This window comes from Xenopus laevis, chromosome 5L, assembly GCF_017654675.1.
Source record: "Xenopus laevis strain J_2021 chromosome 5L, Xenopus_laevis_v10.1, whole genome shotgun sequence".
NCBI classification, from domain to species: domain Eukaryota; kingdom Metazoa; phylum Chordata; class Amphibia; order Anura; family Pipidae; genus Xenopus; species Xenopus laevis.
In genome coordinates, this window is record NC_054379.1 from 144206139 (window position 1) to 144278227 (window position 72089).

Below are 72089 nucleotides of genomic sequence, written 5' to 3' on the forward strand. Positions count from 1 at the left end.
CTAATGATCCTGCTGAGTGGGGAAGTAACATTTCTGAAGATTTGCGTGAATATTTTTCTAAGAATCAAATTCAAAATAAGTATGTGGACTACTCTGCATCTAAAAGAACATATACTGATATTACAAGGTATCTGACTAAAGAACTATTCATACGGAAAAGAAATAATGCTGAATGTATTACTCGTGATTGGATGATCTACTCACCCTCAACAGGAACTATATTCTGTGTGCCGTGTAAACTTTATAGTAGTTTGTCTCATGCCCTTGCAACATCGGGCTTTAATGACTGGAAAAATGCTGCTGCAAGATTAAGGGAGCATGAGAATTCACCTGATCATCGCAAGTGTGTTTTCATATTCACAGACAGGGCAAACCCTGAATGCCGAATAGACCGCGCTCTTATTGAACAAGAAGTTCATGAACAGAAGTACTGGCGGGAAGTTTTAAGAAGGGTTGTCGATGTTGTAAAGTTCCTTGGTGAACGTGGCTTACCATTCAGGGGAACTGATGAGCTATTTGGATCCCCACAGAATGGGGCATTTCTGGGAATACTAGAGCTTATTGCTAAATATGACCCATTTCTTGAGCAGCATATAAAGAAGTATGGTGGCGGGTCAGGCAGAGGGGTAAGCAACTACATGTCATCTACCATAGTAGAGGAGTTCATCGAGTTAATGGGAAATAAAGTTGCTCAAGTAATAGTGCAAGAGCTATACACTGCCAAATATTTTTCTTTAATTGTAGATTCCACACCAGATCTCAGTCATGTTGATCAGCTAGCAATTGTACTACGTTATGTTAACAAAGATGGGCCTGTGGAACGGTTACTGGGGTTTGTTCCAATCTATTCTCATACAGGAGAACATCTTGAAAATACTGTGTTGTCATTCCTGGCTGTATTGAAAATTAATATTCAGGATTGCAGAGGCCAAAGCTACGATAACGCTAGCAATATGTCTGGCAGATACAATGGATTGCAAGCTAGAATTCGTGCAATCAATCAGTTGGCATATTATGTGCCTTGTTCTGCACATTCACTGAATTTGGTTGGAACATGTGCTGCAGAATCCTGTCTTAAAGCAGCTACATTTTTTAATCTATTGGAGTGCATCTATGTTTTTTTTTCTTCATCCACTCATCGATGGAACATTCTTAAAAATGAGCTTTGCAAAGCTCCTGGAAATCTTTCTGTAAAAGGTCTGTCTGGCACAAGATGGGCTGCTCGTTCTGATGCTACTAAAGCACTGAGAATCGGTTTTCAGTATGTGAAAAATGCTCTCAGAGAATTAGAGTCGTCTGATCACCAAGTAAGAGTCCAACATGAGGCAAAGTCCTTATTGGGAAAACTCAACCACTTTGAAACCGCCATTCTTCTTGTGGTGTGGGGAAACATCTTAGAAAGGCTAAATGCGACTAGTAAAACTTTACAAAACACCAAAATCTGTCTTTCAGAAGTAGTCATACTTTATAACTCATTGATTGCATATGTGCAAATAATTAGGGATTCATTTGACACATATGAACTAGAAGCTAAAAAGCTAACTAGAGACCATACATATGCAGGAGAAGGAAAACGGCTTAAAAAACGCAAAACATTTGCTGATGAATCACCATTTGATGATGTTAACCAACATATGTCAGCAAGAAACAAATTTATCACTGAAACATTCTATGTATTAACAGATTCTCTTATTGCAGAGCTTAAAAGAAGGAATCAGTGCTATGAATGCTTGAATAACCGTTTTGATATTTTTAATACAAACTTGCCAATATCAGATTTACGCAGCTCTGCAGACAAATTGCAAAAAAACTACCCAGAGGATCTCGAAGACTGTTTTACAGAAGAATTTTTACAATTTTCTGCATTGATACCCCAGGAATCCATGGTGTGCCCAATGGCAATGAGGCAATATATAATTGCCAGGGACTTGCAAAAAACATTTCCAAATACTGAAACCTTGCTACGTATGTTTTTATGCATGTCTGTAACCAATGCCAGTGGAGAAAGATCATTTTCCTGTTTGAAAAGGATAAAAAATGAAAGAAGAACTACCATGGGCCAAGAAAGGTTATCAGCCCTTTCTTTGCTAGCTGTGGAATCCGCTTTAGTCAGACAACTTGACTTTGATGACATTGTGGATTCTTTTGCTAAGCAAAAAGTACGTAAAGTTAATTTGTAATTGTTAGCTGCTCAGCAAACAGTACAAGGCTTGGTACACAAGTCATGAAATCCCTTCACCAGCTTCTTTATTTCTAAATGTTGAAATTCTAATTCATTGTCTCATATGGCTGCAAAATATTTCTAAAAGCAGTTTCAATTATGGATCCGCACACACCAATTTTCTGCAGTTTTTCCTTTTATTTAATTTCACCACCAATATCAACGTTTCGGGGGGTACAACCTCCCTTCGTCAGGATATACATTCAAGTGTGACAAAAAGCATCTTTATAGGCTTAGCTCCGCCTACATTGTTACATGTGATCTAATTAACATTTAACTTTATTTTCCCATTTTGTTTAAAATTCTCATAGTGCATATATATTAGGTAGTTTTACCTTATAAAAAATTCTTTATCTTTTATATAAGACATTAAAAATATATTTTATATAAGACAATAAAAATATTAAATCCTTCATATGTGATTGTGATTTTCCTTTTATTTATTATATCTCTACCCATTACACCTTAAAGTCAGTGAATTATTTTCTACCTTTGTTGATAATATTATTTTCTCTCTATCCCCTGACTGTTCATATCTGTGGAGAAGCAGAGAGACAGTGAGTTGTGACAGTAAGTGAAAAGTGACCATAAAATCTTAAGAATAAACATATTTTGAAAGTATATAATTGGGAAAATGTATATTTTAATTATAAAAAACAAGCCAAACTGAAATTTTCATTGAGACCCTTTGGTGTTAGCGTTTTAAGTTGCCATATCCAAAAGGCTTCTCGTCTTAAAAGGTTCCTTTTAAAATCATTGCCTTTATCCTTTTGCACCACTTCTAAAATTTGCCACCTTAGCTGCGATACATTATGTTTCATTATAAAAAAATGTTTTGCTAATAGTGTCTCTTTCTTGTATCTCTCTTTTTCTTTCTCTTTTATCCCATCTGTTTCTGGTTTAAAATTTCTTATGACACTTTTATGTTCGTACATTCTTAATTTGAAAGATCTAGACGTTTGGCCCACATATCCTAATCCACAGGGACATTTTAATAAATAGATTACACCTTCCGTGTCACATGTGGAAAAGGATTTGAGTTTTATATCATGTCCTAAACTGGGGTGTTTGCATATATCCCCTTTGATCACCCCACTGCAATGTCCACAATTGTGACAGGGAAAGGTTCCATTTTTGTTTGAAATTCTTTTGTGGGTGGGTTTTTCCTTTAAATCTGTTCTGATGATCCCATCAGAAATTGTCTTACCTCTTTTATAACTAAAAAGGGGTTTCTCCATAAACAATTTACCATATATTTTATCTTTTTGTAGAATAGGCCAATATTGTAATATCACCTTCTTTACGAAGGTTGAATGGGGACCAAATGTTGTCACACATACTGAATTTTGTTTTTTCTTTCTATTTATTTTTTCTTTTTCTTTTAGGCATTCTTGTCTGTCTATACCCAATACTTCATCTTTGATTTTTTCTAGTTCCCTTCTATCATATCCTCTTTGATTAAAGTTTTTAATCATTATATCTGCCTGTTCTTTGTATAGTTCATCAGACGAGGTGATTCGTCTCGCTCTGATGAACTGACTCTTAGGTAGTCCTTTCATTACTCCTGTTGGATGGTAACTGTCTCTATGTAAAAGGTTATTTCTGTCTGTTTGTTTTTTATACAGATCGGTTGTAAATGTTCCCCCTTGTAGTGTAACCTTAACATCTAAGTAGTTTACTGTATCTGGACCCACGTTCATGGTAAATTTAATTGTATCATGTACTATATTTATATAGTTATAGAATTCTAATAGTATTTCTTTTGAACCTGTCCAAACCATGAACATGTCGTCCACATATCTATACCACATACCAACATATTTACTATATACAGGGTGCGATAAAATGAATTCATTTTCGAATTTATGCATATATATATTCGCATAGGCAGGTGCCATGTTGGCACCCATACTCGTACCCTGTATTTGTAAATAAAATGTCTCTTCGAACCGGAAATAATTTCTTTTTAATATTAGGTCTAGACATTCACATAAAAAATTAACCTCCTGTATCTGTAATTTCTCTTTTTGTAGATATTCCCTGCAGCATTCTATGCCCTCCTCATGTCTGATTGATGTATAGAGATCCTTTACATCTATAGTGCAAAGTATTGTTGTATCTGTCTTCAGGTTGGTATTTTTTATTATTTTCAAGAATTGGGTGGTATCTTTTAGGCACGTATCCAGTTTCGGGAGGATATCTTGTAAATATGTATCTACATATATTGCTAAGGGTTGCAACAATGAATCTACCCCTGATACTATTGGTCTTCCTGGGGGATTAATTAAGGTCTTATGAATTTTAGGTAAGAGGTAGAATATTGGCGTTCTGGGGTTCTCTTTTATCAGTAAATTTTCTATCTCTGGTGTTATACTCCCTGCTAGACAGGCGTCATTAAGGAAAACCCTTATATCTGTTTTTAATTTCTCTGTCGGATCCTTTTGCATTTTTACATAGTGATTTACATTAGATAGTTGGCGCTGTACCTCAATTAAATAGTCATCTTTATTCATAACCACTATGCCTCCTCCTTTATCTGCTCTCTTTATAACAATATCCTTATTCTGTTGTAACTCTTTTAAAGCTTCTCTTTCTTTATATTTTAAATTATTATTTTTGAATTCGCATGTTTATCCAAATTCTTTTCTATATCATTATATACCATGTTTGTAAAGGTTTCTATTGAGGCATTATTTATATTTGGATTGAATGTACTACGACTTTTTAATTTCCCATATGCTGTTTCTTTCTTATTCTGGGACAACACACCCCTATCTTTATCCATAAACAGCATTTTCAATTTCAATGACCTCATAAACTTATACATTTCAACCTGCAAAATAAATGGATCACACCTATTTGTTGGTACAAAACCCAAACCCTTATTTAGGACAGTTATTTCATCATTAGAAAGTTCTTTGGAGGATAAGTTAATTACCAGGTTTTCTTTCTCCTCAACGGGTAATCTCTGCCTTCCTGGTTCTCTGCCGTTAGTGCCATAGTCTTCCGACTCCCCTCCTTCGGTCTGACTGCGGGTGGTAGCATTCGCTCTCCTCCTATTGTGTCCCCTCCGTGTAGGCTTGTACCTAAAAAAGGCTGTGGGGGCATTGGCGAGGCCGTCGGACTGTCTCCCTCTGTTACCGAGTCAAACGTGCGATCACGTGACCCGGAAGAAGCCGATGACTCTCTGCGATGATCTCTTTGCGTTCCAGCTGACGTCATCACTCCGCGTCCGCCTCGTGGTTGACGGCGTCCTCCCCTGATTCCGCGTCGGCCTTCTCTCCTCTGCTGCGTCCATGTGTATACTTGTCCCAGCTGGTAATCCTGGGTATCGCGTTTGAATTTCTTCAATTTCTTTTGCAGGATATATTCTCGCAGTTTCCCTAGTTCTATCTTAGTTGCATTTAGGGTTTCTGCCACTTCCTCTGTAGTATATGTATTCTTCATTTCTGTAGTAAGCTTATGTATTTCTTGATTGGTCTCTCGGATTTCTCCTTGTAGAGCCTGTATTGTTAAAGTCATTAGATCGATGCTGCATCTGTCTAGTATTTGATGCCATCTGTCTCTAAATTCTGCATTTTCTTTACACAGAATAGGTTCCAAATGGACCCGTAGTCCCCTGGGGATTCTGGATGCCTTCACATATTCGCCCAAGGTGGAAAGGTGCAAGGTAAGGCTCAATTCCTTTTTACTCATGAATTCAAAGTGTTTAAGCATGTTTTTATCTGGCACAAGAGGGGTTAATGCCGGTACATTCTGTACTGTGTCCAGGATTCTTTTCCTTTCCTCCTCTGTAAAGCCAAAAGGTGCTGCACACTTAGTGGTGGTGTTACTAATGTCTTCAAAGGACATTTTGGCCAGGGTGCTGGTGTTTAATGCGTCAGAAAGTCAATTGTATTGAAATGGTTACACCGCACACCTGGAATTTTACTCACTTTATCTGCTTTTAGTGGTGCTGGTTATCCTTCGGCTTGACGTGGCCTTCCAATGATAGCAGTTTCAATTATGGATCCGCACACACCAATTTTCTGCAGTTTTTCCTTTTATTTAATTTCACCACCAATATCAACGTTTCGGGGGGTACAACCTCCCTTCGTCAGGATATACATTCAAGTGTGACAAAAAGCATCTTTATAGGCTTAGCTCCGCCTACATTGTTACATGTGATCTAATTAACATTTAACTTTATTTTCCCATTTTGTTTAAAATTCTCATAGTGCATATATATTAGGTAGTTTTACCTTATAAAAAATTCTTTATCTTTTATATAAGACATTAAAAATATATTTTATATAAGACAATAAAAATATTAAATCCTTCATATGTGATTGTGATTTTCCTTTTATTTATTATATCTCTACCCATTACACCTTAAAGTCAGTGAATTATTTTCTACCTTTGTTGATAATATTATTTTCTCTCTATCCCCTGACTGTTCATATCTGTGGAGAAGCAGAGAGACAGTGAGTTGTGACAGTAAGTGAAAAGTGACCATAAAATCTTAAGAATAAACATATTTTGAAAGTATATAATTGGGAAAATGTATATTTTAATTATAAAAAACAAGCCAAACTGAAATTTTCATTGAGACCCTTTGGTGTTAGCGTTTTAAGTTGCCATATCCAAAAGGCTTCTCGTCTTAAAAGGTTCCTTTTAAAATCATTGCCTTTATCCTTTTGCACCACTTCTAAAATTTGCCACCTTAGCTGCGATACATTATGTTTCATTATAAAAAATGTTTTGCTAATAGTGTCTCTTTCTTGTATCTCTCTTTTTCTTTCTCTTTTATCCCATCTGTTTCTGGTTTAAAATTTCTTATGACACTTTTATGTTCGTACATTCTTAATTTGAAAGATCTAGACGTTTGGCCCACATATCCTAATCCACAGGGACATTTTAATAAATAGATTACACCTTCCATGTCACATGTGGAAAAGGATTTGAGTTTTATATCATGTCCTAAACTGGGGTGTTTGCATATATCCCCTTTGATCACCCCACTGCAATGTCCACAATTGTGACAGGGAAAGGTTCCATTTTTGTTTGAAATTCTTTTGTGGGTGGGTTTTTCCTTTAAATCTGTTCTGATGATCCCATCAGAAATTGTCTTACCTCTTTTATAACTAAAAAGGGGTTTCTCCATAAACAATTTACCATATATTTTATCTTTTTGTAGAATAGGCCAATATTGTAATATCACCTTCTTTACGAAGGTTGAATGGGGACCAAATGTTGTCACACATACTGAATTTTGTTTTTTCTTTCTATTTATTTTTTCTTTTTCTTTTAGGCATTCTTGTCTGTCTATACCCAATACTTCATCTTTGATTTTTTCTAGTTCCCTTCTATCATATCCTCTTTGATTAAAGTTTTTAATCATTATATCTGCCTGTTCTTTGTATAGTTCATCAGACGAGGTGATTCGTCTCGCTCTGATGAACTGACTCTTAGGTAGTCCTTTCATTACTCCTGTTGGATGGTAACTGTCTCTATGTAAAAGGTTATTTCTGTCTGTTTGTTTTTTATACAGATCGGTTGTAAATGTTCCCCCTTGTAGTGTAACCTTAACATCTAAGTAGTTTACTGTATAAAATGTATATTTTATAATTAAAATATACATTTTCCCAATTATATACTTTCAAAATATGTTTATTCTTAAGATTTTATGGTCACTTTTCACTTACTGTCACAACTCACTGTCTCTCTGCTTCTCCACAGATATGAACAGTCAGGGGATAGAGAGAAAATAATATTATCAACAAAGGTAGAAAATAATTCACTGACTTTAAGGTGTAATGGGTAGAGAATAATAAATAAAAGGAAAATCACAATCACATATGAAGGATTTAATATTTTTATTGTCTTATATAAAATATATTTTTAATGTCTTATATAAAAGATAAAGAATTTTTTATAAGGTAAAACTACCTAATATATATGCACTATGAGAATTTTAAACAAAATGGGAAAATAAAGTTAAATGTTAATTAGATCACATGTAACAATGTAGGCGGAGCTAAGCCTATAAAGATGCTTTTTGTCACACTTGAATGTATATCCTGACGAAGGGAGGTTGTACCCCCCGAAACGTTGATATTGGTGGTGAAATTAAATAAAAGGAAAAACTGCAGAAAATTGGTGTGTGCGGATCCATAATTGAAACTGCTATCATTGGAAGGCCACGTCAAGCCGAAGGATAACCAGCACCACTAAAAGCAGATAAAGTGAGTAAAATTCCAGGTGTGCGGTGTAACCATTTCAATACAATTGACTTTCTGACGCATTAAACACCAGCACCCTGGCCAAAATGTCCTTTGAAGACATTAGTAACACCACCACTAAGTGTGCAGCACCTTTTGGCTTTACAGAGGAGGAAAGGAAAAGAATCCTGGACACAGTACAGAATGTACCGGCATTAACCCCTCTTGTGCCAGATAAAAACATGCTTAAACACTTTGAATTCATGAGTAAAAAGGAATTGAGCCTTACCTTGCACCTTTCCACCTTGGGCGAATATGTGAAGGCATCCAGAATCCCCAGGGGACTACGGGTCCATTTGGAACCTATTCTGTGTAAAGAAAATGCAGAATTTAGAGACAGATGGCATCAAATACTAGACAGATGCAGCATCGATCTAATGACTTTAACAATACAGGCTCTACAAGGAGAAATCCGAGAGACCAATCAAGAAATACATAAGCTTACTACAGAAATGAAGAATACATATACTACAGAGGAAGTGGCAGAAACCCTAAATGCAACTAAGATAGAACTAGGGAAACTGCGAGAATATATCCTGCAAAGAAATTGAAGAAATTCAAACGCGATACCCAGGATTACCAGCTGGGACAAGTATACACATGGACGCAGCAGAGGAGAGAAGGCCGACGCGGAATCAGGGGAGGACGCCGTCAACCACGAGGCGGACGCGGAGTGATGACGTCAGCTGGAACGCAAAGAGATCATCGCAGAGAGTCATCGGCTTCTTCCGGGTCACGTGATCGCACGTTTGACTCGGTAACAGAGGGAGACAGTCCGACGGCCTCGCCAATGCCCCCACAGCCTTTTTTAGGTACAAGCCTACACGGAGGGGACACAATAGGAGGAGAGCGAATGCTACCACCCGCAGTCAGACCGAAGGAGGGGAGTCGGAAGACTATGGCACTAACGGCAGAGAACCAGGAAGGCAGAGATTACCCGTTGAGGAGAAAGAAAACCTGGTAATTAACTTATCCTCCAAAGAACTTTCTAATGATGAAATAACTGTCCTAAATAAGGGTTTGGGTTTTGTACCAACAAATAGGTGTGATCCATTTATTTTGCAGGTTGAAATGTATAAGTTTATGAGGTCATTGAAATTGAAAATGCTGTTTATGGATAAAGATAGGGGTGTGTTGTCCCAGAATAAGAAAGAAACAGCATATGGGAAATTAAAAAGTCGTAGTACATTCAATCCAAATATAAATAATGCCTCAATAGAAACCTTTACAAACATGGTATATAATGATATAGAAAAGAATTTGGATAAACATGCGAATTCAAAAATAATAATTTAAAATATAAAGAAAGAGAAGCTTTAAAAGAGTTACAACAGAATAAGGATATTGTTATAAAGAGAGCAGATAAAGGAGGAGGCATAGTGGTTATGAATAAAGATGACTATTTAATTGAGGTACAGCGCCAACTATCTAATGTAAATCACTATGTAAAAATGCAAAAGGATCCGACAGAGAAATTAAAAACAGATATAAGGGTTTTCCTTAATGACGCCTGTCTAGCAGGGAGTATAACACCAGAGATAGAAAATTTACTGATAAAAGAGAACCCCAGAACGCCAATATTCTACCTCTTACCTAAAATTCATAAGACCTTAATTAATCCCCCAGGAAGACCAATAGTATCAGGGGTAGATTCATTGTTGCAACCCTTAGCAATATATGTAGATACATATTTACAAGATATCCTCCCGAAACTGGATACGTGCCTAAAAGATACCACCCAATTCTTGAAAATAATAAAAAATACCAACCTGAAGACAGATACAACAATACTTTGCACTATAGATGTAAAGGATCTCTATACATCAATCAGACATGAGGAGGGCATAGAATGCTGCAGGGAATATCTACAAAAAGAGAAATTACAGATACAGGAGGTTAATTTTTTATGTGAATGTCTAGACCTAATATTAAAAGAAATTATTTCCGGTTCGAAGAGACATTTTATTTACAAATACAGGGTACGAGTATGGGTGCCAACATGGCACCTGCCTATGCGAATATATATATGCATAAATTCGAAAATGAATTCATTTTATCGCACCCTGTATATAGTAAATATGTTGGTATGTGGTATAGATATGTGGACGACATGTTCATGGTTTGGACAGGTTCAAAAGAAATACTATTAGAATTCTATAACTATATAAATATAGTACATGATACAATTAAATTTACCATGAACGTGGGTCCAGATACAGTAAACTACTTAGATGTTAAGGTTACACTACAAGGGGGAACATTTACAACCGATCTGTATAAAAAACAAACAGACAGAAATAACCTTTTACATAGAGACAGTTACCATCCAACAGGAGTAATGAAAGGACTACCTAAGAGTCAGTTCATCAGAGCGAGACGAATCACCTCGTCTGATGAACTATACAAAGAACAGGCAGATATAATGATTAAAAACTTTAATCAAAGAGGATATGATAGAAGGGAACTAGAAAAAATCAAAGATGAAGTATTGGGTATAGACAGACAAGAATGCCTAAAAGAAAAAGAAAAAATAAATAGAAAGAAAAAACAAAATTCAGTATGTGTGACAACATTTGGTCCCCATTCAACCTTCGTAAAGAAGGTGATATTACAATATTGGCCTATTCTACAAAAAGATAAAATATATGGTAAATTGTTTATGGAGAAACCCCTTTTTAGTTATAAAAGAGGTAAGACAATTTCTGATGGGATCATCAGAACAGATTTAAAGGAAAAACCCACCCACAAAAGAATTTCAAACAAAAATGGAACCTTTCCCTGTCACAATTGTGGACATTGCAGTGGGGTGATCAAAGGGGATATATGCAAACACCCCAGTTTAGGACATGATATAAAAACTCAAATCCTTTTCCACATGTGACACGGAAGGTGTAATCTATTTATTAAAATGTCCCTGTGGATTAGGATATGTGGGCCAAACGTCTAGATCTTTCAAATTAAGAATGTACGAACATAAAAGTGTCATAAGAAATTTTAAACCAGAAACAGATGGGATAAAAGAGAAAGAAAAAGAGAGATACAAGAAAGAGACACTATTAGCAAAACATTTTTTTATAATGAAACATAATGTATCGCAGCTAAGGTGGCAAATTTTAGAAGTGGTGCAAAAGGATAAAGGCAATGATTTTAAAAGGAACCTTTTAAGACGAGAAGCCTTTTGGATATGGCAACTTAAAACGCTAACACCAAAGGGTCTCAATGAAAATTTCAGTTTGGCTTGTTTTTTATAATTAAAATATACATTTTCCCAATTATATACTTTCAAAATATGTTTATTCTTAAGATTTTATGGTCACTTTTCACTTACTGTCACAACTCACTGTCTCTCTGCTTCTCCACAGATATGAACAGTCAGGGGATAGAGAGAAAATAATATTATCAACAAAGGTAGAAAATAATTCACTGACTTAAGGTGTAATGGGTAGAGATATAATAAATAAAAGGAAAATCACAATCACATATGAAGGATTTAATATTTTTATTGTCTTATATAAAATATATTTTTAATGTCTTATATAAAAGATAAAGAATTTTTATAAGGTAAAACTACCTAATATATATGCACTATGAGAATTTTAAACAAAATGGGAAAATAAAGTTAAATGTTAATTAGATCACATGTAACAATGTAGGCGGAGCTAAGCCTATAAAGATGCTTTTTGTCACACTTGAATGTATATCCTGACGAAGGGAGGTTGTACCCCCCGAAACGTTGATATTGGTGGTGAAATTAAATAAAAGGAAAAACTGCAGAAAATTGGTGTGTGCGGATCCATAATTGAAACTGCTATCATTGGAAGGCCACGTCAAGCCGAAGGATAACCAGCACCACTAAAAGCAGATAAAGTGAGTAAAATTCCAGGTGTGCGGTGTAACCATTTCAATGCAAAATATTTCTAAAACCCTACTCACCTGATATGGCTGCAAAAAAATGTACCCTAGTCTACTCATCTGGCTGTAAGAATTATTTTAAATCATTAAAAGCTACATCATAATTTGTTATTATATTGGGGAGACTTACCCTGTTTTAAAATGTGTGTGAATATTGTTTTACAAATCTAGTTCAAAATATGTATTTGTATGTAAAACAATCATATACTGATATTACAAGTTATATGACTAAAGAACTAAGGAAAATAAATAATGATGAATAGACCATGCTCTTTTTTGAACAACCAGTTCATGAAAAGAAATCTGTCTGCAAAACAATTCTAATATTCTCGTCTTCTCATCTGACTGCAAAACAATTCTAATATTCTCGTCTTCTCATCTGACTGCAAAACAATTCTAATATTCTCATCTTTTCATCTGGCTGCAAAAGACTTCTAATACTAATACTCTAGTCTTCCCAATTAGCTGCAACATTTCTAATAGTCTAGTTGTCTCATCTGGCTGCAGATTAATTTTTATGCAAATTTGGAACAAGTCTTTAATGCAACTGATTCCCAATTCCTGACATAATTCTTAGAGTTCATTAATCTAAGTGCACAAAGTCTAATTCTAATACCCTAATCTTTTCATCTCGCTACAAAAGAAATATTTTACCCTAGTCTTCTCACCTGACTGCAAAACCATGCTCTTCTTTGAACAACTAGCTCATGAAAAGAAATCTGCTTGGATTGTCAGTGTTGTAAAGTTCCTTAGGCTACCATTCAGGGGAACTGATAAGCTATTTGGATCACCACAGAATGGGAGATTTCAGTGAGTACCAGAGCTTCATGCTAAAAATGATCCATTTCTTGAGCAGCATATAAAAGACGTATGGTGAGTAAGACTGAGGGGTAAGCAACTACGTCATCTTCCATAGTAGAGGAGTTCATAGAGCTAATGAAAATGATTCTAAAACTCTAATCATCTCATCTGGCTGCAAAATAATTCTTATACTCAAGTCTTCTCATCTGACTGCAAAAGAAGTCTAATACTCTAGTCTTCTTATCTGGCTGCAGAAAAATTCTAATACCCTAGTGTCTCATCTAGCTGCAAAACAATTCTAATATTCTACTCTTCTCATCCGACTGCAGAATAATTCTAATATCCTAGTCTCATCTGACTGCAAAACAATTCTAATATCCTAATCTTCTCATCTAGCTACAAAAGAATTATTTTACCCTAGTCTTCTCATCTGGCTGCAAAACAATTCTAATATTCTCATCTCTTCATCTGGCTGCAAAACACTTCTAATACTAATACTCTAGTCTTCCCAATTAGCTGCAACATTTCTAATAGTCTAGTTGTCTCATCTGGCTGCAGATTAATTTTTATGCAAATGTGGAACAAGTCTTTAATGCAACTGATTCCCAATTCCTGACATAATTCTTGTTAGAATTCATTAATCTAAGTTCACAAAGTCATTAAAAGCTAACTAATAATTTATTATTGGTTATTATATTTGGGAAGCTTACCCTGTTTTACAATGTTTCTTATTATCTGTGGCTCAAGTGTTTTTGTAACTGTGGCTATATTTTCATCATATTGCTGCTATTTCTGCAATAATAATGGCAGTATTTCATATTTATTTTATGGGCATACTTTTTGTGTTCAGTACTGGACATGCTGCTTTTTGTTAGCTAATTAAATTTATAAATTAACCCTTGGTCTGACTTTGAGTATGAAGAAGTAAATGCTGTGTAGGTTTGTCTATTACAACCTTATTATTTTATTTGAGTAGCACTCTATTAAAGAATAGGAATGGATAAACAACAATCAATTGATGTCTTTTCTGAAGAAATAGGTTAATGCAGAGTGTATTCTTAAGACAATGAACAGAAGGAATACCTTCTGTCAGATTGCCAACAGTGTTACTACTGAACTTTTAAAAGAACTGTCATAATAAAGGTGCGCTAGTATAGCAGTGCTTCTTTTGTAACTGTAACTTTAGGTGGTTCGAGATGGGGGGGCCCCAGAAGCACTACCTTGCCTAGGGCCCTGTTTAGTCTTAATCCGGCTCTGCATTAGATAGGGGCAGGGAATACAAATGTATCCATCTCTACGTAACAAATATTGGAGCCTGAAGGTAAATTTGTGCAAGACCTCTGACTAGTACTGAATAGGGCTCAGGGTTGCGCTTAGAGATGGTGGGGAGTTCCTAATATTTATTATTTGTCCTGGAGCTATCTAGCTGTTATTTAGCTACAACTTCCTTTGGCTTTTAGAGGACATTGGTGCTTGTAAATCAATAGCAGTTGGAATGTACAGGGTGAACAACCCTGATAGATATCTGATGTACATTCTTTTCTTATACAGCTGCACCCAGGGCCCAAGCAAGGGGCCTACGACTATAGTTACAGATTTATGAAATGTTGCTGTGCTTATCATAGTGCTGTAGGAATAATAAGCACAGAAAAGTGTTCACCTTAAATCTCACCCTAAATGGCATTCATGCTGGTCTTCTACGAGAACAAATTACCCCCCCCCCCACCTGCCAATTTTCACCATTATCCATGTTTTAGCCCACTACTTCCAGCCACTTCTTTGGGTTCATAGTGCAGCCTGACCCACCGTTTGGGAAGCTATGTATCATGGAGTGAGTGTAGCATGTAGGAAGTATTGTCTACTCTCACATGATGTTTGCTTGTTGTTAGGTGATTGGAATCTCCTCCCTTGTTGTTCAGGACAGGTAACATGCTGTACAGCAGGGGTCCCCAACCTTTTTACCCATGAACAACTTTCAAATGTAAAAAGAGTTGGGGAGCAACACAAGCATTTAAAAAAGTCCCTTGGGTGCCAAATGAGGGCTATTTGGTAGCCCCTATGTAGACTGGTAGCCTACAAGAGGCTCTGTTTGGCAGTACACCTGGTTATTATACAACCAAAACTCACCTCCAAGCCTGGAATTAAAAAAATAAGCACCTGCTTTGAGGCCACTGTGAGCATCATCCAACTTTTTTAATCCATGAGCAACATTCAGAAGTAAACTGAGTTGGGGACCAACGCAAGTATGAAAAATGTTCTTGGGCTCCCAAATAAGGACTGTGATTGGCCATTTGGTAGCCCCTATGTGGATTGCCAACCTACATTGAGGCTCTGTTTGGCAATGCACCTGATTTTTATGCAACCAAAACTTGCCTCCAAGCCTGGAATTCAAAAATAATCACCTGCTTTGAGGCCACTGGGAGCAACATCCAAGGGGTTGGAGACCAACATGTTGCTCACAAGCTACTGGTTGGGGATCACTGCTCTAGAGCCATTGGTTGGGGATCACTGTTATATATATTCTCGGCTAAATACAGAAATATTGCAAATTTTCACTAGTATGGTAGTTAATAAAATAAAGAAGAAGCAGGCGAGAGGGAACTAAAACACATTCTGGCACCAACTGCTGTCACATTCCACCACTGGGCAAATGTCTACATAGCATTTTTAGCTTACTAGGTTATTAAAGAAATGCATGAAGTCTGAGCTGTCTGGATTACTTCATCTAGTAATTATTTTTAATTCTGTAATTATTTGCATGACCATAAATGTGTATGATTCATATTCTCAGCGTGCTGTTGCTCCTCATGAAATTACATTTTGCCTGTTTTTTTTTTTGGTTCCCACAGACTAAAAGGTAAAATTGCCATCAGTTCCACATGAAAGAGGTAATTAACAACTGTGTTAAGTGTGAGCTCATTAAATAGTGACTGACTTATAAAGTGTTCTTTAAATCATTTTATTTGATTTGATTAATGCCATCATGCTCACTAACTACAAAATTATATATATATATATATATATATATATATATATATATATATATATATATGTGTATATATATATATATATATATATTTATTTTTTAATTTTTATTTTTTTATATTATGCCGACCTATATACTTTTCGTTGTGATATTAAACCAACAGCCCACCTTTCATTTGTCTTGCAGTCCTCACAAAGATGCCAGAACGCCTCCCTCCCCAATTCCTATTATATATTTCATTGTTTTAATCATATTGCCAACCCCCTAGCTCTTACAATTGGCATTGTGGTTTGATCCCTATATACACAGCTTTCACCATAGTGTTTAAATCTAGGTGTAGAAGTCACCTATCAAATAAATGTAGTGATGTACATAAGTACAAGCATTTTGCACAACTGCAGCATAGGGGGTTATCGCAGTTTATTTCAGGTGGTATATGTTCACATAATATTTAGTGATGGGCAAATTTATTCATCAGGCACAAATTCGCACAGAATTTCTGCGTTTCGCCACCGGCGAATAAATTCGAAAATTTACCACTTTAATGTGCATCAAATGTCGCAAAAATTGACACAGACTGCAATTTTTACGCCAGCGAATTGTCAGCAGCATCAAAAGTCGCGTTTTGTGTATTTTTCGCCCATTTTGCGAATTTCATGGTGAAGCGAAATGGGACAAATTCACCTATCACTGATAATACTGTATTTTTCTATATGTGGGTAAATGGTGGGTGTGGAAATGTAAGTGGACGTGTGGAGGGTTGGGAGGGGGTAAGGGGGAAATATAGTAACTCTGTAATTTCACATTGTGTATTTTTTGTGTATTTTTTGTATGCAACATAGCTGACAATAAAAACATAATTCAATTCAATGTGAGAGTAGAGAGAGACTGGAGGAAGTGGTGACGTAACAATGGATAAAGCAATGATGAGGAAGTTGGAGAGAAGGGAGTGTGGCTTTGGGGTTGATGCAAAGAAATTGCACTTGTATTGCATCACTTTTGTCTTTTAAAGCCTTTGGCAGTATATTGGGCTATAAAAGAGATAAATAGGAGAAGGGAAAGGAAGAACCTATTTACTGAATATATCTAACACTGTTGGCTCTGTGCCCAGTGCCAAATGGCTTATGGCAGACATTAATTGTCGCACAATAGGATAAATGGCTTCCACTCTGATCACATGTACACAACACACTGGTGGTCACTTTATAAACGAGCCTCACACCTGCCTTTGAGGAATTGTGGGCAGACTGATAAGAATGAATGAAGTGATGCTGACCACACACATAGGCTGACTATTGACTATTCTGCTGGAGGAGTAAACCCCACATGCGCTGTGTATTACTTTCTTAGCACAAATACGGCAATCTGGCTCTTTAGGTTTCAAGTTCAACTGGTTCAATCACTTTCTCGGGAATAATATTTACACAAACAAACTGGTCTCTCCCATTTTGAACAGTCTGTGCAACACTCAGCTTGGCCGCATCACATACTTTCTTACTCTATGAGCTTTTAGGGTCTGGCCACATGAGCAGATTTGGGGAGATTAAGTCGCCTGGCGACTAATCGCTTCTTCTTCGGGGCGACAATTTCCTGAACTCCACAGGCTAAAACGAAAAATCGCCTGCGGCAATGCACTCGCGGCACTTCGATTTCCAAAGTCGCCCGAAGTTTCCTTGTGAGGAAACTTCGGGCGACTTCGGAAAACAAAGTGCCGCGTGTGCCTTCCCCTTAAATGCTCAGAATTGCCCGACTTCCTTATCCTACACCAAATGCAGCATTTGTGCTGATCTCTCCTAATCGCCTTGTCTCACTCTTGTCTTATCTTAGGCTAAGTGCTACATATTGTATGTATCAGCCACTGCTCTCTCATAATAGTCTATTAACACCTTGTTACCAGTCGTAAACCTTGTACAACACCAACCTGCTTTCTAAATCCATCTGTCTAGTTCATCCATCTATCTAGCTATTCATTTATTTAACTATTCTGACCTTTAGCCCCTCCTATATCAGTCCTATTTGTCTTTATAACTTTTTATTTAACATAGAATATGGAGATAATGACACTTTATATAACTGCAGAATAACATGTTTACATTGGTTTTATTTAATATTTAAATGATTTTTTAATAGACTAAAAGTTTGGAGATCCACATTACGGAAAGATACAAGAAAACTCCAGGTCCTGAGCATTCTGGATAACAGGTCCCATATCTTTACAACATTTGTTCTGCAGTTCAGTACAGCAATGAGGTGCCATTTTGCATGTTTAGCAGCCCTATGCAGCTAACCTTGTGGCCTCTGATATTCCATTGACACTCTCATGCTGGTCCATCTCCCCACCCATCTCCAATAATCACCTGTGAGGCACAATGTGACACCCAGCTGTTTACGACCCAACAACTGCAAGTCAAGCCCAGAAGGCAACTCACAAGGATATTCAAATTGCAACACTAATGATCTTCAACTCCTTGTCAGCTTTAGGCCTGTAGCACACGCAGCAATTTAGGGACTTAAACTGTGTTGTTCCCAATAAAAAAATTCCCAGTCAAAATGACTGAAATTGTAGCAATCTAAAGGAAAACCACCATACATGCGAAAATCATCTGTGGTGGCACTTTAATGCAACTACACTTTGGGAAAAAAGGGGGTGATTTTGGGTGTTTTAACCCTAATGCACTGAAGCATGCTAATATTGTCAAGCTGATCTATTAACTAATTAAAATGTCTGCAATTGAGTAAAGGTGGCCATACACCGAAAGTCAGCCAGATCTCGATTGGATGGGACTAAAAATCTCGTTGGATCGCGGCCGCATCTGTTCGTTGAGCCGACCGCCCGTTACTGTTTGTTAGGATCTGATCGTTGGATCGGATCAGCCCGTTATTGCTCACCTCGGATCTCTCCGTGTATGGCCACCTTAAAACTTGATGTCTTAAGGGCAGATTAACTAAAGGGCGAATTGTCACCAGCGACCACTTTGCAGCCTTCGCTACACTTTGCCAGGCGCGAAATGCGCTTAGACTACACTAATTTACTAAAATGCAGAGTTTCATCATGGGCGCTGAAAGCTGGCGACTTTTCGTTAGCGTTACTTCAGCAATGTGAGCATTTGATAGTGAAGATGCGCTAGTGTTAATTTCTGTCTAGCGAAACTTCGCTAGGAATCTTGCGCTCAGGTCAATTTGCATTGTGCGGGAAATTTAAAGTTGTATGGACGTCTTTATGTTAATTGTTGGTGCATATACTCACAAATTACACTTTTTAAAACACATGTCCAGGGAACCTTAATAAAGACGATAGAGTTATTCTAATGCTCTACACAGGAGCCCACTGTAAAATTAATGTTCCATATGTATGCAAATGTATGGGGAATACTAGTTACCCAAAAAAAGTCTGTTAGATATTTTGCAGGCAATCAGGCTGAAAAAAGGAAAAGAAGCCAACTTTTTTTTAGACTGTATGTGACAGAAGATTGAGGAAGATCTAGCTGCTTTAATGCACGTCACCTGGTCTGAGGTGGTGAAGGCTACACTGTCTCGCCAGGCAATAGAGTGCGAATGAGCGCTAGCGCCTGTCTCTTTCGCTAGCGAATTGGCATCTGCGCCCCTTAGTAAATCGGCGATGTCCCTGTGGGTGGTAATTCTAGCGAATTGTCACTAGCGTTAGCCACTTTGCCCTTTAGTATATCCCTTTGAGTTGTACCGATATTCAGCAATTCCAAAACAAGGTAGGGGAACATTAGCACATTGAACACATTAATGCGCACATTAGCATAATAGGATTTATAGTAATAAACTGGCCTTTAATGAGGCAGCAAAGTACACACAAGCTCTAAGTAATCGGAAACCTGAGTACAACTTCAAAAACAAAAGGATCAAGGGAAAGTAAGTGTAATATGGCAAGACTGGGCAGGCGGAATTCCCTGCTGGGATTCCCAGAGCCCCCACAGTTTAGGACTGTTAGCTTTGCACTGGTTAGTGATGCTCATTTTATTTAAACTAGTTAAGTTAATGTTAATATATCCGTTACAGTATACAGTAGAAACTACTGAGTTTATAAGAATTTGTATCAGTCAGAAAATAGAGTTATCTCTAGCCCTTCTGCAGTTGGCACCTCAAACTAAAATAAAAATAAAGCAAAGACAACTCTGTAACTCAGAAGTCTGTCGCAGAACAAGATAGAGGATCCCATATCCGCTGCATGGGACAAACATAAAGATGTAATGAAGTGAGGTTGTTCCCAGTAAGGTGTATGTTTGGCTGATAGCTGAGAGGATCTGCTGCCTGGCTTGGTCACATCAGGTGCAAATTGTCTCAGATTATTACTCTCTCTCAGATTCGGGGAGATTAGTCGCCCAGCGGCAAATCTCCTCTTCTTCGGGGAGACTAATCTCCCCGAACTGCCTCCCGCCGACTAGAATGTAAATCGCCGCAATGTGGCAATCGGTGAACTTCGTTTTCCGTGTAAATGTTTTTATTGAGTTTTAAAACCAAAACAAGTAGGAATTTAACAAAAATGCAAAGTTGTAAAATGAGACATCTCCAAACTGGTTATGGAGACTCGAGATATAGAACAGGAATACAATAATGATAACAATTGGAGTGTTTTATTTACATTTTACCAGAGTGAAAGTAAAAATACAAGTAAAGTAACAACCTGACAACACCCAGTGATACAATAGTTCTGTAAGGAATGTGAAGAAAATGGACAAATAGGTTTAGCCTCTACATCAGGGATCCCCAACCTTTTGAACCCGTGAGCAACATTCAGAAGTAAAAGCAGTTGGGGAGCAACACAAGCATGAAAAATGTTCTTGCGGTGCCAAATAAGTGCTGTGATTGGCCATTTAGTAGCCCCTATGTGGATTGTCATCCTACATTGAGGCTCTATTTGGCAGTACATCTGGTTTTATACAACCAAAACTTGCCTCCAAGACTGGAATTCAAAAATAAGCTCCTGCTTTGAGGCCACCGAGAGCAACATCCAAGGGGTTTGGGAGCAACATGTTACTCACGAGCTACTGGTTGGGGATCACTGCTCTACAGGATAGACTATTTCTTGAGCCAGTCGAGGATTCGAGATTTTAAGTTGAGAATAATAATTTCTTAGTAGCAGCTGTAAACAACATCACCAGGTTAAAATGAGAATTACTTATAACATTTAGATGTCTCTGTAAATCCTTATCTGGAGAGTTTATGTGGAGTAATGCCAATTTTGGGCTTAATTTAATATGAAGCTTCAACTTGTGGTTCAGATACTTCTCCAGAACTAGCCAAGCTTTTTGCACCTTAGGGCAACTCCAGAGGTAGTGAAATAAATCTACATATAATTGGGAGCATTTTGGACAGAAAGGCTGGGAGCCCAAACCTATTGACTTTCTATACAATTTCCCATAGCCTAAGTGGATCAATTTAAAATGTTGAACTCTCCAATTTTCAGACACTAAGGGGCCAATTCACTAACTCTGAGTGAAGGATTCAAAGTAAAAAAACTTCGAATTTCGAAGTGTTTTTTGGGCTACTTCAACCATCGCCTTCGGTATGGCGATCGGTAGCTTTTAGATGGCGAACTAGGAGGTCGAAGTTTTTTCTTAAAGAGACAGTACTTCGACTATCGAATGGTCGAATAGTCGAACGATTTTTAGTTCGAATAGTTCGATTTGAAGTCGTAGTCGAAGGTCGTAGTAGCCAATTCGATGGTCGAAGTAGCCCAAAAAACACTTCGAAATTCGAAGTTTTTTTACTTCGAATCCTTCACTCGAAGTTAGTGAATCGGCCCCTATGTACTTATTTTTACTAATGGAGAGTATAAGTTGAGTGGGAGTGATTTTGGATTGCATATAACCCGACCACTTTTCAGCTATTTTTTAAGTGGATGATTTTTCTTATTTTCTGGAACCCACAATGTTTGAGAGATGAGGTTAATGCTCATTAAATCAGGATTCTCAGTTAAATCATGTATTGACAAAGCTAGCCAATGTTTTTGAAAAGCAAATGACTCTTTGTTTTGGACTCCTAGTAAACCACTCTTAATAAACATATACTTGAAATGGTCGTTGGGCTTCAGGTTGTTTTGTCTCTTTAACTAAGGTCAGTTAAGTAAATTTCCATTAGTAGGATCTACCACATCTTTAATCAATAAAGGTAAGTTCTTACTCTTGCTGGATATGAAAAGAGGGAAGCCAGATTTTGAAGTTTTCCAAAGGAGTTGTATAGGCATGAAGGGGGCCTGAGTATGGTTGAAGCCATGACTCGAAAACAAACATTTCCAAGTGAAAAGTGAGTCTCTGTATAAGGGATTAGTTTTGTAAACAACGGGAATTTCACTCCATTTGTTGTGTACAATAGCCAAGATGTTGGGGCAGTTATCCTGGACAATTTCTAATTTAGGGTTGATGTATCAGTTTCCCCCAGATATCCACTCAATTAAGTATCTAGTGATAGAAGCTAGGTTAAAAAGTCTAAAGTTAGGGACCTTCAATCCCCCAAGAGTAATTTTGGGCTTCTTGGACCCCCAAATAAAGGTGTTCAGAGAAGAATCCAATTTCTTGATATTGGAATGCTTTAATAACAGCGGTACGTTTATTAGCGGGTAGATTAATTTGGGAAAAATTTGCATTTTGAAGAGAGCTATCTTGCCTTTTAAGTTCAAGGGAGCATTTTTCCATTTATGACAGAGAGAAAGCACTATTAACAGCAGGTGTGAAGTTCAGGTCATATAGCTCTCTCAAATCAACTGGAATTAGGAGTCCTAAATATCTCAAATGAGGTTTGGGATTTTTTAAATTTAAGTTTCTTAAAAGAGAAGTCGCCACGGATACATTTATATTCATTAGTCCTGATTTATTGACATTTATTTTATAACCCCAAAAAGACCCAAACTCATGGAGTATGTTAAAAATGTCCCCTAGAGAGTCATTACATTCTGTGTTATCAACAGTAGGTCATCAGCAAATGCTAAGGATTTCAACAGAACTTTGCTGATTTTGATGCCATGGAAAGTGTTCAGATTATCTAATCAATGGTTCTAGTGAAATATTAAAGAGTAGCGGGGACAAGGGGCACCCTTGTCTGGTTCCTTTGTGAATTTTAAAAGAAGAGGATATAAATGAGAGATATAAATGAGCTGGAGAGAGTGCAGAGACTAAATTGGTTAGAGGGACGGAAGACTTAAATTAAGAGGTTAGACTGTCAAGGTTGGGGTTGTTTTCTCTGGAAAAAAGGTGCTTGCGAGGGGACGATTACACTTTCCAAGTACATTAGAGGACATTATAGACAAATAGCAGGGGACCTTGTTACCCATAAAGTGGATCACCGTACCAGAGGTCACCCCTTTAGACTAGAAGAAAAGAACTTTCATTTGAAGCAACGTAGGGGGTTCTTCACAGTCAGGACAGTGAGGTTGTGGAATGCACTGCCGGGTGATGTTGTGATGGTTGATTCAGTTAATGACTTTAAGAATGGCTTGGATGATTTTTTGGACAGACATAATATCAAAGGCTATTGTGATACTAAGCTCTATAGTTAGTATAGGTATGGGTATATAGAATTTAATTAAAAGTAGGGAGGGGTGTGTGTATGGATGCTGGGTTTTCATTTGGAGGGGTTGAACTTGATGGACTTTGTCTTTTTTCAACCCAATTTAACTATGTAACTCCAGCTATTAGTATCTGAGATTCTGGAGAAGTGTACAAGTAACTAATAAAACTGAAGAAGGGACCTGTGATTCCATAGAGTTCTAAGCACTTAAAGAGATGCTCCCAAAGAGCTTCGTTTTCCGAAGTCATCCGAAGTTGACTTCAGAAGGTGACTTCAGAAAACGAAGCACTCTGAGTGCCATCCTGCTGGCGATTTAGATTCTAGCCGGCAGGAGGCACTTGGGAGAGATTAGTCGCCCTGAAGTAGAGGAGATTTATGGCCGGGCGACTCAATCTCCCTGAATCTGTGTGTCTCTGCCCTAAAAGTTAATCCAAAGGTAAAGAACCCCTTTAATGTGTGACAATTCAGTTAATGGACTGCTCAGCATGATCAGTAGGAATTGATCATTCAGAAAACATTCTGTTCAGATGTTGGCAAGTTTGGGGCCAGTTGGGCTAATATATGAGTGCCAGTATAGTTTGTGGCGTCCACACGTCACTGCATTACTGTTATACCATGTCAACTCCACTGTTGAATTTTTAATCATATCCCCCACCCTCCGGGTTGATTAAAGGGGCACTATACAGCTACTGTATGTTTCACATATGCACAATATATAGGCTTTGCTTTCAAACTGTACACTGAAGTTTTAAAGTGATTTTTTTGATGCCAGTTGTAATTACCTTTGTTTGTACATGTGTATTCGCATGTTCTCAAGATGACCAATCTGAAGCCAATCACAGCACTAGAATTTTTCCAATTAAATAATTAACAAGCCCAGCGTGGGATGCCAGTAGACATGAAGCAAAGTTTATACATCAGACTTGTTATCACGCACAGTCCATGTGGAGCATGAAGTGTTTTTTTAAGCTATCCCCACCCTCCTAGACTTTGTGGAATCGCTCAGGGAGGGAGGAAGGGAATTAGGTTACCCCCCCCATGGAAGCATGGATAATGAGCTTTGTATGATGACACCCCTACATGGGGTAATGGACAAAGCCCCTTGTTACAATGACACTGCATAGTGTAGAACACAATTTATGATGCACATTAAGGGGTTTATTTATCAAAGTCCGAATTTATCTCAATATTTTCTGCTACAAACTCCAATCAAATCCACTCGGGTTTTTTATGCTTATTTATTATTAAATTTTCCTGAAAATTTGCTGTGCAGGAAAAAAATCTGATTTTCAAAACTTTCTCGGATTTTTACATCAGATTTTCACAATTTTTTCGGATTTTTCACCCGAAAAACTCAGATTTCTTATGCTTTTTGCCTGAAAACTTCGGGGTATTGCATGAAACCCAGTGCACATCAATAAATCAACTGGGTCTTCACCCATTGACTTACACTATATGCAGCCTCGACAGGTCTAAGATGCGGGATTTTCAGATTCTGACTTTTCCATTCTCGGGGTTTAATAGATTCCAAAAAAAATTGTGAGTTTTTTATAAGTCCGATTTTATGAAAAAAAATCACAACTTTTTTCGTGATTTTTGCATTCGGAGTTTAGTAAACAACCCCCTAGGTGTAATCTTCCCTTTTAAATGGAACAAACGGAAGGACCAAATATAGGTCTATCCACCAATCTCCATCCATGCTGTCTTGGAAGAACATAGACAAGGCACCAAGGCAGTGAAAAATACATTTTTGTGCCTACAAATGTCATCATTTGTGTTGTTGTCACAAACCAGTGACTTTCTAAATATTTGGCTGTAAATCCAAGACCGTAGCCAATAGTAAATGTACACTGGGCTGAATTTAAATTTCTCACTTGTCCCTGTAAATTCTTTGGAGCCCTTTGAAGAGAACATCTCGGCATTAAAGGTTAGGTTTACAATGTCCCCTTTTGCTGTTGGGGGCCAGAACAGAGGTTAATAAACCAGTGGCCAAATGTGTACATGTCACTGTTGCCTTGATCTGCCGCCCAGCAGACAATTTGTTTTACAGATGTTCTGGACAATGAATGAGAGTGTCACACTGGGAATAAGAGACTGTACTTCCCGACCTCGCTGTGCCACCTTAAAGTGGTTCCTCCTGACAAACATAAATTAAAGAGACAGATATAAAGGAACAAGAGATGAATCTATGGAGTTAACATTTAGGTAAAGCCAAAATGCTTATATAGTATTCACACTACTACATTTACTATATACTATATTTTTTTATGACAATACAGGTTCAGGCCTAATGCGTTTTGTGGCGTACCGGTGCACCTGTATTGTCATAATAAATGGATTTGAACTTTTAACCACTTTTTTGGTTTACTGCCTTTGAAAAAAACTTTTTGTTTTGGTACTGTTTTAAAAAAAGGAAATATTTTAAATATTTGGATTATTTGGATAAAATAGAGTCTATGGAAGATGGCCTTTCTGTAATTATGAGCTTTCTGGATAAAGGGTTTCCGGGTTAACAAATCCCATACCTGTATTATACTATACCCTCACACATACCCTTCAGCAGCCTGTGTGTCTGTCTCTTTCATTACATGCTTCATCACTGCTGGATTGTCTTGCAAATGAGCGCCTGCAGTTCCACAGCCAAAAAGTTCAGAGGGGCCTATTTGGAACCAGGAGTGACAATGGCAAAAACACATGGAACTTAGCGTAACTACAGTCTGCAAACCAGCTGTTTCATTCGAGAGACTTCTACAGAGATGTCAATTAACCCCAAGTCATTAGGGAGATAACGATCCAGTCCTGAGTTTTTCTTAAAACCTCATTCCTTTTCACTTCAATGGCAACATGAAATATGGCCTCCAAATTACCCGGAGTGGATCAGTATCAGCCTAATGATATGGGGTTAGTGACGTCTCTGAATCTATTTCTGTAACCATATCAGCCCATTTGCAAACAAGGTCAATGATAACACGTTTACTGAACTCTAAAGTGTCCATAAGAATAACAATGGCATGTTTCGTTTGTATGAATGTATAAAGGGGCAGCAGCATGGTTATACATCGTTTTTTTTGTATTATATAAGGTATTTTCAGGCAGCTTATGCAACAAACAGCAACTTCTGCCATTGCACTTACGCTCTGATCAAGGTGCATTACAGGTCAGGACTGGGATTCAAAATACATACCTTCCTACTGTCCTGTATTTCATGGGACAGTCCTGTTTTTGACAGCTCAACCCGCAGTCCCAGGTTTGTTACTGAAATGTCCCGACTTTCTCTTTGATCGCCTGCACTGAACAGCCAGAAAAATATACAAAGTTTCTAATTTAACTGGCTTTTGGCAGAGAGCCTAGAATAGATACCTAGATACTTTTGTGACAATATAAGATAAGCAGGTCTCTTGGGGAAACTGATTTGCAGCTTAAAGGGCAATTCACCTTCATTAGCATAACTGTAATAACACATAAAAAGCACAGAAATGTGTTCAAACTTGTATAACCTGACACATTTTGTAAAATGGACATGGTAATTAGGGTGTTTGGCCACAAAATGGGCGTGGTCAATAAATTTAGCGTGGCAACTCTTTTTGTCGCTCTTTCTATTTCCAAAATGTTGGGAGGTATGAAAATAGGCCCTGGCATTTCAAGAACACAGAGACCCAAACAACCTCCCTCCACCAGCCCAATAAATAGTGTCTGTCTATGGCATCTTACAGCAGCACCTCTGGAATTTGCCACAATCCACACATTGCCAGTCCGGGCAGTAGTTCAGAAAACTGTCGCTTATTTACCAACCCTGGGTAAATTTGCACCTGGGCTGTAACCCATAGCAACCAACTAGAGCTTTGTCCACTTGTCCAGCCAGTTGCAGGTAGCACAAACGGAAGCAAATTTATTATTGTGTTTGCCAGGTGCAACTTGACCAGTGCTGGTAAAAGAACCTGTAACAATCTCGTCAATGGGAACAGTACCTTCGGATGCACAGGTGAACCCTATGGATTCTGATTTTCACAGACGCCCTTTTGGGGCCCTGGGCTTTCTGCTGCGGAAGCCAACAGGAAGTGCGCAGCCAAAAGCGAGGTACCGGCAGGGATGAAGAAAAAACGTAGTCAGGGTCAGGCGAAGAGTTCAAGGCAGGCGGCAGAAGTCGCAGTCAAAATATCAGGCAAAGGATTAAAACCCAGGTAGTCAAATATGCAGAATAAGGGTAGGACTCCACGCAGCATCTGCATCCGACAGTCGGATCAATGCTGCAACACCATGCGACAATTCTATCTCTTGCCTTATTTTTGTCGCATGCGACAATTCGTATGCGTTTTGTCGCAGCGCGACGGATCGCGACAAAATCGCTCATGGAGTCCTACCCTTACGCTTGAGCAGGAACAGATAAACTGAAGCCTAGCTTGGGCACATTCAAAATGGAGACTTGCCCCTTTAAAGAAGATTTTGCGACAAGTTTGAATCCAGCGCCGAATTTGTGACATCACAACGCTCAGCGCCGTGATGCACGTGTCATTACTCTCGGCGTCAAAGGAGCAGGGAAATGTGGAAGTGCGCACCTGCGCACAGGGACTTTGGACGAGACGCGCCGGGAGGTAAGAGAGCGCCGTACTGTCCTGACACGTCTTACAGAACCACAGTAAGTTGTCCACAGAGCAGTGGAACAATCCATTGGGCTCAGAGATATTTTTAGGAAGAGGAAGAAAAGAAATTTCCGCATACCGGAGATGTTTTTTTTTAGATCTTTTCCCCAAACACAGGTTCTGTTTGCTTTTTAGTGTGGTCCCTTTACAGTATATTGAAGGATGGACCTCTGCATAGAAACGCTCAGTTGGGTATTTAGAAAAAGGTCTGCCTACAGTAAAGCCAAGTATGCATTGGGCACCGAAATCTGATACATGTGCCTGCACCCAGGCCAAAATGGTGGCTCTGGGTGTAGGCACACAAGGAAACTTCGGGCAATTTCAGAAAACCGAAGCAACACGTATGCCATCCTGCCAGTGATTCGCATTCTTACTGGCGGAAACGCATTCCGGGGAGATTAGTCGCCCATAGCAGCGAAGATTCTCCCCGTGTGCCACAACCCTTAGAGGACAAAGTGAAAGACAATAAAACAACCTTATCCACCTATGTGGGAAGCTAGCAGCACTCACCTGGAACAGGATTAAGGAACTTCTATAATACAGTAAAACCCCCATTTTACGTTTTTCAGGGGACAAGAAAAAAATGGTGTAAAATCCAGGAAAATGTAAAATCGGAGAAATGTTCTATGCATAATATATATAGGTGGGACCACAAAACAACAATGTTAAATGAAGGAAAACTTAAAATCAGGGGATGTAAAATGAGGGTTCTACTGTAGTTAAATATAAATCTACTATGAAGGCAAACATAATACATAATAAGGCAATAAACCCGTTATCCAGTAAGCTCCAAATTACGGAAAGGTCCCCTCCCATAGACTCCGTTTTATACAAGTAATCAAAAATTTTTTTTAAATGATTTCATTTTTCTCTGTAATAATAAAACGGTACCTTGTACTTGATCCCAACTAAAATATAATTAATCCTTATTGGAGGCAAAACCAGCCTATTGGCTTTATTTCATGATTAAAAGATTTTATAGAAGTCTTAAAGAAGATTCAAATTACGGAAAGATCTGTTAACCTGAAAACCCCCAAATCCTGGGCATCCTGGATAACAGGTCCCATACCAGTAATATAAAAGTCCTAGTGATAAAAGGTGCACAGAGGAACATTCTTAGTATTTTTAGTGGTGTATGTGACCAGAAAGTGAATTTGCAACATACATAAGGCCAAATTAAGTGAATGGAAGCTGTGCATAAATCAGACAGCAATGGGGCATTTCACCTTACATGATAGCTTTTCCAAGTTTGGTATAACCTTGATATATTCCCTTTAGGATTATTATGATGAGATAGTCTAGCTAAGGCCCGGAGAATCTTATATGTGCTGGCATTTAGAAGATATCAGCAGATCAGCCTATGGCCAGAGAGAGTGTTGTATATCTATTCTACCAGAGAGAAAGCAAATAAAGAGCTTTATCTATCTGGTTAATACAAACACGTTCCAATAAAGCACAGGTGCGCTGCTCGGGAGAAATGGCTTCCTCTTTATCTGAGCGTTTTGACCTGATCTGCCCGTAATTTCCGCCCTGCATGTAAACATCACTGAGATGGGATTCAGGCCAGTTTGTTTTTCTTAAAGGAACAGTAACACCAAAAAAAATGAAAGTGTTTCAAAGTAATGAAAGTATAATGATCTGTTGCCTGGCACTGGTAAAACTGATGTGTTTGCTTCAGAAACACTACTATAGTTCATATAAACAAGATGCTGTGTAGCAATGGCGGAAATTGAAAAAAGGCTATATGGCACAGGTTTAATAGTGGATAACAGATAACACCATTATGTTCTATGGAGCTTATCTGCTGTGTAACCTGAGCCTTTTCTCCTTTGAATGGCTGCCCCCATTGCTACACAGCAGCTTATTTATATAAACAATAGTAGTGTTTCTGAAGAAAACACATCAGTTTTACCAGTGAAGGGCAACACTGTATTATATGTGTATTACTTTAAAACACTTATATTTTTTGATGTTACTGTTCCTTTAAACCCGTGTACCTGATGGGAAATCTGCCCCAAAGCCTGGATAGTCATCGGGGAGCAAGGCTTGGAGTTCACATGAAAGGCAGATAAGGGCAGCTAGACCTTCACAGCTTCTGATAAACCTAATAGGAGCCATTAACTAAAGAGAATATGTGCCTGGAAGTTTATGCAGCTACATTTCCCTTATCTTTGAATAAATGTGAATTTAAACCAAATTGTCCTTGCTCGCAATCAATTAGGAAGAGTTCAATGAAAGGGAAAGAACTGGGAGCGCATAGGTTATTGGCAAACCCAACAAAATGGACATGTTACATAGTTGTAGGCACAGGATATCCGAATGCCCCTAGACCAGTGATCCCCAACCAGTGGCTCGTGAGCAACATGCTGCTCACCAACCCCTTGAATTTTGCTCCCAGTGGCCTCAAAGCAGGAGCCTGTTTTTAAATTCCTGTATTGGTTGCATAGTAATGCCAAACAGAGCCTTCTGTAGGCTGACAGTTCCCATGGGGCTACCAAATAGCCAATCAAAAGCTCTTATTTGGCACCCCTGGAAATTTTTTGCTTGTGTTGCTCCCCAACACTTTTTCCACTTGAATGTAGCTCACATGTATAAAAGGTTGTGGATTCCTGCCCTAGAGGATGGGGTGTACCCTCGATATTCGACTGCCGAATGGAATATCGAAGTCGAAGGATTTACCGCAAATAGTTCGATCGAACGAAAAATCGTTCAATCAAATCCTTCGAATCGTTCGATTCAAAGGATTTTAATCCATCGATCGAACGATTCTTCTACCAAAAAATTGCCAGGAAGCCCATGGGGAAGGTAACATTGCACCTCGGTAGGTTTTAGGTGGCGAAGTAGGGGGTCAAGGTTTTGCTTAAAGGGACAGTACTTCGACTATCGAATGGTCGAATATTCTAACGAATCGAATCCATCGATCGAACGATTTTTCTTCGACCATAAAATTGCCAGGAAGCCCATGGGGAAGGTAACATTGCACCCCGGTAGGTTTTAGGTGGCGAAGTAGGGGGTCAAAGTTTTTCTTAAAGGGACAGTACTTCGACTATCGAATGGTCGAATATTCGAACGAATTTTAGTTTGAATCGTTCGATTCGAAGTCAAAGTCGTAGTCGAAGTAGCCAAAAAAACATTCGAAATTCGAAGTTTTTTTTATTCTATTCCTTCACTCGAGCTAAGTAAATGGGCCCCATAGGGTTTCCACTAGGGGGAATAACAATACAAGAAGCAGACCCAGCGGCTGCAGGGGGGCCCAGGAGGTATAGGGGCCCCATGAGGCCCTAATTCATATATATTTTTAATAAATATTGGTAAAACAAGTCAACCACTAAACGTTTTCTGGGCCTGAAAATGATTTGCTGTGGGGCCCAGTAATGTCTAGTTATGCCACTGGTTGCCACCTTTTCTGGAAAAAAATACCAGCCTTCCTAAATATTTATCTTTTTTCCCTATTAATAACATTGGGATCAACCATCATTTTTACCAACCAGGCCAGTAAAATACCGGCCAGGTGACAACCCTACTTATAGACAAACTTAAACACATTGTCACCTATGTCACAGGCCAAGTTGGACTAAAGGTGGCCATACACGGGCCGATAAAAGCTGCCGACAGACCGAGTCGGCAGCTTATTGGCCCGTGTATGGGGGCCCCCGACGGGCTTCCCGGATCAAGATCTGGCCGAAAGTCGGCCAGATCCCGATCGGATGGGATTAAAAATCCCGTTGGATCGCGGCCGCATCTGTCCGTTGATGCGGTCCCGCGATCCGACCGCCCGTTTGCTTTCGCTAGGATCCGATCGTTGGGCCCTAGGGCCCACAATCGGATCAGCCCGATATTGCCCACCTCAAGGTGGGCATATCGGAGGGAGATCCGCTCGTTTGGCGACATCGCCAAACGAGCAGATCTATCCATGTATGGCCACCTTTAGGCAGTGGGGCTTGAAGAAGGGGCTTAGGGAGGGCCCAGAGTTACAGTGAGATAAGGGTGGGGAGAGTCTGATCTCCTAGATTCTTGTGGAAGCTCATCTTAAAGGGTTTGTTTACCTCTGAGTTAACTTTCGTATAATGTAGAGAGTGATATTCTGAGACAATTTGCAATTCTATAACATACAACTTAACCATTAACCACCCCTTTTAAATGAATTGTTCGGTATAAACATCCAAACTGGGTAAATAGATAGGCAGTGCAAAATGAAATATTTCTCATATAGTTAGTTAGGCAAAAATGTAATGTATAAAGGCTGGAGTGACTGGATGTCTAACATAATAGCCAGTACACTACTTCCTGCTTTGCAGCTCTCTTGGTTTCCACTGGATGGTTACCAGGCAGTAACCAATCAGAGACTTGAGGGGAGACCACATAGGTCAAAACTGTTGCTTTTGAATGTGAGTTGAATGCTAAAGATCAGTTGCAAACTCACTGAATGGCAGAACGGTTATGTCACATGTGGCCCCCCCCTTAAAGTCACTGACTAACTCAGAGTTAGAGAGCTGACAAGCAGAAGGCTGGGTTCTGTTCAAGACATCCACTCACTCCAGCCTTTATACATTACATTTTTGGCTAACTAACTATATTAGAAACATTTTTTATTTTCTATCTATTTGCCCAGTGTTTATTTTTACACTGAACAGTTCCTTTAAGGAAATTTAGGGAACGATTTGGGATGAAGAGGACAGGTATTCATGGAATTCTGTCTGATGGAGCAATATTGTTATATATACAGGAATGGGACCGGTTATACAGTCTGCTCGGGACCATGGGTTTTTCCGGATAACAGATCTTTCTGTAATTTGGATCTTCTTATCGTAAGTCTACTAGAAAATTGGGTAAACATTAAATAAACCCAAATAGGCTGGTTTTGCCTCCAATAAGGATTAATTATATCTAAGATGGAATCAAGTACAAGGTACTGTTTTATTATAACAGAGAAAAAGGAATTCATGGAAAAATTGATAAAATGGAGTCTCTGGAAGATGGCCTTTCTGTAATTTGGAGCTTTCTGAATAATGGATTTCTAGATAACGGATCCCATAGCTATATCATTAAGCTGGTGAAATGCCTTTGGGACCTTGATCAAATATAGGAATCCAATGGGGGTCTAGAATGGAAAAATGACTAAAGACAACTGCTTTAAGGTGAATGGGGTCTCAAAATGAGCACTTAAAAGAAAAGTAACACCAAAAAATTAAAGTGTTTTAAAATAATGAAAATAGCATGTAGTATTGCCCTGCACTGGTAAATCTGATGTTTGCACTTCAGAAACACTACTATAGTTCATGTAAACAAGCTGCTTGTGCAGCAATGGCAAAAACTAAAAAAGTCAATATGGCACAGGTTAAATAGTGGATAACAGATAACACCATTATGTTCTACAGAGCTTATCTGCTGTGTAACCTGAGCTTTTTCTCCTTTGAATTAGGGATGCACCGAATCCACTATTTTGGATTTGGCCGAACCCCCGAATCCTTTGCAAAAGATTCGGCCGAATCCCGAACCGAACCCTAATTTGCATATGCAAATTAGTGGTGGGAAGGGGAAAACATTTTTGCTTCCTAGTTTTGTGACAAAAAGTCACACAATTTCCCTCCCCAACCCTAATTTGCATATGCAAATTAGGATTCGGATTCATCCGAATCCTGCTGAAAAAGGCCGAATCCCGAAATCAATGCATCTCTACTTTGAATGGCTGCCCCCATTGCTACACAGCAGCTTATTTATATAAACAATAGTAGTGTTTCTGAAGCAAACACAGCAGTTTTACCAGTGCAGGGCAACACTGCATTATATTTTTATTACTTTAAAACACTCATTTTTTAAGTTTCTGTTCCTTTAATAGCCAAATTACTGGATGCTTAGTTTACATGCAAAAGTGTTTTGGCTGATGTTCCTCGAGAGCCTGACCCCAGAAGATGATCACACTGTAGCTACATGTTCTGCATATTTCCTCTGCTCCCATAATAAAGTACAGAGTCCATAACAAACCCCAATTATAAAATGTTAAATGCTATGGTATTGATGAATTTATAGCATTGTTTACTTTCTTGTCAGTGGCTTGTCTTTCATTCCACAGCAGGAGGGGGTGGCAGGGGGTAATCATTTTTATGATTTGTATGTGTGGCTAAAAATGCTCAATTAAAAAGACCAACTGATTGCCCCACACGTCTGCATGTGTATTGGTCAGTGGTCAACTTTATAATGCCACACACCAATGGCTGTTCATTTTGCGTGTGACCTTGTGGTTTCTCTAATTAAAAATATAAAAGACATAACAAGGATGTTACCAACAACTATACAATTTTATTTCCGATATATTATATACATTTAGCAATCTGCACACAAACTATAGGACACAAAAATACAATGCTGTACAGGAATATTTACAATAGTGAATACTATACAAATAATATACTTATTGCACAAAGCATTTAAATATACACAAAAAAAAATTGGACCTTTGAGCTTTTGCAACTTATCCAGCACGGACTGAACATTGAACTTTTTCTTTTTTTTTTGAGTTACAGTATTGTTCACAAAAGAAAAAAAAAAAAACACATTAACTTTGGTCAGAAATGTTCACAATTGCATAAAACATAACCTCTAAAGGAGACCCGGGCTAAACATTAGCCTAGGATGGGTTGCCGGGAGTGACGCACATACATTCCACTGGACAGTGTTACCCTAGTGTTCAGAATGTACATCAGGGCTGTTTAGCTGCTACACTCCAGCTGTCAGGGGTAACTGGGAGATGTAGTTTAGCAGAGTTGCAGCAGTAGAACAGATATAGATATGGTCCAGCACAATGGTCTGTATAAATCTACAGTTGCGCCTAAAAATGCAGACTGGGGCACCTACAGAATGGGTGCAGTGAGAAAGCTAAATGCCATTAGTAGGCACCCACACTGCATGCAGAAGCACATTTGAAACAATACAAAGGGAAATGATTTCCTATTCAGGCCTATAATTAGCAAGTAGTTCTGATCTTCCAGTAGAAATCCATTTTGCAGCCGTCTAGCCATTTCCTCAGCCAGAACCCTATCTGTGCAATGATATAGAATAAAAGAGGGCCATCTGCAAAGTGGAAGCAGCTCTTAACCCTCTCTACCTGTATTTGGTCTGGCCATGCAGTAAAGCCACTGAAAATTGTATCCAATATTTCTGTGTACCTTTAAACAGTTAATTAGGTATTTTATATGTATACAGAACATTAAAATGAGAGCAGTGCAATACATTTACCCTGACAGAAGCATTCTCTGCAGGCAACCGGACAGGCAGCGCCACCCATTTCTAAAACACCAAGGGTGCTATGTGCTCTATATGATATTTACAGAAAGTGCCTCTGCCATTGAAAGCAGTAGTGCAGCTCCCACGCATATGTAGAAATACACCTAGGCAAGGAATGCACAGTGACCTCTTAGCACATTGTCTGGGTGTTTTAGGCAAAACAAATGCATGATGGACCCTACCGATAAATAGAAATAATCACATTGGGTTCCCTTTAACCAGAGCCCATAATATTCCTATAGCCTATCCCCAGTGCACAGTAAAAACATCTGCAGCAAACAAAAGCTGCTGCCCGGTAAATGGGGGGGGGGGAATAGTGAAGGGCCTGTTTGTTTCCTATACATGCTCCAGTTGCCAGATCAAATAAGCCAACAAAGAGAAGGTCACTTCACTACAAGCGTAACAAATGTAGACACTGTTCAGCTGTTTGCACATGTAATATATGGGCAAAAAACACTTAAGTGCAAAAAAAAAAAAAAAAGGTGGACAAGTCCTGTGCTCAATGGTATAGCAGCTATATGTCCAGAACTACAATTCCCAGCATGCCCTGACTGCTGCAGGGGACATATTGTAAGCCACCTCCACCTGGAGGGCTACAGGTTGCGCATCCCTGCAGGGGTCTTATTAGATTAAATGGCAGATCACTGTCCCCCTTGGAACAAGGGGAGATAAGAAAAAATGGCCCTAGGCTACAAGAGACAGAGATTCAGATAAGGATCCTGAGGCAGCAGCCATTCCCAAAATGTGTCACCAGATATTTACAAATAAGAACTATGCTGGTTAGGGCTTTCGTGACTACAGTTTTTCTTTTTTTAGGGGGGGGGGGTCCTCTGAGCATGACATGCTGCAGTAACCCCAAATGGACTCTCCTAACTTACTAGAACCAGGCCAGTGTCTGAAGGAGCTGAAGGCAATCTACTCTTTATCTCCTAGTTCCAATAGTTGGGCCACCTGGGAACCAAATGGCTTTGCCCCGGGCTGCTGCTTTCTGAACTCCACATTCCAGAAGCAAATCCATGAGCTGGGCTCAGGCAACTGAAATCCTAACTCCCCGCCACACATCTTGGATTCAATGCTTTAGCACAGTGTTATGTTTTTTGCAAGACACAAATAGCACCAGTTTATCTTCTTTTGTTTTAATGTTTGTATTTTTATAGTCCCACAATGCTGTGCGGGTAAGCCTGTGCCAGCCTGTACAAACTGCCTGTTGCAATGCACTGGCACATCACTGACAAAAAAAAAGTGCATGGAGCAACTCCTCTCGGATCTTAAGTGTGACATTTTGGGGTACAAAAAAAGAACATGAACAAGACAACTATCAGGTGGGTCTCGCTGGATTAACGCCACTGCATGTATAGGGAACAACTGCATTTATTAAAATAAGGCTCTAGAACAGTGTGCATCAAAATGCCTGGGATGTATAGTTCAGCAAAGGCCAAAGGCTGAAGATCACTGCTTATCCATGAGATTTTACTGCACAAATACATTGTTTTATTTGATTATGCAGGTGCAAAAGCAGGACTCCCACTTAAGGGCAGGAGACAGAAGTCTCGCCAGTCCCAACAGCCGAAGCTGAAATGCCTCCAAGTAGGAAACAATCACCTGGCTGGGAAATGTGAGTGTGTTTGCACAGAGTCCCACCAAAACCATCGTTGAAGTACCAGTACCATTAGCAGCTTGTGGCTTGCAATATAATTCTCAGAATTGGGAAGGGGGGAAACCAACATCCTCCAAATACGTGCAAGTAAATCTCATAAAATAACACCATTTGAACATATGCAACACATGTTTATGTAGCATGCCACACTGCAGCGGGAATGGAAGGGAAATGATGAGAATCGAGGAACCCCCATGACGGGGAAAGTCTAGCAGGGGCTTTTGTAGACAGGGTATCATTTCTAAGGATAAGCTGCTGTAATAAAAGACTCCCCCCTACAACACAATAGTAATACATAGGGTTATATATTAAGTAGCAACATGACTGAGCAATATGGAGCATACTGCATAAGTGTTACACTGCTGGGTTCAAGTGCAAACGACCACGACATGAATGTGTCCCTATTAAAAAGTAGATTACAGGCAGCAGCCAGGCCTTGTATTTGGAATGTATTTGGAATGCGAACACAGGTCAGTTTTATGCAGCCGCATGTAAAGTTCCAGAACCTGGTGACTGACAGGAGCCCCCAGCGTATGTAGGACACCCACCCCCCTCCCACCAAGGGTTCCAGAATGTTCCCAGTGACAAGGTGAATAGAGACGGCTCCACGGGAGCTCAATGTCTTTCTTTGATAAGGAGATACAAGTGGGTACTGGGCTCTGCAATAGACATCGGTGCCAGCCTGGTACAGACCAGTGAACAAGGTCAGGCTGCCATTATTATTATTATGGTGGCGGCACAACAAAGGGCAAGTAACAATTCAGTTCTGACCAACGTTGCCAAGAGGATTCAGGTGCTTTTTTTTGTCCATCTGTCCCTCCTTGGTAGCTTAAAATGTTTCAAATACAGAGTGTATGACAGGGGGGCCCATCCTGCCCTGTTTTGGCTACGACTGGACAATACTATACAGAATTACCAACAGCCTTCAACATGACTGATGTACAGGAATGCCAGAGTGTGAATATCCGAGGCCACAGGTGTTGGCACAGCGATAAGTGTAAAGCCAGTGGCCCCGGGCATGAGCCAGTGCTGGACACACAGCGACTATAATCCATGGCACAGAGATGATGGCAGTGTTGTATGGCGGCTCACCTGGGCCAATCCCAGTAGTGCGGTCACTACTCTCTCTCTCTCCAGTCCCATTGGTATTCAGGGCAGGTCGGGGGATCCTCCCCGGGTCTCCTTGGCCCGCTTGCAGCCGTACAGCCACTTGATGATCCGGGCGTTTCGCTCAATGACAGACGTGGTGCTGTTGGCCCCGGGCAGTTGTCCGCTGAGCGGCTCATCCTCCAGCAGCGGCCCCCCGGCGCTTCCCTCCCCGTCGCTCCTCCAGCTCATGCCGCTTTCAGACGTGGCCACTGAGACACTGCGGATCCGAGACTGAGCCAGAAGCCTCTCCTCCCGGGCCGGGCTGAACCTGTCCCTGCCCAGCTCCTCCACCACCTCCGGCTCCAGCCCGCAGAACTGGAAGAACGAATCGAAGTCGGAGAAGGAGCGGGAGTAGCGGGAGCTGATGTCGGACTGGGATCGGTGGAGGCCGCTTCTAGAGCGGGAGTCGCTTCTTTCCTTCCCCGGGGAAAGCCTTTCAGTCGGGCAGACGTCCTGGGGTCGCGGGATGGCACCGCCGGGGGGTTTTTCCTTTAGGAACAGTCTCCTGACTAATCCCAGCCGGGCCGCCTCTGCCTGCTGCTGCTGCTGCCCTTCTCCTCGGTTCTTGAGCCGGTAGATAACAAGCGAGTCGGGCCGAGTAGATCTCTTACTGCTGCCCCTGCGCACCGGCGCCGTGCCCTCCTGCTCATTGCTGCCCCTGGAGCTGCCGCTGCTGTCTGATGCCGAGCTCCCTCTGGCCTCCCCCCGGCTGCCCCCAGTGCTGCTGCCTCCGCCGCCCCCACACACACCTTGTTGTTGCTGCGCGGTCTTCACGTACTTGGCTTTATCGGCCGCCAGTCTCTCCACTGCGCTCAGATTGGCCCGCGGGCTGCCCAACGCTTCCATCTGCCGCCGCAGATAGTCGGGCCCCCGGGTGAGCAGTCTGAGAGGTACCGCGGGGCTGGGGTGCTGCAGCTCGGCTATAGGGTGCATCCTCACCGCGTGCATGATGTCTGTGGGCATGGCAGCCCCGGGTGCAGGACGGAGCGAAGGCTACAGAATAAGACGTGCACTGGCTGGAGATTGGTACCTGCTGAGGAAACTCGCTAATATCTCCCGTGCCTGAGTCTCTGTAAATCTGTCCTGCCGCTGCTCCACTCGCAAGCTATTCACCTGGCTGCCTCCCTGCTCCACCAATCAACTGCCGGGACAGGCCGAGCCGCCAGCCACGCCCCACCCCTTTTACAATAGACCCGCCCTCCCGTGGTGCCACATTTGTTTTCTTTCCGTGTGTCAGGCGTGAAGTGGGCTCGTTACACTGGGGAATCACCAGCGTGTCCTTTATACCGAGCCCACTGCCATATTAGAGTGCGGGAGTCCGTACGTGGGGGCTTCGGGCAATGTCACACAGATCTGGGCCCTCGCGTGGGACACTGTCTGTCGCATTTATATAATACAGCAATGTTCAACCTGTGGCCCTCCTGCAGCTCCTCCATTGAGATATATCTAAGGGCAGCCTGAATATGTACAAATGTGTAACAGCCGCCTGTATATATATATATCTCCTATTAGACTGAAATATTCCCATTCTTTCTAATATTCCTCTCATGAAATCCCAATTTTTCTACAAAAATATTCCCTTCCCTCCTGTGGATCATCAGCCACTATTCCCTGTGCCAGGCCCGGACTGTCAATCTGTGGGTTCTGGCAAATGCCAGAGGGACTGCTGTAAGTTGCCATAGACAGTCATTATTTATTGGGCTGGTGGGGACTGATTGGGCCTCTGTGTACCTGAAATGCCAGGGCCCATTTTGTTTCTTAGTCCAGACCTGCCCTGTGCTCTATAATGTCTATAGTGCAAACCTGTGTGAGGGAGGCAGAATATTTGAGGACACAATACGTCGCCCATTGGAGGGCACATCATGTAGGAGTGGCCTAAATAAAAATTATTAGGCATGTAGACTTTTCTAGGTGTTTGAAAATCTGGAAAATGTATAATAGAGGTGGTACTTGCACATAAACAACATTTTAAAGGACAAGGGGAGGTTAAGGTGTGCTAGTTAGTTAGGCATATAACAATGGTCCTAGTTAGGCTAGTTTAGTTAGTTAGGCATCAGATAATGATCCAAAATGCTAATTTTCTGCCTCAGGCCAGTGCACTTTTTCTATAAAAACTCATCTGGATTTCTTGGCTGGGCAGTGCTGTGCCACCATTTTGTTCCTTTTCCCAAAGTCTCACACAGTCAACCTAGGAACAAAATGGTGCTGAAGCATTCCCTAGCCAAGTAGCCCGGCTTACAGAGGAGTACATGACAAATTGACACCCCTCAGTAAGTTATATTTTAGCTACACAAAACAGTTTTTCTATATTATAATAAAACACTCCCTAAAATTAACAGGGTTTGTTTAAACAGGGTTTGTATAAACCTTCCCCAAAAACTCTTCCATGGCACCTCTCTAGCTGGGCACCATCTTCGGTATCTTCAGATTCTTCATGGAAATGAGCCCCACACAGAGTTTTTTTGCACATGAGCAGTTGGGGCCAGTCTTGTATTCATGCCTGTGCTAGAAGCTCAGATGATTGCCGAAGGAAAAGAAGAGGGAAGGGGAGAGGGATTTTCGATTAACGAGGGTTTAGTTCTCCTTTAAAGAAATAGAAAATAGGTTGGTATTTTTTCACATGAAAAGTTGGCAATCCCCCCAAGCAGAGTCCATTTTTTGGAACCCGTATCAGACCCATACCCGCAACCTGCAATCCGCAACCCACATTGTTACCCGCTTGGACCCGTTACCCGACGTGCAAGTACCTTATCCGCAGCCCGGACCCGCGACCCGCTGACCATCACGAATCAGGAAGTGCTGTCATTGTAGACCGGAAGTGATATCATCGGAAGTAGACGTGATCAGAAAAAAGGAGTGCAAAATCGATATTGAGAAGACCCGCGGCCCTACCCCTAACCCGCAAACCTACAGAACCGCCGACCCGCGTCTATACCTGCACCCAGAACTTCCATCTGCAACCCGCAGGTTTTTTGCTGGTAACCCGCGGGTACCCAACCCTCTGCAGGACTCTACCCCCAAGTGCTACATCAGTCATCTTGCTGTTATCTAACACAGTCATATAACAATGCCTGCTAATATTGCAATAATAATAATGATAATATTGTAATAATAATAAGCAATGCTTGCTGTATTTACAGGGGTGGGTCACCTTTAGATTAATTTTTAGTATGTTATAGAATGGCTAATTCTAAGCAACTTTTCAACTGGCCTTCTTTCTTCTTTCTTACAGTTTTTTAAATATTTGCCTTATTTGTCTGACTCTTTTTAGTTTTCAAATGGAGGTCACTGACCCCATCTAAAAAAACAAATGTTCTGTAAAGCTACAAATGTATTGTTATTTCTACTTTTCATCATTCTATTCAGGCCCTCTCCTATTCATATTCTAGTTTCTTATTCAAATCAATGCTTGGTTGCTTGGGTGATTTGGACCTTAGAAACCAGATTACATCAATTGAAACGGAAGAGCTGCTGAATAAAAAGCTAAATAACTGAAAAAGCACAAATAATAAAAAATGAAAACCAATTGCAAATTATCTCAGAATATCACCCTCTACACCATACTAAAAGTTAACTCAAGGGTGAACAACCCCTTTAAAAAACTATTCAGTCATTGAGGCAAGTAAATAAAGTAAAAACCTCATGGTAGGTTGATGAGAAGCATGACTGGTGCAACACCTGTACAGCATGGACACCAAAACAAAACCAGCCTAATAAAGAGGTTAGTGATCAGGATTACATTCACACGTCAGCCCCAGTTGAACCATGACAAACTGAATAGAGAGATAGAAACAAACATTTCCGGCTTGGTACACAGTGTGCAAAAAGTTTGGGATGAGATAATGATCTATTTAGCACCTCATCCTTCTGCAGGTATACCCACAGTACTACAATGTAACTAAAAGCTATGTACTGTTTGGGTCAGGGCACACGTGGAGATTCGGGGAGATTAGTCCCCCAGCGGCAAATCTCTTCTTCGGGACGGCTAATCTCCCTGAACTGCCTCCCGTCAGCTAGAATGTAAATCGCCGGCGGGATGGCACCCGGAGCGCTTAGTTTTCCCCAGTAGCCCAAAGTTTCCTTGTGAGGAAACTTCGGGTGACTTCGAAAAACAAAACGTTCCAAGTGCCATCCCGCCGGCGATTTACATTCTAGCCAGCGGGACGCAGTTCTGGGAGATTTTTCATCCTGAAGAAGACTATATTTGTCGCTGGGCTACTAATCTCCCCGAATCTCAGTGTGTGCCCTGACCCTTTAGGTGTCCAGAGCTATAGAACTATGTTTAATGTCCAGACAGAACTGTAAAGATTCTCATTGACAAATCCTTCTGAATTAATTGGGCACCTTAGTGCGGGTATTAGAGGCAGAGTGGGCATGTGCCTAGAATGTACTAAGCTTCATGGGTACATTGCACTTATATTCCAGCCCAGCCTAGTGTTTGTATTACTATTGCACAATGAGCATCTCTTGCCTTTTCCCCCTTTCACATGCGGCTGACATATGATTAGAATAAAGTATGTGGGTGTATTAACATGTTCCCTCTTGCCCCATGTTTGCTGTAATTACACAGCAGGTCCCTAACATTCGGCCAGGTTTCGGCCTTTTTCAGCAGGATTCAGCCAAATCCTTCTGCCTGGCCGGACCAAATCCTAATTTGCATATGCAAATTAGGGGCGTGGATGGAAATTTCACGCCTTTTTGTCACAAAACAAGGAAGTAAAAAATGTTTTCCCCATCCCACCCGGTATTCGGCCGGATCTTTTGTGAAGGATTCGGGGGTTTGGCCGAATCCAATATAGTTTTTTTTATCGAAAATTCGCCAAAATGACATTTCTCACGGATACCGTCAATTTTCTAAAAGGTGTACAAGACAATTCTCTAGCAAAAAAGCTCAGCGCAAAAGAAGTTTTCCCTGTTTCGACAATTTTTTACTCGCGAATGATCGTTAATGTCATGTGCAAGATTGCGAACTTTCCGATATGTTACCCTTTTCGCCTAAGTCTATTTCACTGGTTCTACATGGTGAATTTATGACATGAAGCTACATCCTCAACATTATTATGTCCGTGACATCATATCATGTATTCCAAAATAAAAGACAAAATGTTGGCATTTTTTTCATATTTTAATGTGCGATTATGATAAATATGTTGTTTGCACTTTTTTAAGTGTAGGGCCAGAACAAGGAGTAGGCATAAGAGGCACTTGCCTAGAGGCAAAAATGACAGGGCGCTGGGCAGTGTTGAAGGGCCCTCTGCCTACCACTAGTCCGGGTTTCAGTGCTCCAGGGTGCCCAGGTTTCCCACTTGCGCATCTATCCTGCTCCCCCCCTCTCTACGTGACATCCCTGCACACGCACACATGCTCGGGTGTGTGCACGGAGGGGAGCATGGTGGCCGGCCAGGTTGCCTAGGGCACCTGGTCAGTTTGGGCCGTCCCATTTCTAGGACAATAGAGGATCTCTTTTGTCTTTATTTTGCTTCCTTAGACATTTTTAATAATAAGTGGCCACTTCCAGCAATTTCACCAACATCACTAATAAATACATACGTGTGTCTTGTATGTACCTGCCATATTTAAATTGATGTAAGCGTAAGTATGTTAACAAAGTTTTGCTGAGAAGAAAGTAATGCTAGAGAAAATCTGATAAGAAATTTTCGCGATGATGAAGAAACTACACCAGCGTTCATTTGTCGAGAAAAAGTTTCACATTTTTATAAAAATGCGTATTCGCTGTGAAATAACGTCTGACGGAGTTGCACAAAGTATGTTGGAGCCTTTGAAGCGAAAAATTCACACACAAGTAAATTTATATATCTGCAGGAGCCATTTAAACCAACTATGTTTGTGGGGGAGTGGAAAGCAAAGTACATAGAGCTAACCCATTAAGACATAGGAAGAACATCAATCTCCCAAATTCAGGACCCAAATGCTGCAAGCTATCAGTTCTAACCAATGAGCCAATATACAGTGTACCACCACATTTATCAAAGATTGTTAAAGGGGTTGTTCATTTTGAGTTAACTTTTGGTATGATGTAGACAGTGATAGTCGGAGACAATTTGCAATTGGTTTTCATTTTTTATTATCTGTGGTTTTGGAGTTATTTAGCTTTTTATTCAGCAGCTCTGCAGTTTGCAATTTCAGCAATCTGGTTGCCAGGGTCCAAATTACCCTAGCAACCATGCGCTGATTTGAATAAGAGACTGGAATATGAGTAGAAGAGGACCTGAATAGAAAGATGAGTAATCAAAAGTAGCAATAACAAATTTGTAAAGAGCATTTTTTTTTAGATAGGATCAGCTGGAAAGAGTCAGAAGAAGAAGGCAAATAATTAAAAAACTATAAAAAAAGAAATAATGAAGACCATTTGAAAAGTTGTCTAGCATACTAAAAGTAAACTTAAAGGTGACCCACCAATTTAATAAAGCTCGTCTGACCTCGCTAGAGTGGTAGGATTTTTAGGAGATTATTATATAATAGAGTGAAGGCTATAAAGGTGTACATTTGTGAAAGGGCGAACTTTATAAAGGTCATTTATGAAGACCCTGGACAGTAGTGCAAGAGAACTAGGGGGCGCAACGGAGCTCCACTAAATGAGAAATAGATTCAGATAGGATGGTATGCACATGGTCAAAGCCTGTCTTTTAAACAAAGATCTTTAATTTGGCATGACAAAATAAAAAATGCATATTAATCATCAGTAATCATATTTAAAGTGATTGAGGGGAACTATCCCCGGTGCAGCAACTACTTGATACTGACACGTTCCTATGATTTTTATAGGAACGTGTTGGTATCGCTTTAAGCCAACTTAATTGCCTGTTTTCCTAAATCAGTGCTCATTAGTGACGAGCGAATTTATTTGCCAGCCATGGATTCGCGGCCGTGATAAATTTGCAGTGAAAAAAAAACGGCTATTGACTAATGCTTTTGGACAGAAAAGAATTGTCACATGCGTGTAAAGACGCCCATTGACTTCAATGCGGTTAGTAAAATTTTGGAGTTTCGCAAAGTTTTGCACATTTTTCGGAACTAATTCGCTCATCACTAGTGCCCATTATTATTGCCCAGCACCAATGAAATGTCCACTAGGCACCATATGACTTCTGTATTTAGCATCACGTTTTTGACTCTTCCACTGACTTCATGGTCTGTTCTTCAAATATTTGCCTTTGACGTCATGGCCCTGCTCTATAGCTAAAGCTAAACCAAAGAGGACGACACACATATTTGCGATGGATACATCATACAAAAAATGCGGTATCAAACTGTGGTTTTTGTGCTGATTTCCCCTTTAAACCCTGGCATGTTTGGTTGCTGCTCTTTGTGGTATCAAGTGAATTTTCCCATGCTCTGCTACGGAATGGTGATGATCGGGATTAGCAAATGCCACAGTGTGCTGTCAGCTCTAATTGTACTCGAGAGGATTGACCTTTAGCAAAACAAATAGAAAAACACACATGTGAAAAGGCTCGCACCTTTTTCTTTCTATGCAGCATGTCAACGGCAGTTTGATCCAACAAAGCCAATAGAGTGTTCAGCACAGGGCAATGATATTGAATATTCTACATTTTCTGCTGAATATAAATATTCTCAGTAAGCAAGAATCTATGTATATATGCCTATAAATACCCATGCTAGTCACACTTAGCAAATACATATATTTGTGTTCATCTCTGACCTGGAGCCGCTGGTGGACTTCTCTTGTAAAAAACATCCAAGGCTCCTGGCTCTTTTCTAGTTACAGCAGCAGCAATCAAAATGCTGGAGATCTACGTGGATTGTTCCCCTCTGAGCATGATTGTCATTTGATAATATCCAGGTGGACATTTTGCATAATCTTCCTTCAGGGTGACATGCATGCAGGTTCCCTAAAAAATAGAGCTGCAGACGTGGAGTGGAATTATGAGGTCCAAGTACCCTTCCAGGCCAAAATAGCTATTATACTGGAAATCTTTCTTCTTTCCTAGCCAGTAGCCAACAGTACAGGTATGGGACCTGTTATCCAAAATGCTCAGGACCTGGGGTTTTCCGGATAATGGATCTTTCCGTATTTTAGATCTTCATATCTTAAGTCTACTAGATAATCATGTAAACATTAAATAAACCCAATTTGCTGGTTTTGCCTACAGTAAGGATTAATTATATCTTAGTTTGGATCAAGTACAAGCTACTGTTTTGTAATTACAGAGATAAAGGAAATCATTGTATTGTTTGGATAAAATGGAGTCTATGGGAAACAGGCAATCCATAATTCGGAGCTTTTCTGGATAATGAATAGTGATGGGCGAATTTATTCGCCAGGCGTGAATTCGTGGCGAATTTGCGCGTTTCGCCGCCAGCGAATAAATTCGCAAAACGCCCGCGAAAATTCGCGGCAAAAATTCAGCAAGTACTTTCAATAAGTGATTTGTCAATGCCCGTGTTCCCATATATAATGTGCATTATTATAATATACTTATTTTAAGATGTTCTCAATTATTTGTACATTCTAGGCTGGGGGTTCACAAACTTTGTTACCCATGAGCCACACTGAAATGTAAAAAGAGTAGATGAGAACACAAGCACGAAAATAGTCCCAGAATGGTACCAAAAAAGGCTGTCATTGGCTATTTGGTAGCCCCTATATGGACTGGAAGCCCACAGGATGCTTTGTTTGGCAATACACCTGTTTTTCATGCAACCAAAACATGCCTACAAGCCAAGAATTCAAAAATTAGCACCTGTTTTGAGGCCACTGGGAGCAACATCCAAGGGGTTGGCCAGCAACTTGCTTGTGAGCCATTGGTTGGGGATCACTGACGAAGACAAAGAGAAACTGGGACAAGTGACACTTCTCATTTGCCGTTATTGAGGTTTCTCAGACAACGAGCATGATGCTGATGTCTGCCTTCCAATCTGCCTCCATTTGTGACATTAACCTTGTAATAGGGTAAGCCTCATTAGATGTAGCCCAATTGTGGTTATAGTTAGTGATGGGCAAATTTCTCCCATTTCGGTTCACCGAAAAATTAGCAAATTTCCCGCTCGCATCAATTTTGACGCCGGTGTTAAAGTCAATGGCAGTCCAAATAGTGTTGACACGCGTTGATTTTTACGCGAGCGCCTTTTCAGACATACGTCCCCGTAATACACTGGCTTAGCAGAAGCTAAGTGAAGGATGAACAGCTCTGCGGTCTTATTTGGCCCTGCAATGTCTGGTGTTCAGAAATAACAGCTGCACATAGCTATTTGATCATTTAGATCAAAACGTTCTTTATTCCATAAAGTGATGAAAAGCAATATCAAAGAACGAAGTGTAAGACTTCTGCTTTCTCTTAACATCAATGGCTCTGTCACAGGCCAAAAAATGTCACTGTCCTACATCACCCATTTGCAGGGAAATAACGCAACATTATAATGACCTGCGTTTGAAATTGTAGCCGACAATTATCTGTAATTAGAGGATCTCTACATTTGTCTGAAACATTTGGCTTTAACTTGTAAATGATAGGAAGGCTACAATTTTAGTAAAATATTTAATAAACCTTCATACCAATTGCATGAAGTAATGAGGCTCATATATTAAGCTCTTCAAACTCCCGGTGGGCCCAGGTGTCAGTGGGCCTCTTGCTTGTGGCCTATTTCATGGACCATGGTCATTCCCTGTATCTTTATGGGAACAAAGAGGCTACATAGTATGTAGGGAAAAGAGACTAGGAGAATAAAGAGGTTCAGTGAGGAGAGGAGGAATATTAGTTTGGAAAGTGGGCCCTCAGCCTAAGGTTTTCTGGTGGGCCCCTGGCACCCCAGTCCGACACTGCAAATGATGTTGGCACACTTTTCTGCAAAGATTACCTCTACCCTCTAGTCTTTATGGAACTTTCCACCAGATGTTGGAGCATTGTTAGATGGGATTTGCTTCCATTCATATGTAAGAGGTCATGGCACCTGTGTAAGCATTTAAGGATGTTGGTTAAATCGACAATTCCAAAATATACAAAGGGTATCTACATGTAGTATATTTAGGATTTTTTTTTTGCCAGCAGAAGAACATGTGGGACTGTGGAGTAAGAAGAATGGACACTATGAAGAAGCACAAATACAAACATGAATCTCATATATATATATATCCTATTCATGACAATCAACTGCTGGCATATATACAGTATGTAACTATTACCCTTTCTCTCTGTGACTGCCTTTGTTATCTACAGCATAAAGGACCAGGTAAACCGAAACAATAAGGGAGAATAGTTTATTCTAACGTGTTACTTTGGGCGTTAAGATAGCAAATTGGATAATAGTTTCCCACAGACTCGAGAACGGCCTGTACTTCTGTAGCAATAACAAGTTATTGTACATTGGTTATATGCAACCAAACATGTGAGATCATGCAGTACTCTCTTTGTAAGGACTGAATAGCAGGCGTGCACAGCAACAAACAGCCTGGATGACTTTTTTGCTGAATTAAAAACATAGACTTTGAAATACATTACAGTGCTCCAAATGCAGTGCTCAACGTGCTCTACATGAACAGAAAGCCAGGACAATGTATATAAAAATTGAGAGAAAGCAAATATCCCTAAAAGCTGAAATCTAGACTAAGGGGCAAATTTACTAAAGGGCGAGGTGGCTAACGCTGGTGAAAATTCGCCAACGTTACGTCATTTTGCCACTTCGCCGATTTACTAACTGCTGCTGGTGTAAATTCGCTAGCGAAGGAGATAGACTGTAGCGCTACTTTGCACTCTAATGGCTGTAATAATTTTCTTGAAAAACCCCAATAAAAAACATTGAAACATAAAAAAAGGCTGTAATAATTTTCTTGAAAAACCCCTATAAAAAACATTGAAACATACTTTGCACTCTAATTCTAGGCGAATGTTTGCACTGGAGAATGGACGTAACTATGCTAATTCACTAAGATGCGGATTTTCCTGAATGTTACCTCTTGCGCCAGACTTGCCTTCGCCACCTCAGGTCAGGAGAAGTGCAATAGAGTAGATAGGACTTGGTCCAAAAAAAGTGGAACTGCAGATCGTATTTTCGATGGCGCAACTTTGCAAGCATTTGGTACCCTATGCTTGACATACATATGCAATAAAATATCATACTTTATAAGCTTACTTTGGAATAGACCTTATATTATCATTTGTAGGTCAGATGTGGGTGATGAAAAGCTGATCATACAAAAAGATATAAAATAAAACACAGCAAGAAACGGTGAGCGGATGTAAGGAGTCAACTTTATTTTGCATCAGCTCAACCTATGAATGATAATAAATCAGCTTACAGCTTACAAACTGTTCCAGTGCAGTAAGTCATAACAACTGCCACTCATAGCACTGCCATCATTTCTAAAAAACAAACTGGACCTTCCTATGTTTCTTCCCTATTAATAACACTGGCATCAAGTATAATGTATAATAGTAAGGTGTAAAAAAAATACTTTCCAGGTGGCAACATTTAGTTCAGTGCAGTGCTTAGTTTAAATAAAAAATACAAATATATAAATTGTTACTGTTGGTTACTGCGCTGGTGAACCTATGATAAATGAGCCCCAGGGCCATGATATATAATAATCAAGAACACAATTTCAAGTCATTTTTATGTGAAGCAGCAAAGAGTCTTGATTAATTCCAAATAATGGTACCCAGAGACAAAGAAATGGATCTATGCCTCTCTGTGTTGATTAAATTATGTTATGCCTTCATTTTATTCAGTGGTCCCCAACCAGTAGCTCATGAGTATATGTTGTTTACCAACCCCTTTGGATGTTGCTCCCAGTGGACTCAAAGCAGTTGCTTATATTTGAATTCCAGGCTTGGAGGCAAGTTTTGGTGCATTAAAACCAGATGTACTGCCAAACAGAGTCTCCTGTAGTCTGACAGTCCACATAGAGGCTACAAATAGTCAATCACAGCCTTTATTTGGTACCCCAGCACCTTTTTTCATGTTTGTGTTGCTCCCCAACTTTTATTGGGAGCTTATTCATATCTGGATTCACATTGATTGATATGATTTGCATAATCTTGGTCAAACCGCCACTGATCTGCCAATTTTTACCAATAGTGACGTAAAACCTTGACTGTTTTTTGTAGATTCCCTAATAAACCTTGGGTTGGTAGTGCTTCCAGCTCTAGGAAGCAACTAGTTCTTCATGCTTTCCTACTCTAAATTCTCCAAAACAGATCATTTATGATGGCTGCACAGTTTACTTGTTGGTGTAGCACAAAAAAGTGCAATAATGTGTCCTTTACCGTATTACAAAACATATTATGGTGCAGGAGATGGGAAATACACTATTATTTTCATTCTCCTTTCTTTGGGATTTCTGTCTCCAGCAGGGCCGGATTTACATAGAGGGCCGCCCCTAGGCCCACTGACGTTTGTCGCTCCTGTCTCCTCCCCTTTATTTGTGCAAATTTTCATCATCAATGGGGAGATTTAAAAAATAATTGTATCTCCAACACTCTCCCAGTGTTTTTGAACCAATGTGGGCGTGGTTGGGCAGCATGCCTCCCCCCTAAAATCCTGCCGCCCTAGGCCCGGGCCTAGGTGGCCTTTCCACAAATCCGGGCCTGGTCTCCAGTCTTGTGGAGTCTGTAGTAGAAGTGTGAAATTTGGCATCTATTATGCAAGTGGTACAGGTAAATTATCAATACTACACAATTTAATTGTACTCTTTATAGTCAGCAGCAATGATATTTAATGCCCAAGGTTCTCCTCTTTTGTTAAATGAGGAAAGTGTGCTTGCACTTTGGGGTGTCAAATGTTAGGCACACCCAAGTGATTGTATTGACATACCAGAAACCCTGGGCCGGTGCTCCTATCAGCAGAAAACTGCACCGGCCCAGGGTTATTCCAGTGAGCACCACGGACCGATCCTCTTCCGTCTTCCTCTTTCTTTGTGCGGCTGTGTATTCACAGTAGAGCGAAAAGCCAAACTTTAACTAAAAAGTCGCCTATTTTGTTCAACTGCGCATGCGTCTGCCCGGGAAATTTGAAGAAAGAAGAAGTCGGAAGAGGATCGTTCTGTTGTGCTCACTGGAATAACCCCGGGCCGGCTCTATTTTACCAGGTAGACAGCACCACACATCCAGTCAATTTTCATAAAAAGCCTTTATTGGCCGACAACAGCCTTAACCCGGGGCCGGGGCAGTTTTCTGCTGATAGGAGCACTGGCCCAGGGTTTCAGGTAAGTCAATACAATCACTTGGAGGTGCCTAACATTTGGCACCCAAGTGTATGATGACGTTCCTTCTCCTTTTAATGCCCTAGAATCTGCATTGCTTGTTTGTGACATAAGTGCATCTGTTGCTCTTTCCTCAGAATGATGGGACAAAAATCTAGTTCAGGCTTTCCATGCTGTAACTTTTGTTTTACTGAATTATCTCTGGGGGTCCCCAACTTTTCTTTACCCATGAGCCACATGTAAATGTAAAAAGAGTCAGGGAGCAACACAAGCATGAAAAAAGTTCCAGGGGGTGCCAAATAAGTGCTGTGATTGACTATTGGTTAGCTCCTGTGTGGACTGGCAGACTACAAGAGGCTCTGTTTGGCAGTACACCTGGTATTTATGCAACCAAAACTTGCCTCTAAGCAAGGAATTAAAAAATAAGCACCTACTTTGAGGCAACTGAAAGCAACATCCGAGAGATTAGTGAGCAACATGTTGCTTGTGAGCCTCTGGTTGGGGATCACTGATCTAGCAGAATGAAGAGAACATGAAGTTTTATCACATGTTGCTATGGGGATGCTTTGTTACTGAACTAACTTGTTGCTATACAATGACTGCACATTCAGGTGTGGCCATTGGCTTAGCCCACTCCCATCCTAGCCATTCTCACACCCTTCCCTGCCCTTATTGTCCTCACAGCTCTATTAAATACCCATGGAATGATGATCGTAATTTCACTATGTACATTTAGGGGAATAACTGTATATATAGATATATTTATATTTGTTACTCACATATTTATAAAGCTGCATTATTCTTCTTATTCTCCATATATATATATATATATATATATATATATATATATATATATATATATGAAAAATATTCAGTGATTTGTTTGCAAATACAAAGGCTAATAAAATCAGTATTTATCTGTCCTTATTCCTTCCACTGCTTGTTGTAACTGCTCACACCATTGAGCAACATATCAGTAGTAAGCTGTCCTACAGTCTGGAATTTACACAATGGTGTTTGGTCAATACCCGTGGGTTTACCCGCGGTATTCGGGCAGGTTTGGGCCGACCTCACACCCCCACCTTGCACTGCCGGCTTCCGGCTTCTGCTTTTATAGACGCACACCTGCTCACCCTGCCCCTTTTGTGATGTCATTGGTGGGGCGGGTCATTGCGGCCTTCGCGGGTCTATAAAACATCCCGCACATCACTATTGTACACCAAATGCAGGCAGCGCTATATTCATGGGACACATGCAGATCTCCATGCCCAGTTTGGAGCACAAAGACCTGCAGGAATTCACAAATGTGTAGGGTGCAAGTGCATTTGCTCCTGGTTTTTACACTTTGATTTAAAAAAAAAAAGGTGATTAAAAAAACATGGTGGCTGAAATTTTGTTGTGTTATTTAAACAACTTATAGCTTGACAAATGCATTTAACTACAAGAGACTATTAAAAATTTCTGCAATGGCATTGAATAAGTCATGAATTTCTTTGAGACCTTATGAAAATATTTCCTTGATGAATTGGGAAATAAAAACGACCCTCTGTGCCTTGTAAAAACAAATGTAAGAGGATTTTTGGAAAATCTTCCCGCAGTTGTGTGGTCCTTAAATGGAGTTTGGACTCAACTTTAAAATATGACACTGTGATTATTGCAATATATATATATATCTGTTTTCATTGTTTGCCTGGATTGAAACAGCTGTTTGCTCAGTACTGTAAGTTAGAGAGTCCTGCAGTGGCTCTGATACCCGTGGGTTACCCACAAATAAAGTAGATACCCTGTGGGATGCCGGTAGAATTTTCGGGTTCAGGTAAAAATGTGGAACTGCGGTTTGAGGGTCTCATCTATATTTCTTATCTTATGTTATATTATCTATATTTTACTCCTTTAAATTTTTAAAAACGTTTTTCTGTCACTTCCGGTTTGCAGCAACAGGATTTCCGGTTTAATTGTGCTTGTCAGCTGTGGATCGAGTTGCAGCTAAGGCAAATGTCGGGTCAGGTAGCTGATCCAAGCAATTAAATATTCGGGTTGCAGTCTAGGTTGCAGGCTGCGTGTCTCAAAATCGGATTCCGTGCAGGACTCTATTGTCAGGTGGAAGAGAATGGTGCTATTTATTAATAAAATTACCTTTTTTTGCACTTCTTCCCTAGTGGGGGGCATGCTGGGCATTTCACTACCTTTTTTAGTGTGTGTTTTACATTTTTATTGAATTTTACCTAAACAGTTGGAAACTTGGATTATTGCCAAGCAGTTACTTTGGAATTTTGGTGCACAATGTTGTTAGAAACAGATATATCCATGGTTTTCTTCAGAGTGTTGTAAACAATCCATTATTACTGGTAGAAAGTGTTGCATCTGGTTCACTTGGACCTTAGGGTCAGATGGTTTCTGGAGGGAAAGCCTGAATAGCCATAAATCAACAAGAGATGTTCCTTACGTGTTTGAACAGAAGACATCAAAGTGTGACATGTATTATTGTCTGTCTCCTAATGTGGTGCTGCTCAGGTTCCCAAGTGTTCATGAGGCTCAGAAAGTTTACATTCTGCTTATTGGCAACTGAGCCACAACAAGATTGACATGCCCGGAGCCATAAAAGAAGTAACTTATATATATCATAGCAAAAAGGGGGAGAAATCTCTGAATTACAGAAGAATCTTCTCACATAGGGGGCAAATTCACTAAGATGCGAAGTTGCGCCAGGCGCAACTTCGCCGCACTTCGCCAGACGTAGTTCGCCAGCGCTTCGCAAATTCACTAAAATCTGAAGTTGCGCACAGGGGTAGCGTAAGGTTGCGGAGTTGCGCTAGCGTTGTTTCTCTATATAAAGCGAAGTTGCGGTAGCGAAGGCTAATTTGCATACGTCGCGAAATTCAAATTTCAATGGAGGAACACGTATCTGCACTACAAATGCCTAGAAAACCTTCAAATCTGCAAATAAAAATTTTATTTTGCCCTACACATGTGCCCACTGTCTAGGTAAGTTGCCATGAGTCAGGAAATGTAGGGGGAGGAAGGGGAGCCCCAAAAAAATTTCGATTTTTTTCAGCCTATCAGCCTTCATGTAGAAAACACACCAGCGTTTTTTGGGACTTAGAAAAAATTTTGACTTTTTTTAAACAATCCCTATCTACTCTATTGCGCTTCGCCAGGTCTGAGGTGGTGAAGGAAGTCTAGCGTAAAAGGTAGTGTTCATTTCACTGCGCAAGTTAGTGAATTTGCGTAGTTTCGTCGCTAGCGAAGATTCGCCTGGCGTAAGGTTGCGAAGTAAGACTAGCGAAACTACGCCAGCGTTCGTTAGTGAATTTGCGCAGTAGCGAAAATGCCAAACGCTAGCGAATTAACGCTAGCGTTCGGCGCTTCGCGCCTTAGTGAATTTGCCCCTTAGACTCCATTTTAATCAAATTAGGCACAAATCTGAGAAATAGATGAGATATTATGGGGCTTGTACAATATTGCCCTGCTACGAGTTTAGGGAACATAATTGGCTCTAGTTCTGTAGAAAGTGTTACATTGTGAAAATAAAAATTGTTGCTATTCTATATGGTGAGATGGTCAGTATAACCGGGAAAGTTATGAAAACTTAGTCCGTCAGAGTAGCTCTCTCCTGCTGTTCCTTTTCAGTCTCCCGGCTGCATAAAAAATGTCACATAAAAAAAGTTTTCTTTTTGGATCAGCGCCTAAAGCAAACGGAGAAAGTAAAAAACAGAAACAAAAAATATGGTGTAGTATTTTTGGTTCTTTTTGAAGCACCCTGTGTTAGGTTTATGTGTTTTCAAGAACCTTCACCAATTTTGGCTAAAATGCCTACTTACAAGATGACAGTAGGATTATCACGTGTAGTAATGGTAACCAGTATCCTCCCCTTCTTCCAGGCCACTGTTAGGCTCCAACACAAGGGAACAGAAATTTCATAGTATGATACTGTTTTATTAAAAAGTTAAAAGTTATATTAAAATATCTCACTCACATTTGTTTCCATGAGTTATTAGTCATATGTATTTTGCAGGTGTCACCGGATGTTTCGCAAAGGAGAAGATTTTTCAAACCATCCAGTGACACCTGCAAAAGGAAAGTGTCGTTAAAAGGGAAACCCACATCAGAACCTTTTCTTTCCTAACACAGGGTGCTTCAAAAAGAACCAAAAATACTACACCATATTTTTTGTTTCTGTTTTTTACTTTCTTTGTTTGCTTTTGGCGCTGATCCAAAAAGAAAACTTTTTTTTATGGGACATAACCGGGAATGTGACAACAATCAGGATACAGGTTTGATATTGAGTAAATTCCGAATGTTGTCTCGTTTATATTAGAAATCAGTTTAGGATGGTACTATCTGCAGAACATACCCATTGATGGTGCCTAATCTCCACTATGACAAAAGCTCTGAGAGTACAAAGACCCCGGTAGCCGTGAGAACCACAGAGTGTAGCACTGATCACATTTCTTCCAAAACAAACCAGACACAATAAGGAGCTGTTGTCAGATCTGTTGGTATTAAAATTTCACTTACACTCCATTCATTGACTTGACATGGCTTTTGCTTGTTAGTGTGGAAAGGTTGATCAATGCACTCACTAATTGTCAGTTTTGTGGCCTCCCCTTTGTTGGTGCCAGGTGCAGCTTATGGCTGGTTGCAGCTTATTAACAGAAAGGTATGAAGTCCAACAACCAAGTCAGTATCATAAATTGGATTTTGAATCACATGCATGGTGTAGGTATGTGCCTGTATTTGCTTTATGTTGTAGATTCAGTAACAGTGTAACAGTACAGTATGAACATTTGGCAGATTTAAACTTTCTTCACAAGAACTGAGTCATTTCTGGGGGACTATAAGAGGGACCCTCACTGATAAGCAAAGTCAGTGTATCTTACTGAAGTTTTAAAGACCTTAAAATGATTTACAAAGTGCAAAAAATGTCTACATTCTCTATGTTTTTTGTATGTTTGCACCCTGTACTCTACACCACTGTGAAGGTTCTCCCTTCATGAATACAGTGCTGATTACATTTGGTGAAGCAGTTTTCATGAGAAGTAACTGGAGGAGGCACATGTGCATCTTCCATCCCCCCTTGTACATAACTTTTTAGTTGGCACCGAGAGTGGAAAGGACCTGGGTGCAAGTGCCTAGAGAAAGAGCAGGGGCAATTTTGTCCCCTTACTCATCTAACACTTGCGTCTGGCCCTTTGTAAATTACCCCTCTTGTATGGAGCCAATTATTTTATTACAACCTGCCCTTCTTCTGTTTAATTAAACCACAACCATTAGTGTCTGCAAATAGACACAAGGAGGACACCCGCCATTGGAAATTTGTCCTCAAACAGAACCAGCAACCCCACTCACTAGCTGCTCTATTGGACAGATGAGAGCCCCCCTTGTGAAAAAAATTCTCCCTTCTTAGAATGAAAACAATATAAAGAAGACCGTATGTTGCACTGTAGAAAGAACTTCCGTCTTCGAGTTTCAGCAATGCAGGAGGCAGCATGGGAGCAGGGAGCACTAAGAAAGAAGAACTTTTTGTGCTATCCTGCCAGGTAATACTTTAAAACTATCCATTTTCTGCAGTGATCTCACTGGCATATTTGCATATTTTTGCAGTGATCTTACTGACGTCTGTGTGCTCATAATGCATATCTCCAGTCATATAAGTGGCATGCATAAGTATTGGATAATTATGGATATAGGATATGGCAAAGCATGGTGCATTTTTTGGGGTCCCAGACTTTGCTTTTAGCTTGGGCCCCATATTTAGGCCCTGCTTATCTATATATGTGAGGGGCAGTGGCAGCAGCAGCAGCAGGTGCACTTATGTGTTTGGTGGGTCCTTGGGGTTTCGGTGTGTGTGACACTGTTAGAATATGGCTCTGCTTCAATGTTGGGGATGGAAAATCTGCTTGTGTGTGTGCATTATTTTGCAGTAAGTGGGGACTGGGGGAGAGCAAGACTATTTGTGGCTGCTGCACCAAGGGTACCCCAAAATCCCAGTCTGAGCCCCTCTGTATTTATTCTTTGTGTATATCACTTCCCATTATGTTCTGGCTCCCCATTGATTGCCATTTCTGCTCCTGTTTGCCAGTCCTGCTTCCATCCCAATACATCTGTCAATATACACATTTATAAACCATAAAATATATAGTGAATAAAGTACCCTCTCTTGTAAATTATAAGGATATTATAAGTTACAGAGGAGTTTCATAAAAATACAGGTCATGGAACTCCGAGGTAACTTCTAATATCCTCATATTTTGCAACTGGGGGTACTTTATTTATTATAAGACATAAAGACACAAGTTTCAGTGAGTCATGTGACAGAAATGACATATGAACTCACCGTTTATAACTGATGACATCAGAACTCACTGTTTATAAGGATATAATTTATAAGGATATTCATGGCTTTTGTGTATTATATATATGATATGATAGTAACGGGGAAGCCTTCTATGTAAACTCTCTCATATTATCCATATAGTGAGCTTTTATTAGTTCCAGCTTGGATAGACACCCAAGTGACTTCTTCTAGTCAAATGTTTTTTATATAGATTTTACCTGTTATTGTGTTATGTAAAATGCAGCACATTTTCCTGATTTATATTTTCCTGAAACAGCCCCCCTAGTTACACAATTATGTAAGCTGTGAACTATGTTATGGGCTTTGCCAATAAACTGATTTCCTACAGACTTGGCACTAGTTATTGTATACAGGCTAAGGCGCCCGTTTACTAAAGTGCGGTAAATACGACTAATTTTTACCGCATGTTATCGCAGCAGATTTTTTTCCGCCAAAATATTCGCAGCGACAAAGTTTACGAAACGTCAATGGAAAATATACTGCAGACGCCCATGACCACGACTATTAACATTTCTAGGAGTGGCAGTTTCAGTAATCAGTCTATAAGTAAATCCTAAATTAATATAAAGAATATGGACGAAAGCTAATAAACAGCAATGAACATTTTTTATCTAGCACCATATACGTTTATATCTAAGATCTGATTCTACATGCCTTCCAGCAGCAGTTGTACATATAGTATGAATTTCAGCATGTTAAAGGGGTGATTCACCTTTCAGTTAACTTTTAGTATGTTATAGAATGAATGGCTAATTCTAAGCAACCTTTCAATTGGTCTTAACTTTTTCTTTCTTATAGTTTTTGAACTATTTGCCTTCTTCTTCTGATTCTTTCCAGTTTTAAAAATGGGGTCACTGACCCCATCTAAAAAACATTTGCTCTGTAAAGCTGGCCATAGACGCAAAGATCCGATCGTACGAATCAACGTACGATCGGACTTTCCCATCTCCCGACCCTCCACTAACCATTCAGATCAAAGTCTTTACCATTCCGATCAAATAAGAACAGATCACCCAATGTTCTGCCCCTGACAGCAATCGTACGATACTTATGTCTGACAACACTAGTGACAGTCTCCCTCTGAAAATGGTACGATCGGCAATACACGCAGAGATATTATCGGCAGGCGACAGAAATTTTCTAACCTGTCCGATCGACCAAACGACCGATCTCCGACGGACGAAAAATGTCGGGACTCTCCACACACGGTCCGAAAATCGTACGAATCCACGATTCATACGATCGGATCTTTGCGTCTATGGCCAGCTTAAGGCTACAGTTTAATGTTATTGCTACTTTTTATTACCCATCCGTTTATTCAGGCCTCTCCTATTCACATTCCAGTCTCTTATTCAAATCAGTTTACGGTGGTTGCTAGGGTAATTTGGACCCTAGCTACCAGATGACTGAACTTTTAAACCAAATGCAAATTGTCTCAGAATAGCACTCTTATATCATACTTAAAATGTAACCCCTTTAAAAATGAATCTGCTGAAACCCTGGGGAAGAAACAGATATATCGATTTTTTTAGCAAATTTTTATTCTCTTTTGGAGAAGGAGCACAAGCTGTATGTGGGAAGTTTTATAATTTAGGACTTGCCCTCTGCTTATTATTTCTCTAATATATATATTTTAGTGATGGGTGAATTAATTCGCCAGGCATAAATTTGCGGCGAATTTTCACGTTTTGCCGCCAACGAATAAATTCATGAAACTGCGACTAAAATTCGCCGGGGAAAAATCCACTGTGACAAAAAAAAATTCTGGTGCTTCAGAATAGTCACGAGCATAAAATTATCGTGCGTCAAAATGATTTGGATGGCCATTGACTTTAATGCATTGGGACAAAATAGTTGTGCGTATAAAAATTGTCGCTCGAGTCAAATTAAATTATTTTGACGCCCTTTGACTTCAATGCGTTTTGTGAATTTTTTGCCATTTTTCAGTAAATTTGTGAATTTTTCTGCGAAGCAAAATGGCACAGATTTGTCTATCAAAAAAGAAAATATATATATATACTGTATGTATATATGGGGTCACTTAGACGTGATACCCTTGACTTGTGCTGATTGTTAGAATTGTTTAAGATTTAAATGATAATAATAAGAAGGACTGGATGAAGGTAGAATAGAAATTCATATTCCAAGTCACTTATTCTCATACTCATTCTCTCAGGGTTTCGTTCTAGACTTGGCAGCACAGAAAATGTTGTTGTAGAAAAATATTTTAGCAGAATGCGAGAGAAAATCGAAGCCATTGTCTGCTTTACTAATGCCTTTTCCTTCCTGTGCTTAGTGAACTTGTCAGACTCACTTTTGAAAACTTACAAAACACTTAATGGGTCAGTTGAATTAAAAGATAGTAAATGCATTAGAGCAGCAGGAAACCTACTTTATGTCATACATTTAGCCAACTGCTATACATCACTGACATTTGTGCTTAAATGGGGAAACTACCAACAATGAATATGGGAGACTGCTATGCGTTTTCTTATTTAAAGGGGTTATTCACCTTTAAATTAACTTTTAGGGGCAGATTTATCAAGGGTCAAATTTCAAGGGTTAAAAAAACCTCGAATTCGACCCTCAAAGTAAAATCCTTCGAATTCGAATATCAAATTTGAAGGATTTTAGCGCAAAAGGTTCGATCGAACGATCTAATAAAAATCGTTTGATCGAATGATAAGATTCTAACGATTTTAAGCGATCCATCGAATTTTTATTCGATCATAAAAAGTGCCCAAAACCTCTACATCTACAATGTCCCCATAGGCTAACGTTCAAATCGGTAGCTTTTATTTGGCAAAGTATTGCTTTGAAGGATTTTTTAAAAAGACAGTACTTCGGTTATCGAATGGTCGAACGATTTTTACTTCGAATCGTTCGAATCATTTGATTGAATTCGATCGGATTTGACCAATTCGATGGTCGAAGTACCCAAAAAATTACTTCGAAATTAGAATATTTTTGGATTCGAGTTATTCACTGGAGCTTAGTAAATCTGCCCCTTAGTATGGGTAGAGAGTGATATTCTGAGACAATATGCAATCGGTTTTCATTTTGTATTATTTGTGGTTTTTGAGTTATTAAGCTTTTTATTCAGCAGCTCTCTAGTTTGCATTTCCAGCAATCTGGTTGCTAGTGTCCCAATTATCCTAGCAACCATGCACTGATAAGAATGAGATACTGGAATATGAATAGGAGAGGCCTGAATAGAAAGATGAGTAATAAAAAGTAACAATAACATGAAAATGATGGCCTTTCAGAGACTTTGTGTTTTAGATGACCCCCATTTGTGTTTAGACCCCCATTTGTAAGCTGTAAAGAAGGAGAAGGCAAATCATTAAAAAAAGTATAAAAAAAGAAAAAATGAAGGCCAATTAAAAGGTTGCTTATCATTGGCATTTATATATATATATATATATATATATATATATATATATATATATATATATATATATATATATATACATACTAAAAGTTACCTTAAAGGTTAACTGTTTTGATGCCAACAAAAGTGGAGGAACCGGTAGAAAGTGTTTATCTGCTGTTAGAGGAGTCAACTTTTGGGGCGAAGGCTTTTTATGGAGCAGGCTGTTTAGAGGTGTTTCTGGCCAGCATTGGGGGCAAATTGATCAGTGAGACGGCAGTCATGGGAGAGTTCCATTCTAGGGGAAGCTGCGGCTTATATTTGTCACTCTCTTATGTCAGAGACAAATCTTAGGATTTATTTTGTTTATTTTTATGGCTCTCTTTCTCCCATTGTGTTCTTGTACCTATAGTTTCCCTTTCAACCCCCCCATTCATGAACCATTACAACAAATTAAGCCTGCGATACAACATGTTCACGGAGCAGCAAAACCGTTTGTGTCATGACACTTCTATAATTGTAGTTTACAGTGAACATGATGTGAGCGCTGGACATGCCTTGTGTCACCGGATCCTTTATCTGCCGGCATTGTTTGAATAGACAGGGATGTAAGTGAAGGCAAACAAAAGTGAATTGCATCCACTTTGTAGATAATGATACGCCTATTGTGAGTTATTGCAAACTGATCCTGACATTTGTGGCTTTGAGGCCTTTTCTACAAGTAAGAAGACAAGAATGTTGTTGTTTTGTCAGCAGGCCTGTAGACTCGGTAACTGCACATTTGCAGGATCTCACTTACATTGCACAATAAATACTTTTAATAGCAACAGCCCTATCATTTTATAGAGTTCCTTTTGGTCAGCTTGCCTCTATCATTGCATTTATTATTTCTCTCTAAAGAGCATCGTATTGTTATGCCTCACTCTGCAGCACCACTGCCACCTTTTCTCATCTGCTGCCACTAAAAGTTTGAAAACTGGGTGATTCTCAGGCCCGGACTGGCAATCTGTGGGTTCTGGCAAATGCCAGAGGGGCTGCTATAAGGTGCCATAGAAAGTCAGTATTTGGTGGGCTGGTTGGGGGGCTGTTTGGGCCTCTATGTGGGCTGATTGGGCCTCTGTGTACCTGAAATGCCAGGGCCTATTTTCATTGTCAGTCCGGACCTGGTGATTCTAAATAGATCAGTTGCCATAGGTCAGTAACCCCAACCAGTTGCTCATGAGCAACATGTCCCTCACCAATAAAATCTTTCATTTGTAGGAAGAAAACCAGCACTATAAGCTCAGGGATAGACAACAAAAAAAGTAATATATAGTGTAGTATTTTTTAAATAGAGTTACACCTCTTTGTGCAATTCCAAGGGGGTGTGTTCTCTTTCTTCCACCAGAGGGTTTAATTGCCCTTTAACTGTTTGTGTTTTCTTAGGAATATATGTGACCACCTCCTAGTGTAAGTAATGAATACTCACAAACGTTTAATTGCATCACTAGCATAAAAGTGCAGTTGCTCCTCCAAAGTAAAGCATCACTCGGTTTCTAAAAAGGATGTGCTAAAATCGTGTAAAAACTTCTTTAATAAATACTTAATAAAATACAGATTGCACTCACATATGTGTGCTTAAAATAAGCATGTAATCAGTCCGTCTGTGGGTTTCCCAAATCCGCGCTGTACTATAGATGTTAATTGCCTGGCGTTGTTTGTGTGGCACGCGATGTTGGTCTCACCCAGATGAAGTCACTGCTAGCCTGTCCCTCACCAACCCTTTGAGTGGCCTCAAAGCAAGTGCTTATTTTTTTTAATTCCTTTAATAGCAGTGGCTAACTGCAAAGCAAGGTTGGCCACCTGGCTGGCTATGAGTGGACCTTACCCTCCCACTTGATGACTCATGAGATTGTATTTACAGATGAGGAGAGGGTCTCCACAAGCCCACTGTGCTAATCATGGAACAACTTACCAGGCTTTACATATGCCATGTGTCTAAGAAGGCCACTTGGAAGAAGGCAGCATTAAAGGAGAACTAAACCCTAAAAATGAATAGGGCTAAAAATGCCATATTTTATATACCGAACTTATTGCACCAGCCTAAAGTTTCAGCTTGTCAATAGCAGCAATGATCCAGGACTTCAAACTTGTCACAGGGGGTCACCATCTTGGAAAGTGTCTGTGACACTCACATGCTCAGTGGGCTCTGAGCAGCTGTTGAGATCTAAACTTAGGGGTTGTCGCTAATTATCCATCAGAAAATGAGGTTTGTATGTAATATAAGATGATGCTACAGGGCTAATTATTAAATTTTGATGCTAATTGCACTGGTTTCTGTGCTGCCATGTACTAATTATCCATATTAATTACTAATCAGCCTTATATTGTGACATTTCTATTCTATGTGTACTGTATATTGTGAGTGGGTCCCTAAGCTCAGTAAGTGACAGCAGCACAGAGCATGTGCAGTGAATCAGCAGAAAAGAAGATGGGGAGCTACTGGGGCATCTTTGGAGACACAGATCTTTACTGCTAAAGGGCTGTGGTTGCCTGTTACAACATTTCTAGCTACTTCTTTAGTTTAACTTTCCTGAAGAAAAGAAGTGGCTCTTCACTTAAAACCCAGTCAAGATGATGTCCCAAAAAGAAGAACGGGAGGTTTATATTTCAATACAAAGTTTCTCAAGCTATGCCAGGCTTGCTGGTGGAGCATAAGCAGCAGTGAAATGATCAGTTATAGGGAGGACCTAGAAAGTAGACCGCTTATCCTTCCAAACCCAGATACCTCTTCAACATTCTGTTTTCTGAGATATTTACAGAAGTAACTGTTGTCCTATTACTTGCTGGTGGTCTATATAGATAGTATAAAGTTTACCATTGTTCCATTGCAAAAAAAAAAAAAAAAAAAAAAGGAAGACAATGTTGATGTTTAGGGCAATGACACATGGGCATATTGCTGCCAATGTAAATCACCAGGGGATTGTTAGTGTAATCTCTTAATTGCATAGGAATTATTATTTGGTCGATTTCAATCTCAAAAGTGATTTACATGGTCATGAGGGAATGTTATAGTTGCAAGCATAAAATAGGGTCCAGAATCCAATCATTACCTTGACCCTTGAAGGGGGTTGTTCACCTTCCAACACTTTTTTTTTCAGTTCAATTGGTTTCAGATAGTTCACCAGAAATAAGACTTACTGTACTCCAATTACTTTCTATTTTCTATTTGTGACTGTTTTTCACCTTCTCTTTCTAAAGTAGGTCAATTTAAATTGTTTTAAATTGATACATTTAGTTGATACATTTCTTATGTTTGTCCCTGCTGGGCCGAATCCCTGAGTTTCATTAAAGGTGACTGTTAATTGATACAATAGTTGTTAACAATCTTTTTTTCAATCAAACTCTTGGGCTCTTGATGATTGTACTCTTAATTCCTTTTTAATCTTGCAGTACGACTATAACAAGCCGGAAGAGAACAAAAGTGGTGATTCCAATTTGATAAGTTTCCCTGTGTTTCCATGATAATACTGCTGCTTTATATTGGGCCAGAGTGGGAAATCACTGCTTGTGACTCATCTAGAGCATGTATGGTCATGTCTGACTTATGATTGATTGATTTAGCTGTGCTGTATGCATGGAAGATATAACAAAACATCCTGCTTGTGCTTTGATCTGAGCATACATTAGTTTTAGTAGCAGAACAATATTTTTTATACAAGGTCCATTAAACTTATTGTCTGATATTATAGGCATCCTATTCCACCCTAGTGTAAAGTTAAAAAAAAGTGTGAGTTTAAAAAAAAAAGCATGCACATGTCTAAAGGTGGCCATACAGGCATCAATATCTTTCATACAACAATCTGTGAGTGTGCGGTGGAAGACAAGGCGACCAATATCTGTAAAAAGCCTTGGACATTGGTCAGCTCGTTGATCGCGCAGGACTGAAAAATTTTGATGGTGCCCGAACATCGTAAAGTTAATGCTGAATTGTCAGATAGAGCTAAACAATTCTTTTTCTTTTTCCCTACATATCTGACGATTCAGCTCTTAGGGTAGGCGATTTAGATCGACTTTTGTTTGGGAACGATTTGTATCCCATAGTGCGCCGCGCTACTTTCTCCTCCCACGCAGAAAACGGAAGTAGTCTCAGCGTTGTCTCCACGTGTTTTCTCAGTGACTTGCCTTGAGCGTTTGGTAAAAGATTGGTGTTCCCGCGGCACAACCTTTGCTAGCGTCCTTACGTGACAGCGTCATTGCGCATGCGTAAGAATTTACATACTATCACGGCTATTAATCTCTATGTGTGTGTGCTTGTAGGAGATTTCAGTACTTCTCTATGTACATGCTATTTCTGACAAATCACTCCAAAAAGGGTCTCAGTGCATTTTGGAACTAAAGGCGATTTCAAATCGCGCTGTGTGCATAATGACTGGCGAGTTGCATGTAGAGTCAAAATGAACGACTTGTCGCCAGAACTTGCTTTTAAATATCGTGGGCAACAAATCTCCTTGTGTGCCCTTACCCTTAAGGTGGCCATAGACGACAGTCCGGCAGCTTATTGGCCCATGTGTGGGGCCCTCCGACGGGCTTCCCTGATCGATATCTGCCCGAAAGTCAGCCAGCAGTCGATCGGTAGGGTTAAAAATCCTGTTAAAAATCCAGTCAGATTACAGCCGCATCTGTTTGTAGATGCGGTCCAGCGATCCGCCAGTATTGGCAGCATTATGATCCGATCGTTGGGCCCTAGGGCCCACAATCGGATCAGCCCAATATCACCCACTTCAATGTGGGCATATCGGGGAGAGATCCGCTTGTTTGGCAACATCACCAAATGAGGGGATCTATCCGTGTATGGTCAGCTTTAGCATTAGTAGAGCGGATTAAAGATCTTTTGTATTACCAATGGACATGGGAAAGATCATAATTGTATAGTGTGTATAGTCACCTTTAGGGACAAGGAAAACAATATATTGGCTTCAAGCCTCTAACTATATATGTCTGTATATATGGTACACACACATATATGTACAGTGAAGCCTCTAGTTTACATCCCCTTATTTTAAGGATGGGGGGTCCTGCAGCTATTATAAGTTAAAACAACACACTTTGTTGTGCTATCTATCTATTGATTGCCAGATCTACCCATTTATTTGCAGTTCTGTTCCTATTGGCTTCTCCTGTTCTACAGTATCTCAAGGGTAAGGGCTCCTTCTTCAACCGCTCCCTAAAAAAATGAACAATTTCCTAACAGAGAGGTTCCCTATTCACTTTCCACAGTCACCTTTTAGAAACACTCCCCTCAACCTGCTTCTCCATCCTGAACTTTATCCCCGCCTTCCTACATATTATTAATGGGAGCTGATGAATGTGTTGACACTAAAATAAAGAGAAATAAACCAGAGGGGACAGTGAAGTTGCTAGGCCGGACTGAATTCAGCCCAACCCATCAGAAAACAACAGTGCAGTTGGTCAGGTAAGCACTGAGCAGGGAGCTCCCTCCCTGGCAATTTAAAAAAAACAAAAAAACTATTATTGTGTCCTTAGGGTATTTGTATTTTATTTACTGTGCCATTTCATTCTCAGTAGCCCTGTCTGTGGGTAGGGGTGCCACCTTACCCCTTTAATACTGGTCACATTTTGAATCCATATGGATAAATAGCAAGTAATTCAAATGCATTCTGCAGACTGAACTGATCTATTTGCAGCCATGCAGCATGCATCTAAATGAATAACTAATTAGCCATGCAGAATGTGGATGCAACATGTGGCCGGTATTAAAGGAGTGAGGTGGTAACCCTAGCCTCACATCGTATTAATGATAATCTAAAGTAATGTAATAACAAGTAACATGCAAGAAGTAGAAATATTTGTAGTTAGAAATCAGATATATACATCAGATAAATATACATATAGCCAATAGTAACATCTTTGGGGGGGAAAGTTATTATAAACAGGCGCGTAACTATAGAGGAAGTAGACCTGCAGCATTGAAATCCTCCCTCCGGCACTCTCCAAATTAAAATTTTTCGTGCAAGCGTACACGCTAAGTATACTATTTAACTTCTTATCATTTATTGGTGTGTTTCCTGGTACACATTTAAATCTATTTCCTTAAGGGTAGGACTCCACGAACGATTTTGGCGTGATCCGAAGTGCTGCGACAAAACGCAAGGTAAGAGATAGAAAAGTCGCATGGTTGATCTGACGCGACACGACTGGATGGAGACGCTACGCACAGGGTCTGCATCCGACAGTCGTGTCGCATCACGTCGGATCAACGCTGCGACACCATGCAACAATTCGATCACTTACCTTATTTTTTTGTCGCATGCGACAAGTCGCAGCGCGTCGGATCAATTCGAAATTATTCGTGGAGTCCTACCCTTAGGCATGATGTAGAAGATAAATGGATTTTAAACAACTTCCCCAGTCAATTCAATGCCTGAAAAGGGTTTAATATTGTGTAGACAGCAGAATTCAAAGTATTTATTTGTTCTGTTCTGCAGCTGTCAGGCTTGCAATTAAAACCATTACTTGATTGCCAAGAGATAATTACCTTAGTAACCAGGGAGCAGTTATAAAATCATAAAATGGACGTTAGCTATAAAAGATGGAAAGAAAATGAGCAATAATAAAAAGAAAAACAATAACAGGTCGACAAGTTTAGTGACTCCACAAGCAGAGAGCATTTTCAGTTGCTGGTTCATAAGAGCCATAATAGGAAGCTAATCATTCAAAAACCCTAGAAAAGATTAAATCAATTGCAACTGAAAAGATTCCACGTTATAGAGCTGTGTAAATGTCGAACTGTGGCTGAAGACTCGATAGTGTGAGATTTGTGTAGAAGACCTGGAAGACTGGAACATAAATTAGGGTTAGATTTGGGGTGAGATTTTATTTGCTGCTAGTGTTGCCACCTCACCCCTTTAATACAGGCCACATAATGAATCCATTTCCTGCATGGCCAGATATCAATTCATTTAGATGTATGCTACATTGCTGCAAATAAATCAGTCTGCAGCATGCATTTAAATTAACTGCTAATTATCCATGCAGAATATGGATTCAAAATGTAGTAATAATAAGTTAAGGTGACCCTATTTGCTAATGTTGGAACTGTGGTGCAGAAACACAACAAGTCCATGTATGTAGAACTGTATAGACATATAAGTGGTGCTCTATTTGATGCTCCTGCTGCTCAAAGAGAAATAGTATAACTCGATAATCCATAGTCCCAATGGCACTCACATGAACAGCAACGTGCAATCGTTTTGATGCTTTTTATTCAGATCTCAGCAAACGTTTTGGGGGAAATCAAGTTCTTCATATGTGGCTGGCATTAAAGGGGTAAGGTGGCAACTCTATTTGCTGTCTTTGTCTTTGTTAAAGGGGAACTCCAAAAAAACATAACTTCAACTTTTTGAAAAGTAAACATAATTTCAAGCAACTTTGCAATATACACCAATTAAAGGATATGCAGACTTTTAATGATTTTTAATGGTTTCTGACAGTTCTCTAAGCCTTGCCCCCTGCTCTCCTGCTGATCTGTCTGACTACTTTGCTGAGCTGACTGACTACTGTTACTTTGTATCAACAGCCATCTGTCCTCAGCCTGCATCCTCCAAACCCCACAATTCCCTGCACATGTGATTTCAATAAGGAACAGAACATCACAGTGCAATGCATTGTGGGTTATGTAGTTCCTGCATGTTGTCTGTAAACTGTGGAGAAGTTGTTACAGTTTGTAACATCAGTGTTTAGTCCTTCCTTCCCTGCCAGTATTTCAAATGATGCAGAATGTGAAGAACTTTTAAAGAAGCCCATACCTGTACCCCAAAGCTGCATAAAGTCCGAATCCAAATATCTGCCATCTCAAACCTGCTGAGGTTATGTATAAGTCAACGGCAGACGTCCCTTTAAAATTTTAAGATATTGTGGTGATCTGTGCTGGGTTTCATCCTAAATCTAAAAAATAAATGGTTTTCTGCTGATAACCTCATAAAAACTAACGTCAAATACGAAAAGATCAAACTTTTTCGAATTATTTCACAGATACATAAGGTAAAATTGTGGATGGGAGTTTGGTCGAGCTTGGTTCAATAAAAGATGAGATAAATTAGAGTTTTAATAAAAAAAAACCTTCGTGTTTGCAACTACATATTGTGTTTCTGGTTATATAAAGCCTGTATTATATTTGGGTTTTGATCAATGCTAACATTTACCGCAGAATTGCTTAATGGCTTCCCCACTTTCCCCATTTCTTAAGTTAGCTATCATCATAACAAGTCTGGCTTTAAAAGTCTGGCTTTTTAGCTGGGAGGTGATGATCAATAACTATAGGAGAAGGGTGATAAGTAGCCAGCAATTACTGAGGATCTCCTTAATTACTAGGGGTGCACCTAATCCACTATTTTGGGATTCGCCGAACCTGCAAATCCATCGTGAAAGATTCGGCTAAATACCAAACCAAATCCGAATCCTAATTTGTATATGCAAATTAGGGGTGGTAAGAGAAAAAAAAAAAGAAATACATGCACAGTGGGTTGTTCAAAAATGTTTACTTGTGTAACGAAAAGTCACATGATTTTAAGGATTTGGATTCGGTTCGGCCAGGCACAAGGATATGGCTGAATCTGAATCCTGCTGAAAAAGGCTGAATCCTGTCCCAATACTGAACTGAATCCTGGATTTGGTGCATCCCAATTAATTACTAATCCATGGACTCCTTAGGGTAAAGGCACAAATCACTTCTAAATCGTCGGTGGGATGGCACTCGGAGCGCTTCGTTTTCCGAAGCTGCCTCACGAGTAAACTTTGGGCAACTTCAGAAAGCCAAAACGATCCAACTGCCATCCCGCTGGTGTTTCTAGCCGTCAGGAAGGCAGTTCGGGGAGATTATTCGCCCGAAGAATGATTGATTTGTTGCTGGGCAACTAATCTCCCGAAATAGCAACGTATGCCCTAGTCCTTACAGTATATGCACTGCTTAGCCACACATCCTCTCTTAGACCTCACAAATGACTTACATGCAATAAAAAATCTCTATACTAAACTTCAAAGTTTTCTACAGCTCCTTGCTTAGTGAATTTCCTAAAGGGATAGCAGACCCACCCTATACAAACCGAAGCATAGAACTGTATTATATGTCTATGAAATTAAAATACAAATGATAACACAACTGTGTTTTAATGTTGTGCCATCTCTCTACAAGGGAACAAAGCTATTTGAGGTTGGTATAACCAGCAACAGGGGTGCAATATCTCTTTCCATATGCTTGTGTAATATTACTAGGTGTGGCCCTGGATATTTCCCCTGCCCAAGAAAGATCCAAATTCCTCTTAAAGTCATTGAAGGAATCCGCCATCACTGTATCAGCAAGCAGAGAATTCCACAGCTTCAGCACCCTCATGGTGAAGAACCATTTGCTCTGCTTCAGTTGATAATTACTTTACTCCAGTCTAAACAGCTGGCCTCATATCTTTTGTATATTTCTGTGAGGCAAACGCTCCCCCACTATTTGTCTGTAATTTAATGCCCTGAGATATATTTGAAAGTCTTGACTTTAGCTTCCAGTGAGTAGTGGGACTTGTACTTTGAAAAATGAGGGGCCACAGAATGGGAGACATTGTTAAATTGCTATACAGTGTGGGGTACTTAGTTGTCACCCTTAGGGTCTGGCCACACAGGCAGATTCGGGGAGATTAGTCGCCTGGTGACAAATCTCCTCTTCTTTGTGGCGACTAATCTCCCTGATCTGCCTTCCCCTGCCTTCCGCCGGCTATAATGTAAATCACCTTGGGGCAGACACACGGAACGCTTTGTTTTCCGAAGTCACCCGAAGTTTCCCCGTGAGGCAATTAAGGGCGACTTTGGAAAACAAAGTGCTCCGTGTGCCTGCCCCCAGGCGATTTTCATTTTAAGCTGGTGGAAGGCAGATCGGGGGGATTAGTCACCCCGTCGACAAATCTCCTCTTCTTCGGGCCATCCCGCTGGCGATTTTTCATTATAGCCGGTGGGAAGGCAGTTTGGGGAGATTAGTCGCCACAAAGAAGAGGAGATTTGTTGCTGATCCCCCCCGAATCTGCCGTGTGGCCAGACCCTAATATGGAATCTCCTAAAGAGGTCTCTGATTTAAGGCAGGCACCTGTTTCAGTGCTACTTTTCCATCTGGATTAGTAAATCTTCCCATTGCTTTGTGGCTGTCGCAGTCGATCCATTACTGTGTGTCTGACACACCCGCAGTGTGACATGTATATGAGCATTCCTAACATACATATATACGCCTTCACAAACAAGCACATTTCCTTATCGGAGAAAAGAAGCATTCTTCCTTTAGTACTGTGCATATACCCGGGAGCAAAAAGTGAAAATCAAATCCATATTACTATGCGGAAATTGTTATAAATATCATAACGTGGAATAAAGAAAACTGCATTAGAATGTTTTTATATATTTACAATCGAAATACTTTCCTCCCCTATACATTACATTCTTCCATCTTGTTATTGACACCATAGAGGAGACGCTGCTTCTTTGGAAATGGGCAAAGAGTTGTTATTAAAAGTGTCACCTACTTGTTATGTTTAAATTGTGTTTTTAAATAGTTTTTTCATTTTCGTGCCGTTCATTTTCAGACAGTGGGAGGACCATTTATTAAAGATCACATTTTAGTGGTATTAAAGGGTTTTGCAACCACGACTAAACTCTATTTCTATAAAACTACAAATGCCATGAAAGCTATTAAAAGATCCGA

The 72089-nt window shown here is 39.9% G+C and overlaps 2 protein-coding genes across 2 annotated transcripts in view; one reads left to right on the forward strand and one right to left on the reverse strand.

The window, feature by feature from the left end:
* LOC121393834 (zinc finger MYM-type protein 1-like) overlaps positions 1-2302 on the forward strand; it is a 3234-nt gene extending 932 nt beyond the window's left edge. The window contains exon 1 of the mRNA XM_041563518.1: positions 1-2302. This exon is cut by the window's left edge and continues 932 nt beyond it. Coding sequence (XP_041419452.1) covers positions 1-2180 — 2180 coding nt within the window. The 3' untranslated portion in view covers positions 2181-2302.
* Positions 2303-34636: 32334 nt separating this feature from the next.
* On the reverse strand, positions 34637-39578 carry fam110c.L (family with sequence similarity 110 member C L homeolog). The gene has a single exon (XM_018263990.2). It carries the CDS (start codon positions 39407-39409, stop codon positions 38447-38449), a length of 963 nt encoding a protein of 320 aa, XP_018119479.1. The 5' UTR covers positions 39410-39578; the 3' UTR covers positions 34637-38446.
* Between the last annotated feature and the right edge of the window lie 32511 nt (positions 39579-72089).

Coding starts and splice junctions, on each gene's coding strand:
- fam110c.L (XM_018263990.2), bottom strand. CDS start 39,409: ATGCCCACAGACATCATGCACGCGGTGAGGATGCACCCTATAGCCGAG.